General features: G+C 47.2%; 1 protein-coding gene across 2 annotated transcripts; it reads right to left on the reverse strand.

The window, feature by feature from the left end:
* Positions 1-6,948: 6,948 nt before the first annotated feature.
* On the reverse strand, positions 6,949-36,996 carry LOC146856131 (hyaluronidase-like). 2 transcript variants are annotated; one of them, XM_085654165.1, is made up of 5 exons: positions 36,873-36,996; positions 16,218-17,202; positions 13,939-14,028; positions 12,445-12,808; positions 6,949-8,990 (listed from the first exon to the last, which is right to left on the reverse strand). In XM_085654165.1, exons 2-5 carry the CDS (start codon positions 17,145-17,147, stop codon positions 8,965-8,967), a joined length of 1,410 nt encoding a protein of 469 aa, XP_085510291.1. In that variant the 5' UTR covers positions 17,148-17,202; positions 36,873-36,996; the 3' UTR covers positions 6,949-8,964. The 2 variants fall into 2 exon arrangements, with proteins under 2 accessions (XP_085510291.1, XP_085510292.1); XM_085654166.1 differs by lacking the exon at positions 13,939-14,028.
* Between the last annotated feature and the right edge of the window lie 35,093 nt (positions 36,997-72,089).

Genomic DNA, 72,089 nt, shown 5'->3' on the forward strand with positions numbered 1-72,089 from the left:
TGATCCAGTGTGTGAGGTTGCAGGGTGTGGCGGAGTGTTGGTTCGAGTGTCCCACACAGCTTGTCTGTGGTGACTTACATCAAGCATCTTTGGGGGATCGGTAGCGGGGTGTGGGGCAGTGTGTTGCTTGTCGGAGACGTGGATGCAAATGTTGATGGACCAATGATGGATGGTGGTGTGGTTCTCCTACAGCAAGAAGTTACTGGCCCCCAGCCACATGTAGCCTGTGGAGGTGAGGGCGTGCGTGCAGATGTACGTGTTGATGGCTTAGCAGAATTGTGGATGTAGGCCTGGAGATCTGTAGATGAGTGTTACTCTGAGGGTTGCCAGGGGGTTGGTGCAAATCCGGATTTGTGACTCTGAGGGTGTACTTGGGAATAAATTGCAATTCAACCTCCGGGATTGTTGGTGTCGTCCCTGCGGGTGATCTTGTATCCGTCTGAGATCGCAATGAAGAAGTTGTGTGCTGAGGATGCTTTTGTCCAGGTTACTGTCATGAAGGTGATGTGTGGGGCTGTTGTGTTGAGGAGGTAACAGAGTCCAATGGCGTGCTGGTGGACGGAGCGGGTGTGGAGTAGGAGGCAAATGACCTGGTTGTTCTGACACGGTCTGGTAGGCGGGGCAGCGCTGTGTAGGCAGTTGGAGTTGCACACTCAGCATGCGAAGGTGTCGTGTGTGCGCTTAGGGGTTGCCTGCTAGCAGGCGATTGATTGTCTGGAGGACATTGCTTGGAGGGTGGCTGCAGCATGAGGCTGTTGTGTGATGTGGGTCATGCAAAGACCAGAGGGTCGTGCACTGTGCACGTTGCAGGCGCAGGCGGTCCTGCCTTTGCCACGGCGTTGGAGCAACAGTGGCACAGACAAGCTGCTGGCTGCATTTAGAATGGGAGTGAGGGGGAAGGGAGGAGCATTTTTGAGGCGTATGGGTTGCAGAATCAGGGCACTCGGTGGGGCGGTGCCGCAGGTGAGACTGCAGCAGGCAGAAGGGGTGAGAAACTAGGCAAAAAGTAGCACACAAAGACAAGGAGGTCAGAAAGGCACAGTGCAACAGGTGTATGCAAAGGAAGGAGTGTCAGGTTACTCATGGGTCACTCCGAGAAAATGTATGAACAATCAGCAACAATGACGGCTACAGGATCAGGCAACAAAATGCGGAGCTGTGCACAGGAGACACACCATCAGCAGGCGTTCACGTCCCGTTGTGGGGAGCAACCTGCACAAATACATACACAACCAGGTACTTCATGCACAATACATATAAGTAGCCATTAAGAACTGCATGCATGTTGCCGAAGTACACATACACCCATATGCTCAATCTTTGACAATTATGCCATAGATGACGCATGCAAACTGTCAAAAGATCTGCAGTGACAGAGATGAGGCACTTTGGATTGTGCTGATAGGTCAGTTGGCATAACATGTTGGACATACGCTGGACCCCCCCTTCACAACACGGATGATGTAAATCCCAATGAACTGGCACACAAGTTAAGGGGAAGAGCCCAACACATCCTGCTGCACCCGGAGAGGCTGCAATTCCCCATAGAGCCTGTTGTTGTGATGTCCCACACTATGTCCACCCGTAGCATCCGCTATGTTTCAGAGGCAAGGTTTACCCACATTGATGCCTTCATCAGACTCCACACTCCACTACAGATGACTGACAAGAAGGGTGACTATCATGTCATGGGAGTGATGCTACATGTGATATGCTCCATGGTGAGAAGACATGTATGCATGGTACCACAACATGCACAGAAGCAGACCCCACACATTCCCAACCCATACCACCACCAAAAAGCCTTGCTGCAATCCTTACCCAAACTGACATTTCCATATGTCCGTGCATGGAACGCTGATTCAGCACACGTTGCAATCCTCATGAGGAATAGCAGGAGGACAACGATGACACGAGCAGACAACAGGCGCAAAAACCTGGGAATGACACACACACACGAAGTAACCTAAAACAATTCTCGCCGCACACATGGTCATTTACGAAACATGAACAATGTTGGACACATGCAAATTTCAAAGAAAGTCTCTCCGCAAAACAGTGTGGCATGACATCATCACTCGAGTGACACATCAGAACACACATCAAAGTCACTTTGCATTCAGTCAGCAGGAGACACACATTGCAACACATGCCACTCAATGCTACAAGCTTGCGCGCTCATACCCAGTGACTCACCATTATGAGAAGAAGTTGCGTATGAGCTGACTCCGGATATCATCCTCCTCCTCCTCATCACTAGCCTCGTGACCAAGCCCTTGATCCTCCACGGGTGGATGTTCCTGCTCATCCGGATCCAGGATGAGTGGCACTGCGTTCTGAACTGCCATGTTGTGCAGCATGCAACACACGAGGAAGATTTGGCAGACCTTCTCCGGTGCATATGGGAGGGACCCGCCTGTCTTGTCAAGGCACCGGAATCGGCTCTTCAGGAGTCCAAACGTCCTCTTAATCACTCGCCTGGTCTGCCCTTGTGCATTGTTGTACCGGTGATCTGCAGCTGTTCTTGGGTTGCGGAGAGGTGTCAGCAGCCATAGCATGTTGGGATATCCAGAGTCCCCTACATGGAAACATCATGTAAATAAGTGGGTCACACAGGACAAACAGAGTATACCTACCAACAAGACATGCTCATTCGTTGTGCAGCCGCAGCATCATTTGTGGCACCCTGCTATGCCTCATGATGTAGGCATCGTGTGCTGATCCTGGAAAACGTGCACAGACATGGGAAATCAGCATGTTAGCAAGACACACCACAAGGGCATTTATTGAGTGGTAATGTTTTCTATTGTGATAGGCTTGCTCCTGTGCCTGTGGTGGTACCAAAGCCACATGTGTCTCATCAATGGACCCAATTACATGGGGCATCCCTCCCAGGGCATAGAAATCACCCATGACATCTGTCAACTCCTCAGGAGTTGGAAATTTGATGAATTCATCAAGGTGCTCCAACATGGCTGCCAAAACATCACGCAGGACACGGCTGAACATTGTCTGTGACATCCCACCAACATCAGCTATGGTCAATTGAAACGTACCTGTGGCATAAAAATGTAGGGCTGCCATCACCTTCATCTTGGGGGTCAGCGCAGTAGGATACCTGTGTCGTGGTTGGAAGTGTGGTTCCAGCTTGTTTGTCAAGTCCTCAATCAACTGTCGAGAGAATCTGTAACGGCGGATGCAGGCACGTTCCCTCATGGCAGCCAATTCTGGCATTGGTCATGGGACAGGCGGTGCCCTGCAAGACATTGTTTGGAAGAATGAAGATTGAGAGTCGGCCAACATCAATGTCAATGAACATAGCACATGCTAAAATGCTACTACACATCAGGTAACTATGGAGTCTGGTGTGTGCAATACATCCAGAACACATATGCCAGCTTGCTGGCACTCCTACGAAAAGCCAGATACACCTGTTGATTGTCAAGTCTACATGACATGCCCTGAAATGAGCTGGGGGCCAGTCTGAGTGAACAGCCAGAGATATCACCGGAGTGACACACATCCACATAGCTGCATTGGAAGGATGTCATCTCATCTAGACAGCTGACTGCAAGGCACACGCACTGGTCACATGGAATGTCAAATCAACATATCAAACACATTGCGATGAAGGGGTACACGTGACAACAGAAAAACACAGCCATTGAGACAACGCAGACATGTATGCCTGGGAAAATATGATGTCCGATGCACACAGACCCTACAGCCGTGGGAATCCACATGTGGCATGGTGTGCGTAGATGTGTGCCATGCCCATCTCCACACAGACCCATGTTGGATGTACCAACAGCAGATGCAGTTGACGGGACACTGACAGCAAGCTTATGGGAACACATGACACACACCTGACATAGTCACAAAGGGGCACGCTGATCGTGACATGTCAGTTGATAGAGTGTCCCTGTCCCTGGCATCAGGAGACAGGTGCGGGTGTTGATGACTGTGCCATCCCACTGCTGCTGTGCATGATACAGTTGGACTACCGACACACATGTGGCAAGTGTCAAGGTGATGTGTGCCACATAGTGCCCCATCACACATGACATGTGTCCACAGGTCCTCACACATCAATTGTGCAACTAGATGAGATGACCTGTGCAATATCACTGGCTGCCAGACCTAGGGCCTGCACATGAAAGTATGCAATGACAACTACTTGATGGACATCCTTGTGCGACTCGTAGCCTTCCATTCCTGGCATATGTACGCCTGTATTACCATTGTAAGCGTGTGAAACGCACCGTACACCCGCATTCATTGCGTGTGTACGCTTCGTATCACTATTGCACTGGTGCCGTACCTGTAAGTGTGAAACGCACCATACAACTAGTGCCGTAGGGGTATGTGTGAAACGCACCTTACAACTAGTGCCGTAAGGGTACGTGTGAAACACACCGTACAACTAGTGCCGTAGGGGTACGTGTGAAACGCACCGTACAACTGGTGCCTGTAGGGGTACGTGTGAAACGCACCGAACAACTAGTGCCACAGGGGTACGTGTGAAACACACCGTACAACTGGTGCCTGTAGTGGTACGTGTGAAACGCACCGTACAACTAGTGCCGTAGGGGTACGTGTGAAACACACCGTACAACTGGTGCCGTAGGGTTATGTGTGAATCGCACCGTACAACTGGTGCATGTAGGGGTACGTGTGAAACGCACCGTACAACTAGTGCCGTAGGGGTACGTGTGAAACGCACCGTACAACTGGTGCCTGTAGGGGTACGTGTGAAACGCACCATACAACTAGTGCCGTAGGGGTACGTGTGAAATGCACCGTCCAACTGGTGCCTGTAGGGGTACGTGTGAAACGCACCGTACAACTAGTGCCATAGGGGTACGTGTGAAACGCACCATACCCACGCATTCATTGTGTGTGTACGGTCCGTATCACTGTTCTACTGGTGCCGTGGGAGTACATGTGCAACGCACCGTACCCACGCATTCATTGCGTGTGTACGGTCTGTATCACTGTTCTACTGGTGCCGTAGGGGTACGTGTGAAACGCACCGTACCCACGCATTCATTGCGTGTGTACGGTCCGTATGACTGTTCCACTGGTGCCATAGGGGTACGTGTGAAACGCACCGTACCCATGCATTCATTGCGTGTGTACGGTCCGTATCACTGTTCTACTGGTGCCGTAGGAGAACGTGTGCAACGCACCGTACCCACGCATTCATTGCGTGTGTACGGTCCGTATCACTGTTCTACTTGTGCCTTAGGGGTACGTGTGCTCACTATTCTACTGGTGCCGTAGGGGTACGTGTGCAACGCACCGTACACGTCCACTTCTGTTGTTGCGGTAGGCAGGGGTTGCTGGACACGCCCCCCCAAGTGACCAGACCCTGGTGGTAATGTATGGGCTCCATATTATAGGTTTGGATTTGGGTATGGGGTATGTTTCCTGCCCCTCACCCCCACCCTGGCCCCTGGGTGTTGTTCTCACCTTCTGCGGCGTGTGCGTCGGGTCCGGTGCACCAGGTCGTAGGCTAGGAGGACCGGGATGACACGTACAATGGGGTTCATGGCGTGTACGTCTCGTACCGGGGCTCCGTTGCGTAGTGGTTTGCGTAGGACTCTGCTTTTCCGGCTGTGTTTGGCTCCCGGAAAAAAAGAGCCGTACGGAGTGTTGTAGGGACGAATCGTACTTGCTGGGCTGGAAACCGCTGCTTGAATACGTCCGGACGTCGCGTACAAGTTGTTCCGGATCAGAATCGTTGTTTTTTTTTACCCGTACGGTCTTTTGTGCGAAACGTATGGAAATAGGCTTTCTGTACGAATCGTACTTCCTAGGTTGTACGGAAAGTTTACCGCGTACGAGTCGTACGGAGAAAACGCTCCGTACATCGATTCGTACAGCCTTTTTCCAGGATTGGAATCGGCCCCTAAATGTCATTTATGTTGTTAAAATTAATATTAATATTTAATATTTAATATATATTATTTTATCAGATATATATATTTAAATCGATATTTTTTACATCGATATTTTTGAGTCGATATTTTTGTACTTACCTGTTTAGGTATGGGAGTCTATTTTTTTGTAGTCTATATTTTTTTAATCAATATGTTTCACATTGATATTTGTGTCATCGATGTTCTATCAGTGAACCCTGCCCTAGAATAGACTACTGCTCCTTAGCCCTCCATTACCAAAGTAACCCCTGAGGAAGGAGTGCATGCTGCATTATAGGTATCACGTTGTCCAACTTTGGTTCTACAATGAGGATGTTAGAGAGGGGCGATTACTAAGGTCCAGTTCAAAGGTCACTTGATGGAATGGCAAAAACCTACCTGGTTTGTGGTCTGACACCATCTAGAAATTTATTTTCGAGCCTTACACTCTGCAGAAAAAAAAGAAACTTCAGCTAGACAAACTTACTATGCAGGCAACACATTAGGAGGCGATTTGAAGTTAACTGTGTTGAAACAATTGTTGATTATTTGTGCAGGAAGTGCTAAAGCCTCCACTTTAGGGTTCACCTTTTCTGTAGATCCCTCAGGCAGAATTATCTTTGCACTGAGAATATGCTGCAATTCTTCTGGCAATTCTTCACTGTAGGTGGATCCTGCAAGTCAGGTTTTAACACATAGTCCACAAACCCCACAATTTATTTGTGACCACCTAACTTTAAATCAGGTTGAAAGAGTTTTGTATATACATACATTACATTTCTGGTTACCTGATGGAGAAGATCTGCTGGTCTTTTAATAATGTGTGTGTAGAGTAAGTCAGTGTCAGTCAAGACCAGAAGAGAGCTCAGTGGGTTAATACACTTGTTAAAGTGAACTGTTCTGCTCCTTGAAAGCCTTGTGTTAAAGCTCCATGATTAGAACTTGTCTTTTAGTGAATTAAAGACGCCTCATTCGTCAGTCAGTCGAACAAGCTTTATTTGATTTAAAACAAATCATAAAAGCCCATGATACAAGTATTTATCATAAGAACATATTCAAAATACATATGAAAAGAGAAATAGGTAAATTCATCACAGTAGATAAGAAAAAATAGCTGCACCCCCATTGGTTCAATGCAACTTTAAGCACCTGTAATAAATAAAAAATGAAACAGACCAATACAGACACACCGACCCTCCCTTATCCATATTCCTTTATTATTGCAATCGCTCCTCTGATAAAATTTAAAACTGCACAACAAATGTTCATAGAGTCCAAAGAGAGGAGAAACCTATAACCTCTGAAGAAGAAAAGGGCTGTAAAGACTTCAGACTTATTCAAAGGGCAAACGAGAGTAAAGTGCAAAGTGCTCTGTTTTGTCAAGTTATCACATGGGCATTAGTTCTAAGATTATTAGACCAACTACATTGCTTTGGAAAAGCCACCTAAAAGTGCATCAGGGACAGATGAAATCTAGTAAGATAAAATCTATGTTGAGGATTCATCAGATAGACAAGGTAAAAATGAGGTTGATTAGTCACAACAGTTACATCTAAATCACCCACTGATTTCTACTGGTTCAATACATGCAAGTGAATTGAATTGACCCTAGTTACAAAAGCGGATCTAATGACAGCTTTAGCTTGATGGGGCATATTTGTGGGATTATTAAAAAAATCAATCAAACCCAAATCCTGGAACATACATTTAAGGTAATTAAACCATGGAATAGTTTCAGCATTGGTCAAAGAAAGACAATTCATCATAATAGATCTTGTAAATTTCAATTCAGGTGTATTCCAAATATTAGCCCATAACAATAGGGAAGCAAGACCAATTCTGTCCTCAAGTAACTCCAGAACCAGTTTGAAGTGACAGAAAAGAGTTGACACACTTTTGGATACCGTCTTCTGATAAAGTTATTCTCTATTAACTTGAGCTTGGAACAATTACAGTAGCCCCAGACTCCTGCTCCATAAGTGGCGATCGATAGACACTTCACTCTTTAAAGAGTCAGCAACTCTTTCACTGGCTTCTGACCAAATTGGGCTGCAACTCTAAAAAGTGCCTACTCTACTCTCTAGGTTTGCAGAGCTCCTAAAGTAAGTAAAGAGTCCCAAGAAAGCTGAGACTTAAAAGCAATTCCCAAGTAGGAGAAGCTATTAACTTTCTCAATCTCATTCCCATGGACCACTAATACTTTGGACTTTGCTCTATTGGTTCCACAAACCCTAACATTTGTTTTTTGTAGTTCACTTTAAGATCCAGAGAAGTCATAAAACCAACAAAAGCATCAAAAAATTTCTGAAAACTATTTGCTGTCTTTGCAATGAGGACAACATTGTCCACGTTCATTAATATAAGAGGAATATTTAATTTGTATGGCGCTATTGAGCAGCAAGAGTGATAGCTTCCGATATGGCAAAAAAAATTCTAATTATCAATTTCAATTAGGCTTTTCAACACAAACTCCACTGTTAAAAAGGTGTGACTTAAGTGCCACTCCTGTAAATGTTCATAACATAATACTTTTCACCTTCAGTGCTAGCCATGTTAAATAGTCATCAAACCTTTATTTATGATGCTCTCTGCACGTCTGCTTGAGTTTTTGGAGTCAGTTTGAAGCATCTCTGTGCCCAGTTATTGGGGCAGAAATCAGTCTGACTTCCTGTTTAGCTGGGCTTTGTAGTTGAGACATGTTCTTGACTGGTTTCCCTGTTTAGTTGCATTAGGGGATGAGTGGTGGGGTGGTTTGGAGATTGGTTCTTTGCTCATGCCATCAGACAAAAATCCCAGCACATTGGTAGTTTGTTCTGTGTCGCTGTGTTCTGTCGCAGCTTCCTGAACGACTGCACCAAATGTTTGTTTGAGTTTGATAAAAAACATTGTTGGCTGTTTGAGTATTGTCACCGCAAGGTCCCTTCTTCGGCCATCTGATCGCTTAAGAGCTGTGGAGTAGGTGGAAAGTGACCATAGACCCTGTGGTCTAAGACATCATTGCTGAAAATCAGTCATTTGTTGTAGGCCTTGGTGACTGTTGCAGTCAATATCTGTGCATCCTCTGATTTTCTGTAAATTTACAGACACAAAGTTATTGAATACATTACACTCATTATACTCATTACCAAGTTTGTTTCAACCACCAATGAGAGAAGACAGTCCTCCCAGACATGAGTTTTCATAGTAAGCAATATGGCGTTCTTGGGAGAATGCCTACAACTTGCCTGATGTAAACTAGTTATCAGTTATAAGAGTGGTTTGGTTTAAGCGGACTCATTTAAAAACCTGTACCAAGTACTTACACTATCCACAACCTCATGAATAGCCATGGGAGTTTTTCCCTCATCTCCATGTTGTACTTGATACCAATTTTGCACATTCTCTTTCAGACACCTTCATACGTGAAGACGGTCATGGGCGATGGGAAACTAACTGGGGCACAATGAAGGTGCAAGGAGGCTGGGAGCTGACAGACAAAAAGAGGATGGCATAGATAAGGCACAGACTCAAGACTGAGAGGACAAGCAGGTGGAGTGACACAGATGAGGCTGGAGGTAGATGCAATTGGCAAATTCTGCCAGGGACACAGACAGTGGGCAGGAGGCATAAGGAAGTGAGGCAAAGGAGAAGGGACACAAACACAAGGCACGTGAATGATGTAGATTGGGGGCAGGAGTAGAAATACAGGCTTGGGAATGCTGCAGAGTGAGAAGGACATTAGTGGAAGGGAAGACAGACTGGGGCATGCTACAGAGTGAGGCAGGAAACAGAGGGATGAAAGACAGACTGCAGATGAATAGGGAAAGGGAAGGAGGACTGAAGAGGTTGTGGTAATAGGGCAGGTGTAGCAAGGAAAAGATAATGGCAGAAGTATGGCATCCCTTTCACAGTCTGCGATGTCCCAGTGGGGGAAGGCAGCTGCAGATACTGTGACATCACGTTAGGGAACATTAAGTGTGAATATTCACTTGTGCGAGATCACTGCAACCAATAACATACAAAACAGAGGTTTACGGCAAACATTTGCATGTTCTTCATGGCATCGGTATGCAATTGCTCTGACACCTTCTTTCATTTTTTTGTTTATGATGTGCAGCAATTGATTCGGTCTTATATATAGTTCATAAGAAGGGATACTCTTCCAAAAAATGATAGATAGCCCATCCGCCATATTACTAGTGACATAGGCTATAATGCACTTGCAATACGGTAAACGAGACACAATGTCCCACACTCTGAACTCTAAATCAGGCCCAAAGTTCCTATTCCACAGCTACATATTTGATTATTTGGCTTCCCATTTCTACCAACATGTTCAAAGAAGCTATCATATTTAACTGCATCCTTCCTGAAAGTTACATTGGGCCACATCACTTAAATTATCACTAGGGATAGGTGAAATATTCTGTTCCGCCGGCGGAATTGGCAGGGTTTTAGTGATTCCGCGATACTCTTGTAAAATGGAATTCTGGACAAATTCCAGAACAGTAAGTTGGCAAGCGGGATTTGGGGTCCCCTATCTTAATTTGTGGTCACTAGGAGGACATCCATTGATAGTTTTCGAACACAAGTGGGCGTGACCATTCGCGGTCAGAAGGCTGCCACTCAAACAGAAAATCTACTTGAGCGGCAGCAAACTCAACTCGAGTAGCGGCGCCTCTGGCCTACCCTTAGTGCTGTTTGGAATGTTTTTTTTTATTGTGGAATGCATTCCAGGGGCTTAATCACAGCGCAAGCAGTGCGATGTGCCTATTTCCACCCATTGGCGGAACTCCGTGGAATCTCATGGAGTTTTTATGTAACTCCGCGGAATTCACCAGTGTCTAATACTGCGAGACCCACCCACCCCTAATTCAGAGCTCACTATAAGGCGGGGGAGAATTAGGTCACAAAACCTTTGATTAGGTATATTTCATTGTCAGTGGTAAGTTAAGGCAGTGCGTGCTCCAAACACCTTTTACCACTGTATTTTGATAACAGGAGTCTGGGGGTGATATTATCACAAGAAGGTCTGTGCACATTTGCTGTTGCAGTGGTTATGTGTTCTGTTAATTTTGCTGCTACGCTTTAAGCTGCGTTACTTCAGTGTGATTTTTGTTAAAAGGTACAGTGGTTGTGTTACATTTTGTTTTGACTGTTTCATTGTGATGTGCACTAACTGTGTTATCCTTTGTGTATGTTATTGTTATTACATTATGCACAGTTGTTTACTTCAGATGAGTCAACAAATTCTGCAATATTTCCAGCTAAAAGCAGAGTTCGGTTTGAACATCTGTGTGAAAAGCAGCATTTCATTACTGTCTAAAGTGGTCAAATAACAATGCTCGAGGTATTCAGGTACTGAAGACACCAGTCACACTAAACCTGTGGAAATGATTTAACTCCCCCTAGACCTCACTTTATGGTATATGGCCCTATGGTCTCAGTCGTTGTTTTGGGCTAACTAGTGTCTTGAGAGTTGAAGAGGTGAAGCATCACTATTTTTCAACATTAGACGGTTGTGTGCTATTATCTGTCACTGGATCTTTAAAGAAATTGCTGGTTTTTAGCTGGAAATGTAGCAGCATTTGTTAACATCTCTGAAGTACTTAAGGAGCACTACAGAACACAACTCTACAAAATAAAGCAACATAATGCAGCAAAAAACAAACAGGGCACAACGGAAAATGACTGTTAAAACAAAACACAACACTACAGCACAACATAGCAACACAATGCAATAACGTAACACACAAAACCACCACAACAAAATGTAATATAGCAAACAAGCACAAATATTTTTTTCACACATTACTAACTCTGCAAATCTGCATTCATAGAACAGCAATAAAATGCTGTTTGCACCAAGGATTGCCTTACTTGCACTAACGAATGCCAAGCTAAAATGTCCTGTGAGGTGTACCTTTGTTATTTGGTTACTGTTTTTAGGTCGAGCCTTGGCAGCGCATGTGCTGTTCTGCAAGGCATGCTGTATTCGATTATGGACTTGAAGTTCCGCCCACTCTCCATCCATATTTTTCATTGGTTTGTGTCATTGTCCTTCATAAATGCTGGCTTCTGATTCGTTAATAGGCTTGTTAGTTCCTCCCTAGTACCGCCTTTTCTTAATTTGTAACTTTCCATGAGGACTGGCCTTTTTAATTCTGTTGTTACATGGTATGTCTTATTTAGTCTGTAAACACTATTTTCTTTAATGAGTTTCTCCTACTGCAGGCATGAGATGCTTTCCTGCAACATTCAGCACGCCATGCGTGCTTCCACTTTCCAAGCAGCCCGGGACAATGGCAGCCGCTTCTTTGAAATTAAATAGGTCTTGCATTTACAAGAGTTCGAGCTATTGGCATTGTAAATGACAATGCCTTTTATTTTTGTGTTAATTATCAAAATAGATAAATAAAAGGCATTGTCATTTACAATGTCAATAGCTTAAACCCTCGCAAATGTGAGACCTATGGAATTGTAAATGCTTGTTCTAAATGCGCGCTGACAGCACTTTACATTCAAAGAAGATTCATCCCATTACCTGGGCTTGCTGTAATACAGATGTCATCCGATATACAGATGTTTATGTTTGGGAGTCTGTGAATACGGCCTTTGTGGTGACAATTATATCCTGCATAGCAGCTGCAGTAGAATTTCTTAACCATTTGCTGAAAATCCCCCACAGTTGGATGTCCAATGACGGAATACTTCCCATGCATTCCTGTTCTGATGAAGATGTTGTTTGGGTTCAGGTGCAGATAGTCATTGGCATTCCAGTGCTTCCGCGTGCAGGCCCCCTTGCCTTGGCACAGGACCTGACTGCACAGCTTTGCTGCCAAGGTCACATTGATGATGTACGGATTTAATACATGTTGTAGGTATCTGTCAAGCGTTCTGCATGTTCTCTGTGAAAGCAAAAAAATAGTTATAAGTCATTTGGATGATACATCAGAAATGGGCATTTTGAATGAAATTATACCTTTGTGTATTAGGTACACCTTGTGTGGCAACGTCATTCATAAAGTGCCTTACTCTATACTATACTGTGATTTCTAAATGTACTTTTGGAATCTTGCCTCTTCTGTTCTCTTACCTGGGTGCCCTGCCTTTAGACTTCCTCTCCCCCTCCTTGCTGAACATTAATTTGCTATTCAGATAAATCCTGTAGGGGCTAGCCTAGGAGAAGAATCTACTTTACATTCAATATGGAGTTTCCCATGGTAGCTGAGCACGACTGAGAGGGAAACGTCCATTGGAATGAAGCTGGAATCCCGCTGTGCCTTCACAGCGCAGGCAATAGAACAAAGTCGTTATAATGCCCTATACATTGAGCCGTTTATACGTGCATTACACTCTAATATAGCTATAACACCACTGAGTTCAGGATCGTGTCAGCTGAAAGTTACTGCCTATGCTTCAATAACAATAGTCACTGTACAAATCGCATATGCCGCTCGCAAGGTACCCTCAGGATCTCTCAAGCACGATCAGATTCTAACAGCATCGAATGCCATCCTCATGAGATAACAGCATGCCCAAAGATATTAACCACTTGTTTGTGGATAATGGATACAGCTAAGGGGGTAAAGCCCTCAATCTGGCCTTTCAGTGTAAACAGTAGTCTAATGTTTTCAGAGAATACAAATATATATGCCTATACATTGCTCTTCCTGACCTTTGAATACACCAGGCAGTTAATTATTCTTGCTGTTGATTTGTTTTGCTACCCCAGTGGGATTAAGGGGTTTCTAGGAAACATTGGGTACTATATTTAATTCTTAGCTGTAGCAAGAATTACATGGTTGTGAGATATCTAAGCTGTGCAGTGGGAGCAATCTGGGAATGACCTAATGGTGGTGTTGCTTGTGATAGTGTCCCGTCATTACGAATACCCAGCCTCCACTCCTGAGCACATATTACTTAATACATATTCCCTATCCAATTATAAAATGGCAATTTCATCTAAATAGTTTTAGCTGTAAGGTATTACAAAAAAATAAAAACAAAAAAAACTGAAGCAAGTGATTTGACGTACCACACTCTTTGCAAAACCAAGATCGCCCCACATCACAACACCCGAGACGCCCAAAGCCACACTTTCTCCAATAGTGTGTACGAGGTCACCCTGGAAATACAGTGGTTCAATAAACATGTGGAATACCAGTGGTCAAATAAACATGCTACACATTAGTAACATGACAGCATGAAAATGCACTATATGACATACATCAGAAGGCATTAGTAGCATTACAGCATGAACATGTATTATATGGTATAGACCAGAAGGCATATTTACCAAGCATTTAGATCTGCTAGGGTAACCTATCCCCAGACTGCATAGTAATTACATCGGCTGCAAATAGGCATTTATTCTCTGTCTGGGCTAGGATAAGCACAATGCAGAGCTAATTTGTTGTAGTATGATATCTATATTATAGGTCTAGTCTGCTCGTACTGAACTGTATGGAGCATATGGTAAAGTCCAGATTCACCTCTAGTCTGTTCTAGTGTGTGACATACAGCCTGTATATTATAAGAGAGCTGCAACCTCCAACCTCCTATAGCATGATATGCCCAACTAGTTTAGAGAGTTCTGCCTAACCTCTAGCCTGTTGCATTAATTTCTGTATGGCTTCTCTGTCAGATTTTCTTCTGCTGGTCTAATATAAAATAAAATGCAGTTCTCCAGATGAAGGCAATTAACATGAATGGGGTTGAAACATTGGCATGTTGACCGTAACCGACCAATGTGATATGACGTACATAATCTTTGAATATGTTCTGTCCTTCAGCCACTATTTGTATTTTTGTGGAGCTCTTTATTCTTATAGATGTGCACAGTATGTAGATTATCTTGTGCACCTTTATACTGAAACCAATTTCATTACAACGTATCCTTATAAATAATAAATGCTTCATATATTCAGTTGTACAATACCTACTTTTTTTAATAACATTCTATAAATGTTGTCATTAGGGAGACTGTTTTTCCCAGATGGTACTTAGTGGATAGCACACTGTTTATCTAAAACTGACCTATATTGAATTTTGCAATGAAACATCAAAGAGAATCTTTGATTTTTTCATTGTGGATGGGTGAAGGAGCTGCATGGAGGTGGTGGGAAAAGGAGACACATGGTCAGTGTTTGAAACTTCGGGGATTGGGGAACACAGCATTCAAAGACTGACTTATATCTTCATGGGTAAACAAATCCCCCAGAGGAACCCTCTGCAGTGAAGACCAAAAACGCAAAAAACCCTACTATACTGTCAATGGTTAAGTAGAAATTGAATGACCGATTCTCCCCAGCTACCTTGCACCACCACACAGAAAGCTCTCAACCAGGAGATGACATTGACCATTCTTACTCGGGTTTCATCAAGGATTGCAACACCCATGCTCCCTCACTCCACTAAGCAGTATCACCTATTTAGAAAACCCCAACCTGCAAATGAGACTACTTGTCTTGGTGTGCCTAGAAATGTCAGTGTTCTGGTCAACAGAGCAGTGTGACAGCTGTAGGTACACCAAGAAAAGTATTAACTGGCTTATTATGAGATTTTTCCAGTTACATATGGGACAAGAGGCGTGTTTTTTTCTCCATAAGGGGTTTCCTTCTATTGAAATATTCTAGCTTTCTAACATAAGAGGGTTCTGTAGTTAAAACTAAAGGCTTTTGGAGTGAAAGGATTGTCTTGTGAGTGGTTGATTATATTAAAAGACTGTTCTTTAGCACTGTATATGTATGGATCCAACAGAGGCACCGATTTGAGATTAGACTTTTGTAAATCAGGAACTCTAACTATTGGCAGCGAGACCAAGTAGGGCGGCATGAGGATGTTTTGTCTGAAATTCAAAATCATACTGACTCCTAATTTTCATCTAGATGGCAGTTTACTTCTTGAGGTACCTTGCAATGGTGGAGGGGTTGGTAAGCCATGGCTTGTAGAGTGTGACTGCTTGTTATTTGAGAACTGTATGATAAATGTTGCACAACCCATTTGTGACCCATCGTATTCACAAAAGATCTGTGCACTGATGCTCATGTACAAATACCTGAGTGAGGGTAGCAGCACAAATCTGAATCAATAATGAACACACATTCCGTTTCTAGAAGAAAAGTCCAATGTGTTCTTTGGCCAAAGGAGGTCAATCATAAAGAAAATACTATTGACTACTGAACCTATTTCAGGCAGTACTGGCAATCAAGGCACAATAATCTGTATCCTATAGAAAGACAGTAATTTATCCTATATACAATATCTGTATGTTGATCATATCTATATAATGACTATCATGGCAGTATGACTTACCAGAGTGAGATAGGTCAGTGGGTCGTCTGTAAACACAAGGCGCGAGTAGACATATATTGGCAGCGGAGCACCGTCACTGTGGACAGTGGAAACCCGTTTTGCTTCCTGAATTCGGTGCCTTGTATAAAGCGCTGCATTCGGTGAAGATTTCAACACTGTTTCCAGGTAAATACTGGGATAAAGCGCTGTGCTCTCCCGCCAGAGCCACCCGAGTCCATCATTTCTTTTCTTTTCTATATCTAGGCAATGTCCGGTATAATCCTTCGGTTTCTGTTTATAATCATAATTATAACATTCGGGGAAGAGGAAAAATCCCCATTGCTTGTCTGGCCTCAGATGTTTTGCCAATGAGAGTGTTTCTCTCATTATAAACTCAGATGCTGCCTCAAATTCAGTTCTGGCGATGGAGTGTGCTTCCTGTGGGGAGAGGGTGCGATTCTTTGACTGAACAAACTGCACAGACTGCTTTTTGTATACAGTTTTCGATGCCCAGTTTCGGACCCAAGATGGCCTCCATTCTTCCCAGTCAATCACTGCCAGCCCAGCTTGTTTTTTGACTGGTATGTAAAAGCTAATGTCTTCTGCAGCCTTCCTCAAATGATGAGTGAACGGAATGAACTGAGGTATCCCGCCATTAACAGCCTCACCTGTGACCTCATCAATGTAGGGGTAGTAGCCAAGTCTGTCGCTGTAGAACAAAGAGATCGCCTGATTGGTGGCAGTCTTTTTTGGACTTCCTACCAGCTGGAAAAGCCTGAGATTCAGATGAGTCTTGCGACGCGTTTCACATTGTTCAGTTGGAGCGTTCCAAACCATAATGTATGGGGACTTCTCGATGAGAGGGGGTGCCCTCAAAGTCGACGAAGGACAAAATGACAATAGAACAGTAACAACTCGATATAACCAGCACCATCCTCTCATGGGAAGCATTGTGTAACACTGAGAAGATATCCAAAATGTCTACTGTGTAAGACCAAGATTTTACCTAGGAAAAACACATATAGATGTATTATTTGTAGTGTGTAAACACTGTTTTGTTTTTGTATATTAAGCAGTATGATTTAGTTAATATAATTTTTTATGCAATAAGTTGTAATGCCTCCATGTTAATTTTAGTTTTCTACATTGACACATCAAACTATGTTTTTGCAAATTAACACACAAATCACTGCTCCATTTTCCCCCAGGCGCCATTTTGTACATTGCCACAACATTGGTGGATTCCTATACTGTAGGTATTCATGTGGCTTGTAGCACGTTTTAAGTCACTGATTCAACACCTGTTGTCAAAGGGAGGCATCATCCAATGCTGTTTTGTTTTTGATTTCAGTCTATAGTGGCAGAATCCCTACTCTCGCTTGCTTGAAGAACTCCTCAAGACCACAGGCCCATTAGACTTAAGACTAATTTACAAAGGCCCAACTTGAAAGTTGGACATTCATTATTTAGCAATTAAAGATATTGCCAGTGTAGATTCTCAGATTATCTCTCTGTGCAGTTTAGATACGATATTATAGCCCCTTTGCTCAATCTTCGAGTATTTAAAGATCCCTACAAATCGTAATGAAATCCAAAGCGGAACTCGCCTCTTCTGTAGGTACTGCACCATTTCTCTCACCCAAGGATCCAACATAACTGGGACCATCATAAGAGTTTGAATGTTTGATGTCCATCAACAGCTTGAGATATTGAATAGGACAGTGTTCTAGCTCATGCAGTGCTGCGAAGTGGCTTTCTGTGATAGTGCATTAAAATTAAATAAAATCAAGAAAAAAGTTGTTCTCAGTAATATCATTCCTTTGAAGTGTTTATTTATTAGCCTACAAACTCCAAGTGACATGCATAAAAGTGTAATGTAGGTTTTTCTTTGGACAGAATGCCATCACCATGCAGGTGAGCTGATTTATACACCATTGTGTGCATTTGCCTTTCATGTAGTACTGTGGATACATAAACACCAGATGTTTTTTGTTGCCCTGATGTGCAAGGTACTTCTTTCTGTGAGAAAAACACTTCATTTTGGGACAGCCCACAGTAGGAGACACCATAACTAAGAAAGGAAAAGCAGAACTCAGAGTACTCAAGCATACCTGTGTAATGATGAGCACCCATTTGCGATGCCGCCATTTACTCAGCTAGATTCCTGGAAGCTTGAAACATGCCAACATCATGCCCCTGCTAACGAAACAATCTGCTGACCCAGCCACAGTTTCCAACTACACACCAATCCCCTTCCTACCGTACCCAGCAAAGGTTTATAGAAACAAATTAACTGATACCTCACTGAACACCTCAGCAACCACCAGCTCCTTAACCCCATGTAGTGCAGATTCAGAACCAACCACAGTACAGAAACAGAACTCACCGCCGCCACAGACAACATCCGCATGATCCTCGACAGAGGAGACAAAGCAGCCCAAATTATTCTGGACCTCTCTGCAGCATTTTACTGTTTCATACCCCATCCTCATTAGGCGCCTGCACATGACTGGCATCCAAGGAGCCGCTCTCCCCTGGATCTGCTCCTTCTTAATGGATAGAACACAAACTATCACCCTGGCCCCTTACTCATTGGAAACCCGCAGACTCATCTGTGGAGTGCCTCAAGGTTAATTCGTAAGCCCCACCCTCTTCAACGCATACATGATCCTTCTGGCCAGTGTTGTCCGTGCACACATCAACATACTCTTCTACATCGATGACACATAGCTCATACTCTCCTTCTCAGACAAGACCCCTGAGACACACAAGTTCACTGCCCTCATGACTGAAGTTGCTTACTGGATGAAAGCCAACTGGTTCAAGACCAACACTGACCAGACAGAAGTAGTGAACTTAGGAAAGAACCCCTTGCCATGGGACTTCAAGTGGTGGCTGGCCAAAATTGGACCCTCACCCCCACCCAGACCCCATGCCAGGAACCTCAGAATAATGAATCATTGACATCAGACTGGATATGACTGCACAAGTCATCACCGTCACTGTATCTAGCTTCCACATCCTGAAGATCTTCAAATAGCTCCCAAGCAACACTAGAAAAACAGCCACACATGTCAAAGTCACCAGCAAGTTGGCCTACAGGAACGCACTATATGCCTGGATCACCAAGCAACTCACTAGAAGACTATAAACAATCCAGAACTCAGCAGCCAGGCTCATCCCAAGCATACACAGAACCACATAAGGAGGACGGGCTGGTCTAACAAGGAGCCAGAATTTCAAAGAACTCACTAGTTGTCTGGCAAGTGTTGTTGAGTGGGTCTCATGTAGCAAGGTTCATTGAGGATCGATTTGGCTCAAACTGGGCATTGGGAGCCTAGTGGAGTGGAAATTAGCACATCAACAAGAGTATCAAAAGGCTCATAGCTCTGACAGTCTCTCCTCCTCTATGGATTCTGGCAAGAACAATGGCATTGACTGAGACTGGCTGAGAAGAGCAGGCACAGGACAGCAGCCTGCAATTTCCTAAATTCTTAGTAATCGAAGTGTCAGTAGACCCATGAGGATGACTTATCAAGGACTAACATGTCAGACAGCACTACTGAATAGCTGCCAGCTATGGATGGGGTGGTTGAGAAAATGAGACTTGCAAGAGGTCCTCATTTTGTGTGAGTGGTGCGGGGGTGCGCTCTGAGCTCCAGGGGACCCCTTCAGCACTGGCAGGTCCCTGGCTTGAAAGCTCCGGACTGGGTTTGGAAAGTGGGAGACCCCCTGCATAAACTGTGCAGGGGGCCCCCTCAAGTTCCGTTACGCCACTGATATGGACTTGAGGCCTAGATTTATGTTTCTCCTTCATGTGTCTTCAACTAAAGTCTCCTTGTAATTGTACCATGCTCATATTAGTGCTTTATTCATAATAATTCCCATCGAGGCACCCAGTGGGATTCATTGGAGAGCCTTTGATTTATCTCACACGCTCCGACTCCACTTCTGAATGTTTAGGGAAAGAAAAAGGTTGATGAGAAGGTAATCCTTTTTTAGATAAATGTGATTCAATTCTGCATTATAATGCAATATTATTAAATATATTGATAAACTGTCAATTTTATTCTAAAAAGGAATTTCCTAGAAGAAACCATTAATAAATCAAATTGGTTTTAGCCACATGTGCATACAAGGGTACAATAAACATGTATTGGGTTGTTTTCTCACCCTACCTGGAAACTTACCTGTCATTGAGTTTCACAATTAAAAAGGACCATACAGGCATCATTTGTATTCATATTTGAACAATTTAAAACAGAGATGTTTTTGTTTGTTTTTACATTGGTGCATTTCTCTTGGCTCGTTATTTCATCCCCCATAGTACCGAACCCCAAGAGTGACAAACGTTTGCTAGGTAGCTAATGCCATCTCTTTAACATCACAATATCTAAACAAACATGCATGAACATGTGCAGTGTCACAAGTTACTGTCTGGGCTAATTACCATTTAATTCAACTGAACTTGAACAAACAGCTAACTCTGCCATGATAGAAAAGGGATTGAATGTCCTCATTGTGTTCCCATTCTGAACTGCCTCTAAGTCTGGGGGGGCAACAGCACTGGCCGCACCCCTAGTTCCAACACCCCTGACTTGAGGCAATGGCAGAGCCCTACATTAATGTCTCTGAGGGGCTGCTTGAAACTTTTTGTGGTAATGTCCAATTGGCCTAGTGCCAAGACGTGTCTAGACGTCATGGGACTAAAACACACTATAAGCAGGGAAAGACCCTCACAGGCAAATCTCAATCGGCCAATAACTGGGACTTGGCCTGGATGAGTGAGACGTGATATGCTTCTCAGAAACCCTAAATGAATGAATGAATGAAGGGATTTCTAAAGCGTACAGCTGCTGCGAGGAGTTTCAAAAAAGAAAATTATAGGAAGCTATCTAGCGCGTGAAAAGCCAGGTCTTAAGTTGTTTTCTAAATGATTGTTCATTATTTACTTGGCGGAGTTCCACAGCCAGTTTGTTTCAAGCTTGAGGGCCCAGTAAGAAAAAGGATCCGCCTCCAGATCTAGCTCATTTTGCCCTCGGATCTTTGGCCAGATGGCCAAGCGAAGAGCGGAAAGATCTCGAGGGAGAGTAGAGTTAAATTCTGGAAGACCGATAGTTTGGGCCAGAATGGTGCTGCGCCCTGTGCATAAGGGTCAAGGTCTTAAACAAGATCCTATTTCTGATAGGAAGCGGGTGCAAGTTCTTCAGATGAGAGGTGATAGAGGCTCGCTGGGGAAGATGTCAATCCAGGAGGGCAGCAGCATTCTGAGCAGTTTGAAGCCTCTGCAAAATTAGTGTGGGAGTTCTACATTAAGGCACTAGCATAACCACGTCCAAGAAAAGGAGCCTTGCGTGGATCATGGCAGATAAGCTAAACTGCATATGTGATGCAGAAGGAGACACACACTGGAAAATAAGGATTCATATCTGGGTGTCACAAGTATCCCTACTGGGACCATGTCTCTTCAGCATCATCGAGTGCTTCATTGAGGGCAAAAATCATGTGTCATAGATTACAATTCTAAACCTCATTTCATGATGTGAATTAAAATTATGGGTAGATTTACTCAAATCTCATGCGACAATCAAAGTTACTGCATTGCATTGTGCTGCATGGGAGAGAGCAGTACAGTGCTGCATTTATTAAGATATGGTGTTGTCCTGCTCTCTTCCTAGTGTTGGTGCTCAATCAGGCTGCCTATCGCTATGCACAGCACTTTGCACCAAAGGTAGCAAAGATAGCTGCGTGATGTCTAGCATAGGTTTTGTACTGGAAGTGTACCCTTCCAGTACAAAAAACTATACCTAGCCTATCTTTAAAATCTTTCCCAATTTGGATGTGTGCTGTGCAGCGCATATGCAAAATCTGAAAAGTGTGGAGACATAAACAGCAGAGGGAGGCAGCCTACAGTAACCTGCCCTTGCAGCACTTTGTGCCAGTGCAGCAGAGGAAGGCAGGCTACAGTAGCCTGTCCTAACTGTTCACTGATATATTATCAACAACACTATTATCGTGCTACAAAAATATCGCATCAAAAATATCGAACCCAAAAGTATTGTTTTCCTACACTTCTTTTTTTTTTTTTTTTAATATTTTTATTGAATTTCAAAAGTTTTCCCTTACATCCATCAATAATCCATCATAATCACAGCATAATACAGTATATTACTTTTCCTACACTTCTAATGTAAATGACAAAAATATTTTTTAAAATATTGTTTTTATGTATGTATGTATATATATATATATATATTTTTTTTTAAGTAACAGTAATATAATGTGAATTTAATTTATTTAATTAATTTGAATATATATATATCTATTATATTTATTTTTAAAAAGTAAATGCCACATCTGTACTTTTACATTTAATTTAAAAAGTACTACAAATATACAAATTATAGTAAAAACATTAACAATATTTATACAAACAATTTATAACATATACAATTAAAATATATAGTAAAATACATAAAAATAATTAAAAAGCAGTATTATTAACAACCGATATTTTTATCATCAATATTAACAACATAGATTTTTTTGTAAATTATATGAACACTTTCAATATTTTTTTAATTGATATTCCTGTGAACGATATTCTTGCATATGATGTTTCTGTATTACGCTATTTTCAACTTGCTATTTATGTAGCTCGATATTATATTTTCCGTATTTTGTCTGAATACTGCCCCTCCAGCACTGTGTCCCATTGCAGCAGAGGGAGGGAGGCAGCTTACAGTAACCTGTCCCTGCAGCACTCTGCGCCACTGCAGCAGAGGGAGGCAGCCTACAGTAACCTGTCCCTGCAGCAATCTGAGCCAGTGCAGCAGAGGGAGGCAGCCTACAGTAACATGTCCCTGCAGCACTCTGCGCCATTCTAGCAGAGGAAGGCAGCCTACAGTAACCTGTCCCTGCAGCACTCTGCGCCACTGCAACAGAGGGAGGCAGACTTCAGTAACCTGTCCCTGCAGCACTCTATGCCAGTGCAGTGGAGAAGGCGGCCTATAGTAACCTACCGGTGCAGCAGAGGAAGGCAGCCTACAGTAACCTGTCCCTGCAGAACTCTGCTCCAGGGCAGCAGAGGAAGGCAGCTTACAGTAACCTGTCCCTGCAGCACTTCGCGCCACTGCAGCAGAGGGAGGCAGACTTCAGTAACCTGTCCCTGCAGCAATATGCACCAGTGCAGTGGAGAAGGCGGCCTACAGTAACCTGTCCCTGCAGCAGAGGGAGGCAGCCTACAGTAACCAGTCCCTGCAGCACTCTGTGCCACAGCAGCAGAGAGAGGCAGCCTACAGTAACCTGTCCCTGCAGCACTCTGCACCACAGCAGCAGAGGGAGGCAGCCTACAGTAACTTGTCCCTGCAGCAATCTGAGCCAGTGCAGCAGAGGGAGGCAGCCTACAGTAACCTGTCCCTGCAGCACTCTGTGCCACTGCAGCAGAGGGAGGAAGCCTACAGTAACCTGTCCCTGCATCACTCTGCGCCACAGCAGGAGAGAGAGGCAGCCTACAGTAACCTGTCCCTGCAGCACTCTGCGCCATAGCAGGAGAGAGAGGCAGCCTACAGTAAGCTGGTTCCTGCAGCACTCTGTGCCACTGCAGCAGAGGGAGGCAGCCTACAGTAACCTGTCCCTGCAGCACTCTGAGCCGCAGCAGCAGAGGGAGGCAGCCTACAGTAACCTATCCCTGCAGCAGTCTGAGCCAGTGCAGCAGAGGGAGGCAGCCTACACTAACCAGTCCCTGCAGCACTCTGCACCAGTGCAGCAGAGGGAGGCAGCCTACAGTAACCAGTCCCTGCAGCACTCTGCGCCAGTGCAGCAGAGGGAGGCAGCCTACAGTAACCTGTCCTTGCAGCCCTCTGCACCAGTGCAGCAGAGGGAGGCAGCCTACAGTAACCTGTCCCTGCAGCACTCTGCGCCACTGCAGCAGAGGGAGGCAGCCTACAGTAACCTGTCCCTGCAGCAATCTGAGCCAGTGCAGCAGAGGGAGGCAGCCTACAGTAACATGTCCCTGCAGCACTCTGCGCCATTGCAGCAGAGGAAGGCAGCCTACAGTAACCTGTCCCTGCAGCACTCTGCGCCACTGTAGCAGAGGGAGGCAGACTTCAGTAACCTGTCCCTGCAGCACTCTATGCCAGTGCAGTGGAGAAGGCGGCCTACAGTAAGCTACCAGTGCAGCAGAGGAAGGCAGCCTACAGTAACATGTCCCTGCAGCACTCTGCGCCATAGCAGGAGAGAGAGGCAGCCTACAGTAAGCTGGTTCCTGCAGCACTCTGTGCCACTGCAGCAGAGGGAGGCAGCCTACAGTAACCTGTCCCTGCAGCACTCTGCGCCACAGCAGCAGAGGGAGGCAGCCTACAGTAACCAGTCCCTGCAGCACTCTGAGCCGCAGCAGGAGAGAAAGGCAGCCTTCAGTAACCTGTCCCTGCAGCACTCTGCGCCATAGCAGGAGAGAGAGGCAGCCTACAGTAAGCTGGTTCCTGCAGCACTCTGTGCCACTGCAGCAGAGGGAGGCAGCCTACAGTAACCTGTCCCTGCAGCACTCTGCGCCACAGCAGCAGAGGGAGGCAGCCTACAGTAACCAGTCCCTGCAGCACTCTGAGCCGCAGCAGCAGAGGGAGGCAGCCTACAGTAACCTATCCCTGCAGCAGTCTGAGCCAGTGCAGCAGAGGGAGGCAGCCTACACTAACCAGTCCCTGCAGCACTCTGCACCAGTGCAGCAGAGGGAGGCAGCCTACAGTAACCAGTCCCTGCAGCACTCTGCGCCAGTGCAGCAGAGGGAGGCAGCCTACAGTAACCTGTCCCTGCAGCACTCTGCGCCACTGCAGCAGAGGGAGGCAGCCTACAGTAACCTGTCCCTGCAGCAATCTGAGCCAGTGCAGCAGAGGGAGGCAGCCTACAGTAACATGTCCCTGCAGCACTCTGCGCAATTGCAGCAGAGGAAGGCAGCCTACAGTAACCTGTCCCTGCAGCACTCTGCGCCACTGTAGCAGAGGGAGGCAGACTTCAGTAACCTGTCCCTGCAGCACTCTATGCCAGTGCAGTGGAGAAGGCGGCCTACAGTAAGCTACCAGTGCAGCAGAGGAAGGCAGCCTACAGTAACCTGTCCCTGCAGAACTCTGCTCCAGTGCAGCAGAGGAAGGCAGCTTACAGTAACCTGTCCCTGCAGCACTCTGTGCCACTGCAGCAGAGAGAGGCAGACTTCAGTAACCTGTCCCTGCAGCAATATGCACCAGTGCAGGGGAGAAGGCGGCCTACAGTAACCTGTCCCTGCAGCAGAGGGAGGCAGCCTACAGTAACCAGTCCCTGCAGCACTCTGTGCCACAGCAGCAGAGAGAGGCAGCCTACAGTAACCTGTCCCTGCAGCACTCTGCACCACAGCAGCAGAGGGAGGCAGCCTACAGTAACTTGTCCCTGCAGCAATCTGAGCCAGTGCAGCAGAGGGAGACAGCCTACAGTAACCTGTCCCTGCAGCACTCTGTGCCACTGCAGCAGAGGGAGGAAGCCTACAGTAACCTGTCCCTGCAGCACTCTGCGCCACAGCAGGAGAGAGAGGCAGCCTACACTAACCTGTCCCTGCAGCAATCTGAGCCAGTGCAGCAGAGGGAGGCAGCCTACAGTAACATGTCCCTGCAGCACTCTGCGCCATTGCAGCAGAGGAAGGCAGCCTACAGTAACCTGTCCCTGCAGCACTCTGCGCCACTGTAGCAGAGGGAGGCAGACTTCAGTAACCCGTCCCTGCAGCACTCTATGCCAGTGCAGTGGAGAAGGCGGCCTATAGTAAGCTACCAGTGCAGCAGAAGAAGGCAGCCTACAGTAACCTGTCCCTGCAGAACTCTGCTCCAGTGCAGCAGAGGAAGGCATCTTACAGTAACCTGTCCCTGCAGCATTCTGCGCCACTGCAGCAGAGGGAGGCAGACTTCAGTAACCTGTCCCTGCAGCAATATGCACCAGTGCAGTGGAGAAGGCGGCCTACAGTAACCTGTCCCTGCAGCAGAGGGAGGCAGCCTACGGTAACCAGTCCCTGCAGCACTCTGTGCCACAGCAGCAGAGAGAGGCAGCCTACAGTAACCTGTCCCTGCAGCACTCTGCACCACAGCAGCAGAGGGAGGCAGCCTACAGTAACTTGTCCCTTCAGCAATCTGAGCCAGTGCAGCAGAGGGAGGCAGCCTACAGTAACCTGTCCCTGCAGCACTCTGTGCCACTGCAGCAGAGGGAGGAAGCCTACAGTAACCTGTCCCTGCAGCACTCTGCGCCACAGCAGGAGAGAGAGGCAGCCTACAGCAACCTGTCCCTGCAGCACTCTGCGCCATAGCAGGAGAGAGAGGCAGCCTACAGTAACCAGTCCCTGCAGCACTCTGAGCCGCAGCAGCAGAGGGAGGCAGCCTACAGTAACCTGTCCCTGCAGCAGTCTGAGCCAGTGCAGCAGAGTGAGGCAGCCTACAGTAAGCTGTTCCTGCAGCACTCTGTGCCACTGCAGCAGAGGGAGGAAGCCTACAGTAACCTGTCCCTGCAGCACTCTGCGCCATAGCAGGAGAGAGAGGCAGCCTACAGTAAGCTGGTTCCTGCAGCACTCTGTGCCACTGCAGCAGAGGGAGGCAGCCTACAGTAACCTGTCCCTGCAGCACTCTGCGCCACAGCAGCAGAGGGAGGCAGCCTACAGTAACCAGTCCCTGCAGCACTCTGAGCCGCAGCAGCAGAGGGAGACAGCCTACAGTAACCTATCCCTGCAGCAGTCTGAGCCAGTGCAGCAGAGGGAGGCAGCCTACACTAACCAGTCCCTGCAGCACTCTGCACCAGTGCAGCAGAGGGAGGCAGCCTACAGTAACAAGTCCCTGCAGCAATCTGAGCCAGTGCAGCAGAGGGAGGCAGACTACAGTAACCTGTCCCTGCAGCACTCTGTGCCACTGCAGCAGAGGGAGGAAGCCTACAGTAACCTGTCCCTGCAGCTCTCTGCGCCATAGCAGGAGAGAGAGGCAGCCTACAGTAAGCTGGTTCCTGCAGCACTCTGTGCCACTGCAGCAGAGGGAGGCAGCCTACAGTGACCTGTCCTTGCAGCACTCTGCGCCACAGCAGCAGAGGGAGGCAGCCTACAGTAACCTGTCCCTGCAGCACTCTGAGCCGCAGCAGCAGAGGGAGGCAGCCTACAGTAACCTGTCCCTGCAGCAGTCTGAGCCAGTGCAGCAGAGGGAGGCAGCCTACAGTAACCAGTCCCTGCAGCACTCTGCGCCAGTGCAGCAGAGGGAGGCAGCCTACAGTAACCTGTCCTTGCAGCCCTCTGCACCAGTGCAGCAGAGGGAGGCAGCCTACAGTAACCTGTCCCTGCAGCACTCTGCGCCACTGCAGCAGAGGGAGGCAGCCTACAGTAACCTGTCCCTGCAGCAATCTGAGCAGCAGAGGGAGGCAGCCTACAGTAACATGTCCCTGCAGCACTCTGCGCCATTGCAGCAGAGGAAGGCAGCCTACAGTAACCTGTCCCTGCAGCACTCTGCGCCACTGTAGCAGAGGGAGGCAGACTTCAGTAACCTGTCCCTGCAGCACTCTATGCCAGTGCAGTGGAGAAGGCGGCCTACAGTAACCTGTCCCTGCAGAACTCTGCTCCAGTGCAGCAGAGGAAGGCAGCCTACAGTAACCTGTCCCTGCAGAACTCTGCTCCAGTGCAGCAGAGGAAGGCAGCTTACAGTAACCTGTCCCTGCAGCACTCTGCGCCACTGTAGCAGAGGGAGGCAGACTTCAGTAACCTGTCCCTGCAGCAATATGCACCAGTGCAGTGGAGAAGGCGGCCTACAGTAACCTGTCCCTGCAGCAGAGGGAGGCAGCCTACAGTAACCAGTCCCTGCAGCACTCTGTGCCACAGCAGCAGAGAGAGGCAGCCTACAGTAACCTGTCCCTGCAGCACTCTGCACCACAGCAGCAGAGGGAGGCAGCCTACAGTAACTTGTCCCTGCAGCAATCTGAGCCAGTGCAGCAGAGGGAGGCAGCCTACAGTAACCTGTCCCTGCAGCAATCTGAGCCAGTGCAGCAGAGGGAGGCAGCCTACAGTAACATGTCCCTGCAGCACTCTGCACCATTGCAGCAGAGGAAGGCAGCCTACAGTAACCTGTCCCTGCAGCACTCTGCGCCACTGTAGCAGAGGGAGGCAGACTTCAGTAACCTGTCCCTGCAGCACTCTATGCCAGTGCAGTGGAGAAGGCGGCCTATAGTAAGCTACCAGTGCAGCAGAGGAAGGCAGCCTACAGTAACCTGTCCCTGCAGAACTCTGCTCCAGTGCAGCAGAGGAAGGCATCTTACAGTAACCTGTCCCTGCAGCGCTCTGCGCCACTGCAGCAGAGGGAGGCAGACTTCAGTAACCTGTCCCTGCAGCAATATGCACCAGTGCAGTGGAGAAGGCGGCCTACAGTAACCTGTCCCTGCAGCAGAGGGAGGCAGCCTACGGTAACCAGTCCCTGCAGCAATCTGTGCCACAGCAGCAGAGAGAGGCAGCCTACAGTAACCTGTCCCTGCAGCACTCTGCACCACAGCAGCAGAGGGAGGCAGCCTACAGTAACTTGTCCCTGCAGCAATCTGAGCCAGTGCAGCAGAGGGAGGCAGCCTACAGTAACCTGTCCCTGCAGCACTCTGTGCCACTGCAGCAGAGGGAGGAAGCCTACAGTAACCTGTCCCTGCAGCACTCTGCGCCACAGCAGGAGAGAGAGGCAGCCTACAGTAACCTGTCCCTGCAGCACTCTGCGCCATAGCAGGAGAGAGAGGCAGCCTACAGTAACCAGTCCCTGCAGCACTCTGAGCCGCAGCAGCAGAGGGAGGCAGCCTACAGTAACCTGTCCCTGCAGCAGTCTGAGCCAGTGCAGCAGAGGGAGGCAGCCTACAGTAAGCTGTTCCTGCAGCACTCTGTGCCACTGCAGCAGAGGGAGGAAGCCTACAGTAACCTGTCCCTGCAGCACTCTGCGCCATAGCAGGAGAGAGAGGCAGCCTACAGTGAGCTGGTTCCTGCAGCACTCTGTGCCACTGCAGCAGAGGGAGACAGCCTACAGTAACCTGTCCCTGCAGCACTCTGCGCCACAGCAGCAGAGGGAGGCAGCCTACAGTAACCAGTCCCTGCAGCACTCTGAGCCGCAGCAGCAGAGGGAGGCAGCCTACAGTAACCTATCCCTGCAGCAGTCTGAGCCAGTGCAGCAGAGGGAGGCAGCCTACACTAACCAGTCCCTGCAGCACTCTGCACCAGTGCAGCAGAGGGAGGCAGCCTACAGTAACCAGTCCCTGCAGCAATCTGAGCCAGTGCAGCAGAGGGAGGCAGACTACAGTAACCTGTCCCTGCAGCACTCTGTGCCACTGCAGCAGAGGGAGGAAGCCTACAGTAACCTGTCCCTGCAGCACTCTGCGCCATAGCAGGAGAATGAGGCAGCCTACAGTAAGCTGGTTCCTGCAGCACTCAGTGCCACTGCAGCAGAGGGAGGCAGCCTACAGTAACCTGTCCTTGCAGCACTCTGCGCCACAGCAGCAGAGGGAGGCAGCCTACAGTAACCAGTCCCTGCAGCACTCTGAGCCGCAGCAGCAGAGGGAGGCAGCCTACAGTAACCTGTCCCTGCAGCAGTCTGAGCCAGTGCAGCAGAGGGAGGCAGCCTACAGTAAGCTGTTCCTGCAGCACTCTGTGCCACTGCAGCAGAGGGAGGAAGCCTACAGTAACCTGTCCCTGCTGCACTCTGTGCCATAGCAGGAGAGAGAGGCAGCCTACAGTAAGCTGGTTCCTGCAGCACTCTGTGCCACTGCAGCAGAGGGAGGCAGCCTACAGTAACCTGTCCCTGCAGCACTCTGTGCCACTGCAGCAGAGGGAGGCAGCCTACAGTAACCAGTCCCTGCAGCACTCTGAGCCGCAGCAGCAGAGGGAGGCAGCCTACAGTAACCTATCCCTGCAGCACTCTGCACCAGTGCAGCAGAGGGAGGCAGCCTACAGTAACCAGTCCCTGCAGCACTCTGCGCCAGTGCAGCAGAGGGAGGCAGCCTACAGTAACCTGTCCTTGCAGCCCTCTGCACCAGTGCAGCAGAGGGAGGCAGCCTACAATAACCTGTCCCTGCAGCACTCTGCGCCACTGAAGCAGAGGGAGGCAGCCTACAGTAACCTGTCCCTGCAGCAATCTGAGCCAGTGCAGCAGAGGGAGGCAGCCTACAGTAACAAGTCCCTGCAGCACTCTGCGCCATTGCAGCAGAGGAAGGAAGCCTACAGTAACCTGTCCCTGCAGCACTCTGCGCCACTGCAGCAGAGGGAGGCAGACTTCAGTAACCTGTCCCTGCAGCAATATGCACCAGTGCAGTGGAGAAGGCGGCCTACAGCAACCTGTCCCTGCAGCAGAGGGAGGCAGCCTACAGTAACCTGTCCCTGCAGCACTCTGCGCCACAGCAGCAGAGGGAGGCAGCCTACAGTAACCAGTCCCTGCAGCACTCTGAGCCGCAGCAGCAGAGGGAGGCAGCCTACAGTAACCTGTCCCTGCAGCAGTCTGAGCCAGTGCAGCAGAGGGAGGCAGCCTACACTAACCAGTCCCTGCAGCACTCTGCACCAGTGCAGCAGAGGGAGGCAGCCTACAGTAACCAGTCCCTGAAGCACACTGCGCCAGTGCAGCAGAGGGAGGCAGCCTACAGTAACCTGTCCTTGCAGCCCTCTGCACCAGTGCAGCAGAGGGAGGCAGCCTACAGTAACCTGTCCCTGCAGCACTGCGCCACAGCAGCAGAGGGAGGCAGCCTACAGTAACCAGTCCCTGCAGCACTCTGAGCCGCAGCAGCAGAAGGAGGCAGCCTACAGTAACCTGTCCCTGCAGCAGTCTGAGCCAGTGCAGCAGAGTGAGGCAGCCTACAGTAAGCTGTTCCTGCAGCACTCTGTGCCACTGCAGCAGAGGGAGGAAGCCTACAGTAACCTGTCCCTGCAGCACTCTGCGCCATAGCAGGAGAGAGAGGCAGCCTACAGTAAGCTGGTTCCTGCAGCACTCTGTGCCACTGCAGCAGAGGGAGGCAGCCTACAGTAACCTGTCCCTGCAGCACTCTGCGCCACAGCAGCAGAGGGAGGCAGCCTACAGTAACCAGTCCCTGCAGCACTCTGAGCCGCAGCAGCAGAGGGAGACAGCCTACAGTAACCTATCCCTGCAGCAGTCTGAGCCAGTGCAGCAGAGGGAGGCAGCCTACACTAACCAGTCCCTGCAGCACTCTGCACCAGTGCAGCAGAGGGAGGCAGCCTACAGTAACAAGTCACTGCAGCAATCTGAGCCAGTGCAGCAGAGGGAGGCAGACTACAGTAACCTGTCCCTGCAGCACTCTGTGCCACTGCAGCAGAGGGAGGAAGCCTACAGTAACCTGTCCCTGCAGCACTCTGCGCCATAGCAGGAGAGAGAGGCAGCCTACAGTAAGCTGGTTCCTGCAGCACTCTGTGCCACTGCAGCAGAGGGAGGCAGCCTACAGTGACCTGTCCTTGCAGCAATCTGCGCCACAGCAGCAGAGGGAGGCAGCCTACAGTAACCTGTCCCTGCAGCACTCTGAGCCGCAGCAGCAGAGGGAGGCAGCCTACAGTAACCTGTCCCTGCAGCACTCTGAGCCGCAGCAGCAGAGGGAGGCAGCCTACAGTAACCTGTCCCTGCAGCAATCTGAGCTAGTGCAGCAGAGGGAGGCAGCCTACAGTAACCTGTCCCTGCAGCAATCTGAGCCAGTGCAGCAGAGGGAGGCAGCCTACAGTAACCAGTCCCTGCAGCACTCTGCGCCAGTGCAGCAGAGGGAGGCAGCCTACAGTAACCTGTCCTTGCAGCCCTCTGCACCAGTGCAGCAGAGGGAGGCAGCCTACAGTAACCTGTCCCTGCAGCACTCTGCGCCACTGCAGCAGAGGGAGGCAGCCTACAGTAACCTGTCCCTGCAGCAATCTGAGCCAGTGCAGCAGAGGGAGGCAGCCTACAGTAACATGTCCCTGCAGCACTCTGCGCCATTGCAGCAGAGGAAGGCAGCCTACAGTAACCTGTCCCTGCAGCACTCTGCGCCACTGTAGCAGAGGGAGGCAGACTTCAGTAACCTGTCCCTGCAGCACTCTATGCCAGTGCAGTGGAGAAGGCGGCCTACAGTAACCTGTCCCTGCAGAACTCTGCTCCAGTGCAGCAGAGGAAGGCAGCCTACAGTAACCTGTCCCTGCAGAACTCTGCTCCAGTGCAGCAGAGGAAGGCAGCTTACAGTAACCTGTCCCTGCAGCACTCTGTGCCACTGCAGCAGAGGGAGGCAGACTTCAGTAACCTGTCCCTGCAGCAATATGCACCAGTGCAGTGGAGAAGGCGGCCTACAGTAACCTGTCCCTGCAGCAGAGGGAGGCAGCCTACAGTAACCAGTCCCTGCAGCACTCTGTGCCACAGCAGCAGAGAGAGGCAGCCTACAGTAACCTGTCCCTGCAGCACTCTGCACCACAGCAGCAGAGGGAGGCAGCCTACAGTAACTTGTCCCTGCAGCAATCTGAGCCAGTGCAGCAGAGGGAGGCAGCCTACAGTAACCTGTCCCTGCAGCAATCTGAGCCAGTGCAGCAGAGGGAGGCAGCCTACAGTAACATGTCCCTGCAGCACTCTGCGCCATTGCAGCAGAGGAAGGCAGCCTACAGTAACCTGTCCCTGCAGCACTCTGCGCCACTGTAGCAGAGGGAGGCAGACTTCAGTAACCTGTCCCTGCAGCACTCTATGCCAGTGCAGTGGAGAAGGCGGCCTATAGTAAGCTACCAGTGCAGCAGAGGAAGGCAGCCTACAGTAACCTGTCCCTGCAGAACTCTGCTCCAGTGCAGCAGAGGAAGGCATCTTACAGTAACCTGTCCCTGCAGCGCTCTGCGCCACTGCAGCAGAGGGAGGCAGACTTCAGTAACCTGTCCCTGCAGCAATATGCACCAGTGCAGTGGAGAAGGCGGCCTACAGTAACCTGTCCCTGCAGCAGAGGGAGGCAGCCTACGGTAACCAGTCCCTGCAGCACTCTGTGCCACAGCAGCAGAGAGAGGCAGCCTACAGTAACCTGTCCCTGCAGCACTCTGCACCACAGCAGCAGAGGGAGGCAGCCTACAGTAACTTGTCCCTGCAGCAATCTGAGCCAGTGCAGCAGAGGGAGGCAGCCTACAGTAACCTGTCCCTGCAGCACTCTGTGCCACTGCAGCAGAGGGAGGAAGCCTACAGTAACCTGTCCCTGCAGCACTCTGCGCCACAGCAGGAGAGAGAGGCAGCCTACAGTAACCTGTCCCTGCAGCACTCTGCGCCATAGCAGGAGAGAGAGGCAGCCTACAGTAACCAGTCCCTGCAGCACTCTGAGCCGCAGCAGCAGAGGGAGGCAGCCTACAGTATCCTGTCCCTGCAGCAGTCTGAGCCAGTGCAGCAGAGGGAGGCAGCCTACAGTAAGCTGTTCCTGCAGCACTCTGTGCCACTGCAGCAGAGGGAGGAAGCCTACAGTAACCTGTCCCTGCAGCACTCTGCGCCATAGCAGGAGAGAGAGGCAGCCTACAGTAAGCTGGTTCCTGCAGCACTCTGTGCCACTGCAGCAGAGGGAGGCAGCCTACAGTAACCTGTCCCTGCAGCACTCTGCGCCACAGCAGCAGAGGGAGGCAGCCTACAGTAACCAGTCCCTGCAGCACTCTGAGCCGCAGCAGCAGAGGGAGGCAGCCTACAGTAACCTATCCCTGCAGCAGTCTGAGCCAGTGCAGCAGAGGGAGGCAGCCTACACTAACCAGTCCCTGCAGCACTCTGCACCAGTGCAGCAGAGGGAGGCAGCCTACAGTAACCAGTCCCTGCAGCAATCTGAGCCAGTGCAGCAGAGGGAGGCAGACTACAGTAACCTGTCCCTGCAGCACTCTGTGCCACTGCAGCAGAGGGAGGAAGCCTACAGTAACCTGTCCCTGCAGCACTCTGCGCCATAGCAGGAGAATGAGGCAGCCTACAGTAAGCTGGTTCCTGCAGCACTCAGTGCCACTGCAGCAGAGGGAGGCAGCCTACAGTAACCTGTCCTTGCAGCACTCTGCGCCACAGCAGCAGAGGGAGGCAGCCTACAGTAACCAGTCCCTGCAGCACTCTGAGCCGCAGCAGCAGAGGGAGGCAGCCTACAGTAACCTGTCCCTGCAGCAGTCTGAGCCAGTGCAGCAGAGGGAGGCAGCCTACAGTAAGCTGTTCCTGCAGCACTCTGTGCCACTGCAGCAGAGGGAGGAAGCCTACAGTAACCTGTCCCTGCTGCACTCTGTGCCATAGCAGGAGAGAGAGGCAGCCTACAGTAAGCTGGTTCCTGCAGCACTCTGTGCCACTGCAGCAGAGTGAGGCAGCCTACAGTAACCTGTCCCTGCAGCACTCTGTGCCACTGCAGCAGAGGGAGGCAGCCTACAGTAACCAGTCCCTGCAGCACTCTGAGCCGCAGCAGCAGAGGGAGGCAGCCTACAGTAACCTATCCCTGCAGCACTCTGCACCAGTACAGCAGAGGGAGGCAGCCTACAGTAACCAGTCCCTGCAGCACTCTGCGCCAGTGCAGCAGAGGGAGGCAGCCTACAGTAACCTGTCCTTGCAGCCCTCTGCACCAGTGCAGCAGAGGGAGGCAGCCTACAATAACCTGTCCCTGCAGCACTCTGCGCCACTGAAGCAGAGGGAGGCAGCCTACAGTAACCTGTCCCTGCAGCAATCTGAGCCAGTGCAGCAGAGGGAGGCAGCCTACAGTAACAAGTCCCTGCAGCACTCTGCGCCATTGCAGCAGAGGAAGGAAGCCTACAGTAACCTGTCCCTGCAGCACTCTGCGCCACTGCAGCAGAGGGAGGAAGACTTCAGTAACCTGTCCCTGCAGCAATATGCACCAGTGCAGTGGAGAAGGCGGCCTACAGCAACCTGTCCCTGCAGCAGAGGGAGGCAGCCTACAGTAACCTGTCCCTGCAGCACTCTGCGCCACAGCAGCAGAGGGAGGCAGCCTACAGTAACCAGTCCCTGCAGCACTCTGAGCCGCAGCAGCAGAGGGAGGCAGCCTACAGTAACCTGTCCCTGCAGCAGTCTGAGCCAGTGCAGCAGAGGGAGGCAGCCTACACTAACCAGTCCCTGCAGCACTCTGCACCAGTGCAGCAGAGGGAGGCAGCCTACAGTAACCAGTCCCTGCAGCACACTGCGCCAGTGCAGCAGAGGGAGGCAGCCTACAGTAACCTGTCCTTGCAGCCCTCTGCACCAGTGCAGCAGAGGGAGGCAGCCTACAGTAACCTGTCCCTGCAGCACTGCGCCACAGCAGCAGAGGGAGGCAGCCTACAGTAACCAGTCCCTGCAGCACTCTGAGCCGCAGCAGCAGAAGGAGGCAGCCTACAGTAACCTGTCCCTGCAGCAGTCTGAGCCAGTGCAGCAGAGGGAGGCAGCCTACAGTAACCAGTCCCTGCAGCACTCTGCGCCAGTGCAGCAGAGGGAGGCAGCCTACAGTAACCTGTCCTTGCAGCACTCTGCACCAGTGCAGCAGAGGGAGGCAGCCTACAGTAACCAGTCCCTGCAGCACTCTGCGCCAGTGCAGCAGAGGGAGGCAGCCTACAGTAACCTGTCCTTGCAGCACTCTGCACCAGTGCAGCAGAGGGAGGCAGCCTACAGTAACCAGTCCCTGCAGCACTCTGCACCAGTGCAGCAGAGGGAGGCAGCCTACAGTAACCAGTCCCTGCAGCACTCTGCGCCAGTGCAGCAGAGGGAGGCAGCCTACAGTAACCTGTCCTTGCAGCACTCTGCACCAGTGCAGCAGAGGGAGGCAGCCTACAGTAACCAGTCCCTGCAGCACTCTGCGCCAGTGCAGCAGAGGGAGGCAGCCTACAGTAACCTGTCCTTGCAGCACTCTGCACCAGTGCAGCAGAGGGAGGCAGCCTACAGTAACCTGTCCATGCAGCACTCGGTGCCACTACAGCATAGCAATCGCTGCCTGGAGCAGCCCATGCCGATAGTTCTCTATTCCAATGAAACCGATGATCTGCTGTCCTCGCACCATTGTCTGCACTGTCACAAAAGCCACTCAGCCCAGGCCCTGCAGCCAGGGTCATCTTAAGGATTTTGGGGGCCCTGGGCAAGACATATTTTGGGGGCGCCCATACAAGAAACACATTTAAATTGTATTACTCATTTACTGACAATTCAAGCCTGCACGATGCCCAAAAATTAAAAATGATATGTTAAACTTTAACAGGGTCACATGAAAGAGTTTAAATATGTATTGCCAGGACCCCAAAAATCCTAAAGACGACACTGTGTAGAGAGACAGTCAGAGATAAATGTGGGCAGAGAGGAAGATCGGTTTAGGTAGAGAATTAGACTAGACAGATGCCTAATAGAAAGACGGTTCACTTTCCAAGGGGGCCCCTTGGAAGGTGGTGGCCCTGGGCGATTGCCCACTTAGCCCATGCCTCTCAAAACCTATCTGCCTGCAGCACACAAACGCCACAACCAGAGGCAAGCACGTGTAGGGAATGGAAATATTTTTAGTCATACTTTGAAAGATTGGTAAGCACCGAGGCAGCTAGGCTGCAGACCCACACTGAGTCAGTCACATAGGAGACAATCCATACAGGCGTTTAGAGGTCTCTTCCTCAAAACTGTGGACTGGTGTGTGGACAACATACAGTGTAATTCAGTATTCACGTCAACTTTCAGAAATTACAAGCGGTAATTAAAGGTGCCTTTAGAAGACACTAATTCTTACCTGCGTCGCTGCTGAATCGGAAAGTTCTGGGACCCGGTGAAAGAAAGGGTACGTCACAAAGTGCGGCACCGGGACCCAGCTATCCACAGGAATTGACAACAAAAAGTGGTCTTAGAAATGTTTTGGGCGCTTTGAGTGAGGACTGCTTTTAAGGTATGTATCGATAAAGCCTTTGTGTCGTTCATCCAATCACGTTGCAGCATTCAATGATTAGCTTTGCCTTGTCTTGTCTTTGAGTTAGTGATTACACTCAGTTAGCCATTCGTCTGGCAGAAGGGGCCATTACGTGGTTTATCCCATTCACAACAATACGGAGCAAGGACAGGCTTGTGTTCACAATTCAGTCAACATTTCCTAATTCGAGCGTCTTCTGAGAAACGAGCTCAGAATATGATCCTCGCTGCGGGAATGTTTCGTGCTTTATTGTGTATAGATTGTTGCATTAAACCTGCGTGTTATGGAAGAGGGCCCCTAAAGGTCACGTACACCCTTTAGCCTCATCTTATGGAGGACGAGAACCAGTCCAAACAGAGGGTTAGTTAGCTTGTGCTACCCGCTCTCCTGGGCACTGCTACCACCAGGGCGATGTCTGAACACACAAGGACCGAGGCATGTTGACAACATGGCCTCAATGTGTCGCCCAGTAGAGGAAAGACCCTTCCAACTCTTGCAAGAACTAGATTGCTGTGTCTCCATTAGCACCAGGGACGGACTGGCCTATAGGCAGGGCCTCTGAAATTATGCAGCAGGGGAGGGAACAAATTATGTGGCAGAGCTGATCAAATTATGTGGCAGGGTTGACTACATTATTTGCCAGGGTTGACTAAATTATGGAGCAAGAAAAGGCAAATTATTCAGCACATTATCTGATAGCATTAACTAATTTTGTAATTTTTAGGTCAAAGAATGCCAGACCCCGAAGTTGCCTAGTTGCCATGATATATTGGAGACAGCTGAAAGCTTACCGAAGAATACGTTCCACCCTTTGTTTATCACTGACTTTGTGTTTTGTCACTCACATTTCCTGCTTTCTATTCCCTGGCATTTTTTTAGCCCGTCCATCTTGTGTTCTTCAATGAAAGCTCTCTTGTCAGGCACTCTTTTCTTTTTTGTGAAGTACTCCATGAGAGTGCATGTGTTTTCCAGTTGCCTCCATTGTGTTCATCCCCCCCCCTCCTGCTCAGTATTGCTCTCTCTTGTCCCTTTGCTTCTCTGCCCAAAAATTCATATCCAGTGCACCTGTAAATACTTACACCATGCCTCCAGGGAACACCACTGAATACTAAAGTTTACCTACTAGTTTCGGCCAACTACAGTTCTGATCAGACTAGGCAGGTGGCAGAGACTACACCATCCTCGCTGCCCCAGAAATGTACCTTACTGCTGCTGTCTCTTCACAATGCCTTTCGTTTCTAATCTCTTGGGGGCATATGTATCAAACGATTTTGTATTCGCGACCGCTGCGATTCGCAAAAAAACAGCGTTTGCGAATACAAAATCGCAAAATGAGATGTATGAGCCATTTTAGCATCGCATTATTAAGGAATCGCTAATTTTGCAATTTCTTAATTTTGCGTAAGCATTTAAGGAATCGCAAATTGCAATTCCTTAAATGCTATGGAACACGCACCCAAGTTGTGCGATTTTTCCTTAAGAAATCGCAAATTACCACCAACTTCAAGTTGGTGGTAATTTGCGATTTCTTTGAAAAATGCACTTTTTGGCATTTTTCAAAGTGCCATGTGGCGCACATACATACCCTTAGGGCATGTATGTGCGCCATATGCGCACACATGCTAATTTCAGGGGTGCATCAGGGTGTCATCATGACACCCTTGCACCTTTGAAATTATTCTCAATTTGCGATTAGCAAATTGCGATTCGCAATTTGAGAATGACTTCCCATTCAGTGCTATGGGCCTCCTGGCCCATAGGAATGAATGGGAAGGTATTCCTTAATTGCGATTTCGCAATTTGCTAATCGCAATTAAGGAATATTAAGAATTCGCAAAATATGTGCGAATTTTTAAATACAACCCGTTTTGCAATTCTCAAATAGCGATTCTCAAAAAATCGCTATTTGAGATTCGCAAATGGAGATTTTCATACATATGCCCCTTGGTTAAAGAGGCCCTGACTGCTGACGTTGAACGCTTGGTCGCACAACCCACCTGATCCCACAGGAAGCTGCCCTACTACTACTGCCTTTCCCGCCCCCTGTGCCACGTATCTTTCTCCCTGCCTGCACAGAAGAGGAAGGCCATGCGACCTCCATCTTCCTTTACTGCTTTCACACACTGGCAGGCCGAGCTCATCACTCCTCACTGACTTCAAAGGCCACAGCCTCCACCTCCCGCTCTGCACTGAGGGATAGGATTTAGTCAATGGTCAGTCTTTCCTGGGTCTCTGCCTCGAGGGAGAAGGGTGATGTTGATTTTTTCCAGCCCTGCCACTCCTTGGCCATACATTCGGCATGGGGTCTGTAATGTGGTGCTGGGTTAGACGAGCACTAGGACCGCCTCGGATGGGAGGCGTGGAGGGGCGGGACTGAGGAGGGGCAAGGAAATGTCTGGGAAAGGAAGTTAGTTAGAGGCAGGCTAGCGACGAAGTAAGTCGCAGGAAATAAAGAGATAGTGAACCCTCACACGTGTCTGCGTCGTACCTCCGCCGACACTACAACTGGCGACGAGGGTTGGCCACGAAGCGCGTGGTGCATGCCCGGAACGAGAAGCTGCCTGGACTTGCTACGTGAGCGTGGAGCGCTCTGGGCGGCGGTTCGGCGCGAGTCGGGAGCCTACCCCGATCGCGTCCGTGTATGAGGGCCGCGACACGGGTGTCTACCCCGGTCGCTCATGGACAGCTGCCTGCTGTGACGGCGCGTGTGGAACGTGCGGCCGGCCTGCGTGTGAGCAGCCGCAGTGCCTCCCCTCCGGGTGAGACTCCGCGTGGTGGTCCCGCACGTGGAGAGAAGCGACGACGATCTGGGAGCCCACCCCAGTCGCGTGCTGCCCGCTCCGAAGTGGCTGTCGAGTGGAGGGTCGTTGAGGTGCCCCCCCTCCTTCGGTGGAGTCGCTGTGTGGAGGTCTGCTCCGGAAGAAGAGATAACGATCTGGGTGCCCACCCCAGTCGTGTGCTGCCTGCACTGGGGACTCGTGGTGAGTGCCTTCCCCGAGAGTGACACGTGTGGAGCATTTTGTGGACTGGCTGGAGAGCTGTGGCCTGCGTGTGGAGATCAAGCCTGGAGGGTGTTTGCAAGTGAGGTGGCCATCTTTAAGTCAGGCGCCTGCACCAATCCCCTGCGAGGCCACCCCGGCGGCCATCTTTAAGTCAGGCAAAAGTTGAAACTGTCAATAAGCATTGCCGCATGCAAGTGGCAGCCCAAATAAATAAATAAATAAATCGACAAGGTGAAGCGGACTAGCACTGAATAACTGTATCCACGCCACTGTGCTAATTTTCACGGCAGGTCTGGGGTCTGGGTCTTTGCCATGGCGACGTCACCAGTCCGCCCGTCTGGGTCTACGTCGTCCATCGCGGGGCAGATGGGCATGCTTGGTGTGTCATTCCTGCGCCCACCTGAACAGTTGGTCCTTGAAACTGGCGAGGGCATGGGCCTCCGGTGGAAAGAATGGCTCGAGGACTTCGAAGATTTTATGAAAGGGTCGCAGGTGGCGGATCCTGGCCAACAGCTAATAGCGTTACGCAACCTGATAGGCAAAGACGTTGGGCAAATAATAAAAGAACTACCGTCTGTGGATGCGGCATCTTACGCCTCTGTGTGTGCGGCGCTTAACAGAAAGTTCCTTCACAAGCGAAACATAGACTATGAGAGGTACACATTCAATCTTGCTGCTCAAGAAAAAGATGAGCCCATGTGCACATTCATCACCCGCCTTAGACGTTTGGCCCGTTACTGCGAATTTGATTCTTTCTCGACAGAGGATGCCTTGCGTCTGAGGGTCATTGAAGGGTGTCAATCCGAATCGCTGAGAAGGAAATTGTTGAAAAAGAGTTACTCCCTCGATGAGATCGAAGAGATGACGCGTGTTCATGACCAAGCGGAAGACCATTGTGGTAAATAATTTAATTACCGGGACTTAATTTGATACAGAACATAATAAAAATAGCTCAATAAGTAAGAGGCAGAATCCGTGGTATTTAGAGGTTAAGAACGGGCTTTATTCCAATGGACGATTTCGAAATCGTGGACTCCAAGTTCCATCACCACGGAGGCTCAGGAAGTGAAGTACATACATTATTGACAATCAATTACTTTTATACAATAAGCATTACAGTGAAGCAAATACAAGAGGCGTAACAATTGATAGTGGAGATAATATATTCATACGTGGCAAAGATAGGCGTAACTGGGTGTGTTTAAAGAACGTCATCAGATGTGATGTCATAAGTGGGTGGTTACATGAAAGAATTTCGCAATGTCAGCAGAAATACTTGGCAGAAATGCGCGCGCAGCAGCATGACGTGTGATTGACGTGCAACTAGGGGGTGAAGGGGACTTGACATTTAGCTCTACATGTGGCGACAGAAGTCTGGAGGGTCAAGTCAACCTAATCCCAAATCATATCTAACATCCTATGTTTAAAGAACTATGTTATCCAAAAGAGAGGCCTCTTAGAGTAGAATCTTATTCTATACTGACTATACTGACTGTTAGTGCGTGTACAAGCGTCTAAGTGTCTACACTAGATGCGAGGGCAGGAATCTTCCATGGTAACAGGTCTATGAATTACTTGTATAAAGACAGAGAAGCCGTTCCTTTGCTCGGTAGCTGGCAGAATGTTTACTTAAACTACTAGACAGGAATGCATTGGGCAGGAATCGGAGCAGATAATTTCGAAGGTGAAATACAGTTCTTGGCAGGCAGCAGGCTGATGTCAGGCTTCGTGAGCCGCGCAGGGAATGAAACAAAGTTCATGGTCACAGATGCAGGCTCGGACTGGAGCTTCAGAGACAGAAAGCAAGAAAAGCTTGATGACAGAATCAGGGCCTACTCGCCTGAACTGTAAAATGGCATAAGTGAACCATATAAAGGCGGTGGCCTTTCGTACTTAGGAATGGAATATCCGGCCCATTCATGGCGGATCTGAAAGAGGACATGTTAACGGTGGACGCACATGTATTTGCGTCTTCATAACTGGAACTGGAGGGAACATACATGTACTTGTAACATGCACATAGAACCGTTGGGGTCCAAGATAGGGGACATAACTGACCAGAAAAATCCATATTTCCACACCATGCCAAAAAAAAGGAAGCTGGGAGAGGAGAAGCGCGAGCAAGCCTTCAGAATTCAGTCTCACAACGGTCGTAGATGCTCACTGGCGAAACACAGGTCGTCAAGAGCCAAGAGGGATCAACAGCCAGTGCGTCGGAGACATCGCAGCTCCAGTCGCAACAACAGACGGAGAGATCGGCATCTCAAGTGCTATCGCTGTGGGTATGATTTTCCTCACACCGATGGGTGTCCCGCCATGGGTCAAGAGTGCCGTAAGTGTGGAGGGGAAAATCACTTTGAAAATGTCTGCGGAAATCACAGAAGAAGCACACCAAGAGATCATGACAGGACTTCTCGATTGGCTGGCACAAGACATCAAGCCAAAGCAGTACGGGATCGCCGGGACTCTTCAACGGGTTCCTCTCATTCCAGCTGTCAATCATACAAAAGCCACAGACAAAGGCACACGTCATCTCAAGACTCCAGGTCACTATCGCCCATCTCGCAAGATAGTGACGAGTATGTCTGCATGGTAGCGGATCCGGACCAACTCAGAAAGTGCCCCCGACTCCGCATACAAGAAGGAAGACACCAAACGAAGTTCGTCATGGACAGTGGAGCTTCCTTAAACTACATGCCAGTGGCATAATACCAGCGAATTAAGCCTCGTCCATCACTGCGCCCTGCCCATGTAAAAGTATATACATGGATGTCGAGAAAGCCACTCCCATACTTGGGGAAATTCTCAACGCAGCTTACATACAGAGATCGGACCATTCCCGCGTACATTCACGTCATCGAAGGGCCGGAAGCTGACTGCCTCCTGAGTCTTCCAACTGCGGAACGACTACGCCTGGTGGATATCCTGTATCGCGTGGATGATGAACTTGATGTGACACTGAAATTTCCGAAGTTGTTCACTGGCCTGGGGAAGATGACTCGCTGCCAGATTCGATTACATATCAATGAACAGGTAGCCCCCATAGCCCAACATCACCGATGGATTCCTTTCCACTTGCAACAGGCTGTGGAACGAGAGCTACAAGATATGCTCGATGCGGCCATCATCGAACGGACAGAGGGACCTACACCATGGGTCTCTCCGGTGGTGGTAGTGCCAAAGAAGGGCGAACCTGACAAAGTCAGGTTGTGTGTAGACATGAGGGCGCCCAACACCGCCATTGAGCGAGAGAGACACCCAGGGCCGCACATCAGTGACATGATTGCGTCACTTAATGGAGCCACGATATTCTCCAAATTGGATCTAAACAAGGGGTATCATCAACTCGAGTTACACGAAAAATCACGATACATAACAACGTTTTCTACTCACGTCGGCCTTTTCCGGTATAAGCGGCTCAGCTTTGGCGTTTCATCCGCGGCTGAAATCTTTCAGGAAGCCATCAGGAGGGTCATTCACCACATTCCCAACACTCTCAACTACAGTGATGACATCCTTGTATATGGGTCCAACACACAGGAGCATGACACTGCGTTGGAGCGAGTTTGCCACGCGTTGCTGGAAGCCAATCTCACCTTAAACAAAGCTAAGTGTGAGTTCCACAAATCCTCTCTAAAGTTCTTTGGCCATATCTTCTCGCAAGCGGGAATGAGACCGGACCCCGAGAAGGTGGCGCGCTGAATGACACTCCCAGCCCCCGAGATGTAGGGGACGTTCGGTCCTTTCTAGGAATGGCCAGTTACTGTTCGCGTTACATCCAAAACTACGCAACCATCAGCTACCCTCTGAGACAGCTCACGAAACAAGGTTATCCATTTCAGTGGTCAGCAGAGTGTGAACGAGCTTTCAAGGACATCAAAACAGCTGTGGATTCTGCCGACAACATGGCATATTTTGATCAAAAGAAGAAAACAGAGATCACGGTGAATGCCAGTCCAGTTGGGCTGGGAGCAATACTCGCTCAATACGAATCAGAGGGTGACCAACGGCATATAATCGCGTACGCGAGCAGGAGTCTGACGGAGGCAGAGAAAGCGTACTCACAACCCGAGAAAGAGAGCTTAGCCGTTGTCTGGGCCTGTGAACACTTTCACATCTTTGTGTATGGCAAACACTTTACGTTAATTACGGATCACCAAGCCCTCATCACCATATTCGGCAATCCACGGGCCAAAATGCCCCCAGAATAGAACGTTGGGGCCTTCGCCTTCAAGAGTACACATATACAATCGTGCACAAGCCGGGAAAAGCGGAGAATCCCGCCGACTACATGTCACGGCACCCCAAGGTAACAACACAGTGCAAATCATCTGTGGCAGAAGAATACATATGCTTTGTGGCAGATTAAGCCCGGCCACCCTCTGTCCCGGTTGACGCCATCATAGATGCTACTCTGGAGGATGCCACGCTGATGGAAGTGAAGCGACGAATGCGAAACGATGAGTGGAGACATCTGGAAGTTGAGGATCCTAACAGTGCGGTCGATAAAAATGATCTGGCTGCCTTCAAGCACGTGAAAGAGGAACTGTCAGTGGCCCCCAACGGGATATTGTTTAGGGACAATCGACTCATCATCCCCAGACGTCTATGTCAGGGAGTAGTCAATCTAGCCCATGAAGGCCATCGCGGAATCGTGGCCACCAAGAGAGCTTTGAGGGAAAGAGTGTGGTTCCCGGGTCTCGATCAAATGGTAGAAAGCACGTTGAGAGACTGTCTGCAATGCCAACTAGTCAGCAGGCCTGATCCTCCCGCACCCCTATAAATGTCCAGACTACCGGAGGATGTGTGGCAGCAAGTGGCAGTAGACTTTTTTGGTCCCTTTAAGTCAGGACAGTACATCCTAGCCATAATGGATGAATACTCTTGTTTCCCTATTGCTCACATCATCTCATCCACCCGAGCTTCCAACACGATACCTGTACTGGATGAAGTATTTGCTGCCTGGGGCATCCCCAAAACAGTGAAAACAGACAATGGGCCCCCGTTCAACAGTCAGGACTTTGCAGATTTTGCCAAGCACCTAAACTTCAGACATCGCAAAATCATGCCTCTATGGCCGCAAGCCAACGGGATGATCGAGAGATTCATGTCCACTTTAAAGAAAGCCATTCAACAAGCAGAGGTGGCACGGCAAGACATCCAGACAGTGCTAAATGAAGTCCTACGGGCGTACCGGAACACACCTCATTCCACGATGGGGAAATGTCCCGCCACGCTAATGCTGGGCCGGCCCGTGCGCACTCGGATACCGATGATTGATTGGTCTAACAAAGCAGCGTGGCCAGAATCGGACACTGATGACATTGTTCGCACGGATCAACTCAAAAAGGAGAAAATGAAAACGTATGCGGACCATCGCAGGCGAGCTGCTCCATCTGGGATTCAGGAAGGTGACTGGGTCTTGGTGAAACAGGAGCAGCAAAGAAAAACTGACTGTCGCTTTAGCGAGACTCCACTGGTGGTTGTCAAACAAAAGGGGACTATGATCACTGCCGAGTCAGATGATAAGAGACTAACCAGGAATGTGACTCACTTTCAGAAATGTAGCCCCAAGGTCAAAGAGTCTCTCGGTATTTCCATCCGAGGGGAAACCAGTCCCCGTGAAACTGAGACTAGTATTCTGACACCAAGAGCAGACTATAATGAAGGCGACAGTGATCATCCTGAAGCCAACAGTCGCCCCCGTCGGCACATCAAGAGGCCGAGTCACCTGATCGAGGAACTGTAACTATGTTGATGTTATTTGGGTATTCACATAAAGTATCATGATGAGCGTTTGAATTTTGTTAAGAAAGGGGGAGATGTAATGTGGTGCTGGGTTAGACGAGCACTAGGACCGCCTCGGATGGGAGGCGTGGAGGGGCGGGACTGAGGAGGGGCAAGGAAATGCCCGGGAAAGGAAGTTAGTTAGAGGCAGGCTAGCGACGAAGTAAGTCGCAGGAAATAAAGAGATAGTGAACCCTCACACGTGTCTGCGTCGTACCTCCGCCGACACTACAGGGTCCATTTGCACAAAGGATTCAGTGCCTGTAAGCATTTTTTCAAACAGGTGATATTTTATTTTGTTTCCTCTTTTTCTTGCTACTGATGTCTGGTGTGAACACATTGTGAACTGAATTTTTTGATTGCTCGTTTCTCTGACTGTGTTTTGTTGGTGTTTATTAGTCGGAAGTACAACTGCCACAACAGACACCGAATGTTATTACAGGGCGCCATTCTCACTGGAACTCTACTTTTCACAGTAAAAATGACAGCAGCATCAGAGCCGATGTCCACCCACCTGATCTGTTTTTATTCCCAAAGAAACGTTCAGCAATTTGGTAACAAAAGTAAACAGAGCAGAAGACATGCACAGTTATTTAAAGTACAACGAGGTAGAAAGAATTATGCCTAAACTGAGATTGTATGGCTAAACGCAGTATATTGATATTTTACTTACTAACGTTCAAAACCGATGAAAAATATCACTTGTATCAAAACAAATGAATATTGCCAGAGCAGACATTTGTTTCTTTTTCAAGAAGTGTGGAAATGTGGATTTTCCTGATCAGTTATGTCCCCTATCTTGGACCCCAACGGTTCTATATGCATGTTACAAGTACATGTATGTTCCCTCCAGTTCCAGTTTCTAAGACACAAACATATGTGTGTCTACCGTCGACATGTTCTCTGTCAGATCCGCCATCACAGGGCTGGATATTCGATTCCTAAGTATGAAAGGCCACCGACTTTATATGGCTAAGTTACTTCATTTTTACAGTTCAGGCAAGTAGGCCCGATTCTGTCCTCAAGCCTTTCCCTGCTCTCTGTCTCTGACAGCTTCAGCTTGAGCTCGCATCTGTATCCATGAACTTTGTCCTACTCCCTGTGCAGCTAACGGTGCCTGCCTCGGCCAGTTTTCGCCTGTCTGCCAAGAAGTTGTATTTCACCTTCGAATTATCTATTTTGCTCTTCAGCCGATGCATTCCTGTCCAGTGATTTAGGTAAACATTTCCTTTAGCTCACAAGCAAAGGACTCAGCCTTTCCGTCCTCCTGCAAGTGATTCATAGCCCTGTTGCCATGGAAAGTTTTCTATCCCTCGCATCTCATATAGACACTTAGACGCTTGTACACGCACACAGTCAGTATAGAATAGATTCTGTCCGAGAGTCTCTTCCTTGTGGATAACATAGTTCTTTAAACATAGGATGTTAGATATGATTTGGGATTAGGTTGACTTGACCCCCAGACTTCTCGTCTCCACATGTAGAGCTAAATGTCAAGTCCCCTTCACCCCCTAGTTGCACGTCAATTACACGTCATGCTGCCGCGCGCGCATCTATGCCAAGTATTATCTTATAGATCCACCTATGTCTGATAATTCTAACCAATCATGTTTCTTTTATTCCTTATTACGCCTAGTTTCGATTACGTACCTGTTTTGTCACTTTTCTTATCAAATGTTACGCCTTCTACATTCGTTTCATTGTAATGTACTTATTATAAAAATACATGTCTGTCAATAAAATATTGTACTTCACTTCCTGAACCCTCGTGGTGACGGAACCTGAAGGCCGCGACTCGAGTCGGCCATTTTGAATGGAATAAAGCCCATTAGAAAACCTCTTATACCACGGATTCTGCCTCTTGTTATTTTGAGCTATTTTACTTTATTTAAGATCCCGTATGAAATTCAGTCCGGTATTTTTATTTACCACATAATGGCGCCCGAACAGGGACACTTTCTCATCTCACGCGCCGGCGGTGCGTTGCAGGCCCGGTCTCCTGCCACAGCTGGACGGACCATAAACGCGTACCAGCAGGATTTCCTGTAAGCTCCCTCCGGTCAAGCGGGGGCGACTGAGGCTGCGATCAACCCAGACGAGGCGGTGAGAAGTGCGAAGTATCCCGACCAGAGCCTAGCTGAGAGAGCAAGATCCGAGGTATACTGAGGCCCACCAGGTTTTCCGAAATCCCGACGTCCAGAGGGTCCGCTGTCCGCAGTTATCGAGTCCTGTCCATTCTCTGAGGCCTTCCGTTTCAAGGAGCTACTCGGTGAGTACCATCGCCGGGGAGGCGTGTTGACGCGCACATAGGTTGTGCCGGTCAAGACGGATTTGGGTACACAAATCCGGTCTGCACTGTTTAGCAGTGTATATGTACTGTTTAGCAGTATATCAAGTATTCCGAAGTATGCAGTTATTGTCAAGAATTCAGCGTGGTGATTAGTTAGGCAGACTGTCATCATTGTCGATCATTGTTATAATGTTTAATGTTTAATGTTTAAAGTATTCAGAAATGTCTTGCATATTGTGGTATGAATGACTGTTCATTGTACACTGTTCATTTATTGTGTTTTTCGTATTAAGAAAATTCAGGAGTAAGTATCAGATCAGTTGTAAATATGCCGCTCTTCTCGAAGTTAAGACAGATTACTACCAGAAAAGGGGTGCTTGAAGAAGCAGTTCCTATTCCTCCTAGGGACACTCCAGGACATTTTATGTACCATAAACATGGCTTAGATGCCATATTGTTTCTTGATCTATGGGTAGATTATACCAAGGGATTGCCGGAAAGTCAAAGGTGGCCCGTAGCGGGAACCTGGGATGCAGAGTGCATCATGAAAGTGGAGGAAGAGTTATGGAAAAGAAAGGTCAGACAGTCACAGAAAGACGCTGTTGAGTTATGGCGTAAAGAATCTCATAGACGAACAGAAAAAGCACGTAGACAAGAAGAGAGGAGTAAAGAAAGTTCAAATAAAGTTCAAGAAAATCTATTAATTGAGGAAGGTATCCGAGTGAAATCAGAACAAGTAAATAGACAAAGAAATGCTCTTATGAATGGTATGTATCCCCTTCTAGCCGAAGGACTACCTAAGGCTGTTACAGAGATGCCAAAAGACTTGCCACCCCCATTATTTCCAATTAAGGTACATCCAAAAGGGCATCCCAGAACCGCAGAAGATGTTTTTCTTTCCTCATATCTAGACGATGCAGCTCCCGAGTATGCTAACGCCACACCACATAGACCGTCTGGCGGAGGGGTTCAACGTCAGGATCAGGTATCTGTCCCCGTGCAACAGCAAGTCCCGATACAAGCTTCGGCAAGCACATCTGTTTCCGCATCTGTCTCCGCAGTCGATCCTATAGGGGTATCGACACCCATAGTTGCTGTGTCACGTTCCACGAATCCATTCACACCCGACGCCCCAGATGGGGCCACGGGAGGTGCTAGCAGTACCTTTACACCACCCAGAATAAATAAACTTGTTTTTCAAGAGTCAGCGCATTCACGTACACCTAAATTCGTAAGTGAACGTACGCTTAAGGAACTCCTTGTAAATTGTAGATATGACCCAGTGGTTGGTAAAGAGGACGAAATGGTCCTGGCATCATTACGTATCAGGCGAGCCGCAGAGTATTTAGCAAGGTTACCAGGAATGACTACGCATCTAGATAACATATATCATTTTGTTCAAACAGGACGAGATCCAGGATGTATTAACAGAGCTATGGAATTCCAGAAAGTAGAGATACAGGGGGAACTGTTACGTTTCCTCATAAACTGTGTAATCAGAAATCAAGATCGTCCGGGGGTAGACCCGAATGCAATGCTTATTCTTACAAGATGGAGTCAGAATATATCAGAAGGGAGACACGATAAGCAAAATTGTATAATAGCCATGTGCCGAAAAATACGAAAAGAAATAGAGCGTATTCATGAAGAAAGATTGGGAACAGACGAGTTTGAGCAAGATGAAGTGTCCGAATCAGGGAATTCCGCAAGACAGTCAGAGACCATAGCCTATGTAGGCAGAGGAAGATCCTGTGAAAATACTAGATGTTTTTCTGATCCCATACACTCTGTATGTCCAAATAATAGCAGAACGTATCCGACGCCTGTAATAAATCTGAAATCTCCTGAACATTCGTTTCAAGCCGCAGATAAAATACTACGAGAACGAAGGGGTTACCACCTCCTCGATTCCATGGATGAGCAAGAATTAGCCAGATCAGCCGTTCACTGGATTGACAGTCCTGAAAAATACGGTGATGAGACCGTAGCACACACGTTTTTTAATCTCAGTACAGATGAACAACGTTTAGCTGGAATATATATGATTCAGCAACTCCTCATATTATATAAGAGCCAACATGCTGACCCTGGTCCTTTACCTGATATATTAACGGAACTACTCACGAACAGATGGAGAGGTTCTAGTAACAAGCTAATTAAAGAGATATTAGTGTCACGTAAGCAGTATGTCCTTTTTGTAAGTCCGGATCCTCTCTCGCTGCCCCGCAGAGAAAGAGCGCCGTACTATATGGATAGACAAAATCCCCTACGAGAAGTGCACCCAATAAAAGGCGAAGACAATGAGTTTCACCGTGTATTTGTTTACACACCCATATCAAAAATGGAATTATTAGAAATGAAAAAAGTAGTACCTAGTCATGACAAAGACCCAGCGGGTTTCCACCGAGAAATTAAAGACATGTTACTGATGGGAGAGTACACCTTTCCTGATATTATGACGATATTAAAGGTGCTTTTGCCTGCTGGCATTTATGAAAAACTGAAAGAAAAAGAGTGGGAAGTAGGAGACCAAAAGATAGACTGGACAGCATTAGCAGAGGAAGAAAAGGGCCGAACTGCAGGTTCAGGGCTCGGGGATAAAGTTAAACTGTTACCAGGTTTACTAGTACAGGTACTGCCACGTTTATTAACTACAAAAAAGGAAGATTGGGGTGCAATCACAGCCTGCAAACAAAAGCAAGATGAAGACACAAGCGATTATTATGCTCGATTTGAAAAATGTTTTGGTATAAATAGTGGTATAAAAGCAAGTAGTGACTCATATCCACATTTATTTGTGACAAAATTAGTGGAAAATGCATTGCCTCCAGTAAAGAATAGAATATTGAAATTCGAGAGTACCTGGCAAAGTAACACTCCGTCGCAAATGCTACAAATGTTACAGTATCATCACAATAGAATTAGGGATGAACAAGAACACGAGCATAGACGCATGAAGGATACAAAAATGAAAATGCTAGTTTCTCAGACAGTACCAGTAGATGGTCACAAAAAGGGTGTGACACATTCTGGTGATTCTGCAGTTCCTGTAAAAGGAACCTGCAATTACTGTAAACAACTAGGCCATTATGTACATGATTGTCCAGTCCTGAAACGTAATATAGCTACAGGTATTGCAAAAGAGAGACCACGATTAGTTAGACAAGATCAGAATGAACAAGGAGCTATGCAGCATGGACAGTCCATGCCAGTTCAGCAACAGTCCATGCCAGCCTCACAGCAACCCATACAGTTTGTGCCAGCTGCACCACCGTTGCCTGCTCCTGCCACACAAACAACAACACGACAAATGTATCAGACTGCACAGTATGAATACCCTGAGTATCAGCGTTACGCATGAACCAGCCTAGAGAGGGAAGTTGACTTACCGCTTATCGAGATTCCTGTAGATCAAGAAGGACCTTATGTACATAGTGAATTATTAGGTCAAGATAGAAAATTCTTACTCGATACAGGGGCAAGTCGAACAACTATAAAACGAAGTGAAGTTCCGGGGGCACCCCTCTCAGGCTCTCAAAATGTTTCCCTTGGTTTTTCGGGAAAACCTATTGTTAATGAAGTATCACAGCCTCTACCACTTACGATAGGACCTTTGACACGAACTACAGATTTATTGCTTACTAAATCATGCCCAGAAAATCTGTTAGGAATTAAAACTCTGAAAGCACTAGGAGCCATAATATGTTGTTCTCCGGAAGGAGTAAGGTTGTTTTTGCGTGATTTTAAAGGTCACTATGTGTCTAGAGACATGGATCCCCGACTACAGACTTTACCAGTACATCTATGGGCACAAGGCCCTACGGATGTTGGCTGCATGAACATTACACCCTATCGAGTTACATTGAAAGCAGGAGTGGTACTACCACGAATGCGACAATACAAGTTACCGCATGATGCTGTAGTGGCTTTGCTGAAAATCATTGATGAGCTGATTGCCCAGGGAGTAGTTGTAGAAACAGACTCCAATGTATGTAATTCACCGATAATTCCGATTCTTAAACGAACTGATCCTACTGCCCCACCAGTGTACCGATTGGTTATTGATTTGCGTGAACTAAACAAGTGTATTGTACCACAATTCCCTGTGGTCCCTGATATATCATCATTGTTGACAGCAATTGATTCCGAAGCAACATTCTTTACTGTAATCGATCTCAAGAATGCCTTTTTCAGCGTCCCAATAGATCCGGAAAGCCAATACTTGTTCGGATTCAGTTTAAATGGGCGCAGCTTTAAATTCTCACGCGCTCCCCAAGGATTCACAGAAAGCCCCAGCATCTACAGCCAAGCATTGAAACGAGAACTTGACAGTATCCACATGCCAGTCGATACTGCACTGCTTCAATATGTCGATGATCTGCTGATCACCGCGAGAAGCGAGTCAGAATGTGAAAAAGCTTCTCTGACAGTTTTACATTTCCTAGCCGACAAGGGGCACAAGGTGTCCCCTTCTAAGCTGCAATTCTGTGTTCAGCGAGTTATTTATCTTGGTCACTCGCTGTCCAAGGAGGGAAGGCAGCTTACACCAGATCGCATCCAGTTAATTGCTAACATGTCAATACCCCAGACACAAAAGGAGGTGCGAGCTTTCATAGGCCTCACTTCATATTGTAGGCAGTGGATCCCTCAGTACGCATTTCTAGCAAAACCACTCATTCAGTTAACCACACAGGAGGCAGCCACATCGACTGTTCTCCCTTGGACTCAGGAACATACACAAGCTTTTGAAAGCCTAAAGGAAGCTTTATGTCAAGCACCTGTTTTAGCAACACCATGTTATAGCAAACATTTTACACTCTTTGTTACAGAACGCGAAGGTACTGCCTTGTCAGTACTCACTCAGGATCAAGCAGGATCACGCAAGCCATGTGCTTATTTTTCCAGTACATTAGATCCCGTAGCTCAGGCTTTGCCTGCATGCCTGAAATCAGTGGCAGCGACAGCTTTAGCAATCAGACAAAGCGATGCCATAGTATTAGGACACCCATTGACAGTTCAAGTACCACATGCAGTAGAGGTTCTTGTGAACCGAACACAAACACAACACTTGACCATAGCAAGACTTACCGGTTATGAACTGACATTGTTTCAACCACACATAGAGATCCGACGGTGTAATACATTGAATCCTGCTACACTATTACCTGTAATTGGAACAGACCCACTAGCTCATGATTGTGTTGAAATCATTGAAATAAAGACGAAACCTAGACAAGACTTGACAGACGTTCCATTGTTAGATCCAGACCTGACGTTGTATGTAGACGGATCATGCATGAGAGCAAGTACAGGAGATTTAGTGGCCGCGTATGCAGTCACAACAGACACTGAAGTTATTGAGACACATTGTATAGATACTTTGTCAGCCCAAGCAGCAGAACTTATTGCTCTAACGCAAGCCTGTATTCAAGCCACAAATAAGAAAGTTAATGTATACACTGACTCACGTTATGCATTCGGAGTTGTACACGACTTCGGCGTGCTGTGGCGAGAGAGAGGTTATTTAACGTCCCATGGTGCCCACATTCAGCACGGACCCCTCATTCATGCTTTGTTAGACGCAATACATCTACCCACTGCTATATCGATTATGAAATGTAAAGCACACACGAAGGTTACTGATACCATTCCTCAAGGCAATGATTTAGCTGACAGAACAGCTAAACAGACTGCTCAGAATCGCACATTAGACATGACAAAGCCAATAGTTCAGACACCAACACAGTGTATGACAATTAAGGATCCCACACTTGACGTAATTGACATACAGACACATGCCACAGCAGAAGAAATAAAGAAGTGGACTGAACTAGGAGGGATCCAGACAGATCAAGGATGGATGACGAAGGAGAAATCTGTATGGTTTCTCCCTGATTCCATGGTTCAAGCCATTATAGCTACAGTTCACAGTCCAGCACATTTAGGAGAGAAGGCTATGCTAGACAGCATTCAGCACATTTGGTTCAACAAACATTTACGAGCAGCAGCTAAACAAAAAGTTCGTACCTGTATGATATGTTGTCAGTTTAATCCAGGAAAGAGTGTTCCCGTAGAGCAGGGTGGATTTCAGCCTCCTGACCATCCTTTTGAAGTCCTCCAGATGGATTATATTCAGATGGAACGTTGTCGAGGATTCAAATATGTCCTCGTAGTTGTCTGCGCTCTCTCCCGTTGGACAGAGGCGTATCCCGTATCAGATTACACTGCCCCGACTACTGCCAAGCAGCTAGTTCGAGAATTCTTCCCACGGTACGGTTTACCACGTGTTGTATATTCAGATAACGGTCAGCCTTTCTCATCCGAATTAATGAAACATGTCTCACTCTTGTTGGGATATCAGTGGAAATTCCACTGTGTCCGACACCCCGAGGCAGCAGGTCTCGTAGAAAGACATAACCAGACACTGAAAATCAGACTGTCCAAAATATGTAGAGAGAAAGGTGTCGACTGGATAGTAGCATTACCAGTTGCACTCTTTTACATGAGAATGGTAGCACACTCTAGAACAGGGCTATCCCCGTATGAGGTGATCTTCGGTAGACCGCCGAATATGTGGGGGACGCCTATACCACGTAAAATAACTGATATTGACTGTAACATGCTGACAGATTACTTGGCTTCCTTGATGTCTGCACTACAATCTTCTCGTTCACAGGTAGCTGCAGCCTTTCCCGACAACACTGAGGCGAAACCCCATGACGTTGTTCCGGGTAATCTTGTCTTTGTGAGAAATTTCGACAGGAAAAATCAACTGGAGCCCAGGTGGAAAGCACCCAAGTTGGTCCTGTTGACCACAAGAACAGCCGTGAAGATCGAGGGACGCAAAGGGTGGATTCATTCCAATCACATAAAAAAATTTCATGGACTACCTTCAGATATAGACACTGTGCCCTGCACTCCCTCACAGACTGATTCAAAACTTCCTTTTGTTGAACAGAATGACTCTCAGTGCTATAAATTAAAGCTTAGGCCCAAACAGTCGAGCAATTTGATTGTTTAAGTCCTCTCCAAGGTGAAGCGGTTGAATTGTCTCCGACATGTATCCCTTGGACCTGAGTAGAGAAAATACCCGAGAAATGTTGAAACGACAGGCGTATTGTAAATCACTGCGTAGCTACTGTATGAGGACATTATTAATTTTGTTTTTATTGAGTGTTTTAGTAATTATTACGAGTGTAATTTTGCACATATATCATCCTATCTCTAGACATGTTTATAATGTTGTTGCAGAACATTCTTTTAGTGACCTACCGCCACATGAATTATCCTATAGACTTGCGCTGCGCAATAACACATTCATTAGTATGTTACATCATTCCCATCAGACTAGTAATGCCACCAATTGTTGGGTGTGTGGCCGACTCCCTCCCTATCAGAATAACAAAGGAGTTCTGCCTTTCTTTCCACATCCATTCACACACAATGGCTCCTGTGGAGCATGGTTTAGTTTATTAAATTCCATAGACCCAGACACAGCAGTTTATCAACAACATTGGATATGGGGAAATCTGAATCTAGTTTTATTCAAAGTCTGTCACCCTAATAAGGAGGGTCACCCCAGTAGAACAGGAACTGATTTAGAAAATGAAGTGTATAAATTAGGTAATTTTACGCCTAATCTTATGATTTTGAATGTCAAATCCGAAGTTGAACTAATTCTGCCCACTATGTCAGTATTTCCAGTAAAGGGTGAATTATGTGTGAGAAAAGTTGGTTCCATACATATGGGCCATAGTAAATGTGTTACTACAGTAGAATATAGTGATCAAGGCAAATCTTCATTTAGAGCTTCTCGCCATTCTTACTTCATATGTGGTCAGACGGCATATATGCGTCTGCCTCTAGATTGGGATGGTACCTGTTACATAGCATTCCTTTTGCCACCTGTTTTCCTAGCTCCCCCTGATTATTATCGAAATGTTCATTTAGTACACAATAGAGAGCGAAGAGATCTCCCAGTTGTCGATTATACTGAGACAGCATGGGACAAGTATGTAGATTTCAATAAAGGTATCTTTCCCTATATAGGTACAATATCAAATAGTAAGCTGATACGCAGACTCACCAAGACTCTTGAAGCTGTAGTAAACGAGACTATAGCCGCCCTAGGCAATCTGACAGAGGAACAATCAGTGATGAGAATTGTTGTTCTCCAGAATCGTCTTGTCCTTGACGTCATCCTGGCCGATAGGGGCGGAGCTTGCAGGGTCATCGGATCCAGCTGCTGCATATTCATACCAGAAAATTCGCCATCTGTATATAAAGCTATAACACGCCTTCATAAGATTGTAAGCCAGATACACGAAAATCCAGGCACTTGGACGTGGTCCGGGTGGTTTTGGAGTGTGATATCAGCCTGGGGATGGAGAGTTCTATCCTTCCTAGGTATTGGCCTTCTTATGCTCTTCAGTTGTTGTTTATGCCTGCAAAGTGGACCAGCGATTTGTGGTCTGTGTGCCACATCATGCATTCCATATCACAGGTCTCGTTCAGAATGCCGGAAGGAAGAAGAAATGATGCTCCATGAGCAAATCAATGGAATGATGAAGATTGATGTCTCTTGAAGGGCAAGAAGGGGACAAGGAGGGAATGTGGAAATGTGGATTTTCCTGATCAGTTATGTCCCCTATCTTGGACCCCAACGGTTCTATATGCATGTTACAAGTACATGTATGTTCCCTCCAGTTCCAGTTTCTAAGACACAAACATATGTGTGTCTACCGTCGACATGTTCTCTGTCAGATCCGCCATCACAGGGCTGGATATTCGATTCCTAAGTATGAAAGGCCACCGACTTTATATGGCTAAGTTACTTCATTTTTACAGTTCAGGCAAGTAGGCCCGATTCTGTCCTCAAGCCTTTCCCTGCTCTCTGTCTCTGACAGCTTCAGCTTGAGCTCGCATCTGTATCCATGAACTTTGTCCTACTCCCTGTGCAGCTAACGGTGCCTGCCTCGGCCAGTTTTCGCCTGTCTGCCAAGAAGTTGTATTTCACCTTCGAATTATCTATTTTGCTCTTCAGCCGATGCATTCCTGTCCAGTGATTTAGGTAAACATTTCCTTTAGCTCACAAGCAAAGGACTCAGCCTTTCCGTCCTCCTGCAAGTGATTCATAGCCCTGTTGCCATGGAAAGTTTTCTATCCCTCGCATCTCATATAGACACTTAGACGCTTGTACACGCACACAGTCAGTATAGAATAGATTCTGTCCGAGAGTCTCTTCCTTGTGGATAACATAGTTCTTTAAACATAGGATGTTAGATATGATTTGGGATTAGGTTGACTTGACCCCCAGACTTCTCGTCTCCACATGTAGAGCTAAATGTCAAGTCCCCTTCACCCCCTAGTTGCACGTCAATTACACGTCATGCTGCCGCGCGCGCATCTATGCCAAGTATTATCTTATAGATCCACCTATGTCTGATAATTCTAACCAATCATGTTTCTTTTATTCCTTATTACGCCTAGTTTCGATTACGTACCTGTTTTGTCACTTTTCTTATCAAATGTTACGCCTTCTACATTCGTTTCATTGTAATGTACTTATTATAAAAATACATGTCTGTCAATAAAATATTGTACTTCACTTCCTGAACCCTCGTGGTGACGGAACCTGAAGGCCGCGACTCGAGTCGGCCATTTTGAATGGAATAAAGCCCATTAGAAAACCTCTTATACCACGGATTCTGCCTCTTGTTATTTTGAGCTATTTTACTTTATTTAAGATCCCGTATGAAATTCAGTCCGGTATTTTTATTTACCACAGAAGTAGGCTGTAAAAGGTATTTAAGTATGGACTCAGAGTATGTTTTTACACTCGGTGAAGTAGGTGTCTTTCATATGAATTTTAATTGATTGTATTAGGTGACTTATCAGCATCCCCACCCACTAAGGCAGGGATACTCAAAATGCGGCTCTCCAGACCTTTAATTGCGTCACCCTACTGCACTGGGCTGCTGTTCACTTGACGGTGCAGGAACATTCAGAAAGCTGTGAAACAAACAGGCATACATTATTTACACGTTAAATACAGTAAATGTAAATAAGAAAAGAAGGTGTCCTAGACAATGTAGCTTTAGGAACACCTCTATTTTTAAAGACATCTTGTACTAAACATGTACAAACATAATAAACTGTCTGAACATTTCTAAAAGTTTTTTTATTAACCTGCATGAGCGTTTTACCTTAGTAGGTCAGATTATAAAACTGCATTGAGAGGCATTCATTAGCAGTGATAGTTTATAAACATGATCTTGGAACCATTCACGCCACCCCCATTCTGGAAACAATGCCATTAGTGAACCAAGAGGCAAGTCATTTGTCAGGTGGACTTTGTGTGCACCCTTGGTTGTTAAATTATTTCAACAACATTATAGTTTATTAATTAAAACACAAAATAAGGTTAAGTACAGCACACATCCTGGACTGGTATTATTTAATGGGGCTCTCATGTGTGGTAATGAAGAAATAAGAGGCAAAGTGAAATTAACCAATTGCCTAGGATCACAAAATGTCTCAAGTGGGAAAGCCAGGACTGATACCAGGTTTTCTAGTTTCACATCTTGCAATTCAGCCACCGGATGAGTATCTCTTTTCCTCTCACATTTTACATTAGAAGTTAATGCTTTGACTTTAACTCTTGTTGCATGAGAATAGAGCGTTGGTGGCAGACAGAAGTCACGTGAAGGCCAAGTTTGTTGGCCACACCATGTATCGGCTTCGCGCCCCCCTATCTCTATCTTCCATCACCCCGAACCTCGCATTGTTGGCATCGGCGCGGCCCTCGGGCATGCCACAGACAGTCCTTTGTGGTCCCCGGGGTAATGTTAGCGAGTACCCATGTACTAAGGTATTTCCGTCAAGAGAGGCAGGCTTGACACAGTATCTACGTGCATAACATCAGTGCATGAATAGCAGTAGTTGAATATTACAGACATTAATTGCTCAAAAATCATATTTTATACTTCACTTTCGGTGGAGTTTATGTCATTTTACTTTGAGAATGAAAGAGAGCTTCTGAAATTACTGTAGTAAGTTAAGAATCAAATCATAGACAATTTAAATACTGTAGTAAAAGGTGATTAAGCAGTAAGAGGTGATTAAGCATTCATTGTTTCACTTTTGTAGAGTAAACAATGGCAGGGGTGCATAGTATTGTTATTGGTTAACAATGCCTATTTGTTTGTGTAGTAAGAGTAAATAGTGACATCCACACCTAATATAATATTAATGTGTAATTAATTCAATTTTCATACTATTATTTCCTTTAAAGTTTGAGAGGTTTATTATATACATGTTAACTTTCTCTCCAGCAGAACTGCAACACATAGCAACTGCTTTCTGTCTCTCTTTCATGCTAAACTGTTCCAACAGTAGTGCTTGGTCTATCCTGAACAAAATACTGGCCTGCTGGCGTATGCACATTTGCATTCCATCCCATACTACACGCTCACAAACCAACATAAAGACTGCTTTTTCTGAGGACCTGGCAATTTCAACCTGCTAAGGTGCAGCTCAAATATGCATGTTTACATGGTATCCCACTCATAATTTAATTTTAATTTAGCTTTTGAATTGGCCATTAACTTTGAATACTAAATAAATAATGTAGGATTACAAAACATACTTCTAAGAAGGCTGCCTGTGCATGCACATGCTTGGGCAGCTTTCTTCAAATGGTTAATTTCAAACTTTAACAGAAATCCTTGAACGACGGTCTTTGATGCCTGTGTATAGGTCCTGAAGTATTTTTGTTATACTTTCCCAAATAAAACTTTCGATACAGCTGTACACATTATCACACACCGGCTGCCTTGTTGGATTACTTCAGCCTATGGTGCATGCCAAAGCAACCAAACCTAAAGGTCTATGCCCTCATATTAAAGGTGAGGCCTATTGGCTTTGCCAAAGCTTGTTACACGTGTTAACACTATACGGGCAAAGGTTTAATCTCATTAGTACCAGTGTGACATTCAAATACAACAATAAGTGACAGAAAGGTGTCTTACTCTGCACTGCAACACCTGTCACCACGTTTTTCGTAACATTTGATCTGTTTTGTTAAAATCTGCACATTATACAGCAGATGATGGATTATATGGCAAATGTGGCAAAATCATAATTATGCTGAAAACATCACAGCTGCAAAATTGCAGAATTCCAGTGGCTGTGCATATAGGAAAATCTATAAGTGTCAGATGGTCTAGCTTGATAGGTCAGTATACGGGCCATTTTTTCACTTGTTTGTGGGTCTGTTTTTTGCCTGGTTGATTGGCTTTTACTGTTGATTTTTCCAATATTACCATAGAAATTGCCTGTAGCAAGTACAAAATTAGTGCAGTTTTCCATACCTTGCAAAACACCTATACAGCTTTGTGAGCAAAACGGTATATTATATGGTGTGGTTGTGCAACCTCACCGTTTCATAAACTTGCAAACCAGTCTTGGGTAGAGTCAGGCTCATTTGCAAAATTGTAACTCAACCATGGGTAGCTGTGGCTTAAGGCTGTCAGGCTTTGTCAAAGGAAGAAGTGCAAAGCATTTAGAAGCACCAAAACAGTTGAATAAGAGAAACATGACACAAAGAAAATCTAACATCATTTTATAGAAATAGCTCTTACATCTATGAATTTTTAGACACCAAAATTTAAAAAATACACCAGAGGGTTCTGGAGATGTAAATTAATGAGCAAATAATAAAGCATTGCTTTTCATTTGCGAGGGAGGCAGGGCCCGTGCACTGCTGTACAATCAGCAACTGCAGAGAGACTCAGGAGATCACCCCAGCTGCTGCTCTGCAAACTCAATTTGCATCTTAACTGGGCATGATGGGCAGCTGGCACTGACCCTGTGCTGTGTGTGGTGCCCTCTGGAGTATGGCTGCCTTGGTTTGGGGTACCCTAACCAGGCGAACACTGTCCCTCACTCCCAATATCGAGGAATGATGCTCAGAACTGCTGAACCACCAGATCTACACGTGTTGGGGCTGGTAAGGTGTGATGGGCTGGACTGCCGCATACAAATGATGGTGAGCCCAAAGCAGGGCAAAATGCCCCATACTATGCATAGGGCCATTAAAGATCTCCTAGTGGCGTTGATTCTTTCAGCAAGGGCCCGTTGAGGACTTTGGAAATGACCCTACAAACCACTATGGATAATTTGAGAAGATCCTGCAAGCAGTCCTAGACACAAGGGCTTCTCTCAAATCCATAATAAACATGGTCAACATTGAGTTGAACCTTCTCCAGATGGCTCATAAAAAGCTAGTGGAGCAGGTGGATAAGGTGGAATTGTCACTCACTCTACACTGCATCAATCACAGCACAGTTCATAGCACGATCTGCAGAGCAATACTTCCAGACACTGCTCTCTTGAAGCCACTGGATGACAGGCTGCGAACTCTGGCCTGGTGGAGGGGACTGTGACTCCACCTGGCTGGATGCTGGGGGGACTCCAGATCCCTACATCAGGGTATTATCTTCAGATTCATAACAGCGCGTCCATGTCTGACAACACAACCACACTGATATCCAGTATTAGACTTGTCAGCCTTCAGGTGGTATACCCACAACTTTTTGCCTGTCTCCCTTCATGTTTTAGTATTCACTTTTGCTGGTTTCATCATTTGTTCCTGTTGCTTTTGTCGCCCTAAGTGGGATGGGTATGCCCAGACGTGGGTACTGTGCTCACTGAACCACTGGATTCAAGCTAGCATGGCTGATATGGGGTGATGCACTGAAACCGGTCCCAGGATGCTTGTTCCCGGTTCAGGGAGGACGTAGCTTGGCAGTTCAGACTGGACTATTCCCATGAGGAACAGGGTCAAGACTGACTTGCAAATGGCTGGGTCCAAACTGGGGTAGTGTGGTGAGGAAAAGAACGATGGATTAAACCCAGATCTTTGTGACTGGGGGTGACTGTTTGCATTGTTCAGCATTCTGTCCACCATTTGTTCCTTTTGCTTTTGTCACCCTAAGTGGTAAGGGTATGCCCAGACGTGGGTCCCGTGCTCACTGCGTCACTGGATTCAAGCTAGCCTGGCTGATGAGGGTGATGCTCCGAAACCGTTTCCAGGATGCTTGTTTGCATCCAGGGAGGACCGAGCTTGGCAGTTCGGGCTGGACTGTTTCCAGGAGGAACAGGGTCAAGGCTGATTTGCATATGGCTAGGTCCAAACTGGGGTAGGGTGGTGAGGAAAAGAGTGATGGATTAAACCCAGTTCTTTGTGACTGGGTGTGAATGTTTGCATTGTTCAGCATTCCGGTCATCATTCATTCCTTTTGCTTTAGTCGCCCTAATTGGGAAAGTATACCCAGGCGTGGGTCCCGTGCTCGCTCCGCCACTGGAATCGAGCTAGCATGGCTGATGAGGGGGGATGCCCCGAAATCGGTCCCAGGATGCTTGTTTCCGGTCCAGGGAGGACCTAGCTTGGCAGTTCAGGCTGGACTGTTCCCATGAGGAGCAGGGTCAAAACTGATTTGAATATGTCTGGGTCCAAACTTGGGTTGCGTGGGGAGCAAAAGAACGATAGATTAAACCCAGATCTTTGTGACTGAGGGTGAATGTTTGCATTGTTCAGCATTCCGTCTACATTTGTTTCTTTTGGTTCTAGGGATCTGAGCACTTTACCACTGCTAAACATTGCTAAAGTGCATGTACTCTCTCCCTTAAACAGTTTATGATTTACTGACACCTGTTTGGTATAGTTAATTTACCTGAAAGTTCATTGTAAAGTGGTAATCCATATACCCAGGGCCTGAATATTAAATGCTACGAGTGGGCATGCAGCACTGATTGTGCCACCAACACAAGTAGTCTTCTAAAACTGTCTTAGGCCTGCCATTGCAGGGCCTGTGTGTGCAGTTTACTGCCACTTCGACATGGCATTTAAAACAACTTGCCAAGCCTTAAACTCCCCTTTTATTACATATGTCACCCCTAAGGAATGCCTTTGGTAACCCAGAGGACAGGGTGCTATGTAAGTAAAAGGTATGACATCTACCTCTATATATTTTACATGTCGTGGTAGTGACAAGTAGGATATTACATTTTTCACAACTGCGATGCCTTCTCCTCTCATAGGCTAGCATTGGGAATTCCCTATACACTTTTAAGCTGTAATTCCTGATCAGAGAGGAGTAGCTTTTTCATGTTTCATATGTTTAGAATGTTCTTGAGGAATCCTATCTATTGGTGAAGTTGGATTTAACGTTACTGTTTTAGAAATGCCTCTTTTAGAAAGTGGACATTTCTTTGCTTTTAGTTCTTTTGCGCCGTACAGCCTGTCTCCAATACATGTCTGGGTTGGGTGATAGCTACACTTTGTGGCTCTCTAGAGGCAATGCACAGATATAGAAAGGTGAGGCTCATCTGCATTCTCAGCACTCATCTGTATTCTGATGAGTCTTCCTGGGCAAGGAGGAATGGGAGGGGCTGATACACTTCAATAGTTAGTGTCCTGTCCGCACACAAAGCATTAATATACCCCCCAGGGTTAGCCTGGTAGACAGAACTGAGATGAAAAGGATTGAGAGCAATTCAGAGGCCAGCCTTTGATGTTACCTCCACTTCAAAGGCACTTTTGGGTATAAGTACTAGGTCTCTGACCCATTCAAACCAGACACTTCTGAACCTACAACTGGACTCTGTCAGAAGAACTGCTGTGCTTCTCAAGAAAATCAACTGGACTGCTGATCTTGAAGGCCTGGTTTTCTCTTGTGCTGCTCTACTGCTCTCTGACTCTGCTGAAGGAGTGTTGAACTCTGCCTTCTTCCAAGTGATCGCGAAGGGCTTGTTAGCTTGCTTCCTATTGCTTGAGACTCAGGGAAATCAAAGTCTTTACCCTTGCTCCTGTGCCTGTCTCACTGGATGTGGCTCAGGTACTTGCAACATGGATTTTGACGCATTTCCTTTCTGCATGTAGCAGAACTTGTGTATCGACCTGGTTGTGGGAATAAAATTGGCGCATCACTTCAAAACCAGTGATGTGCCTCCAGAGATCGACGCATTGGACAGAGTATCACTGCTGCTTGATGAGATCAAAGCATCCCCTCGACTGCGTGGCAGAAACTGGTGAATCACTTGAGGCATCTCGAGTCCAGCACCCATCTTTGGAACTGACGCATCGCCTCCAGTGCCTGGAGAAGATATCTGCATCTCGAAGCTTGCGACCAGGAAAGGTAATTTGTTCACCAGGGCCTGCACCGGGTCCTTTAGCTGGCAAGTGCTCCATCGTGGTCAGTCTGACCTTTGCTTATGTCCTGGTCCAGCGCAACCTAAAGTAACCTTTTTAGCTCTACTTGTTTTTAAGCACTTTACTACATTTATTTCTTCAAAATACAACATCTCAAATTCTACACAGTGGATTTTGTTGTTTTGGTCTTATTTAAAAAAAAAAACACACAATTTTTCTTAACTGTTGTGGAGTCTTTGTGGTGTTTTCACTGTGTTACTGCATGAATTATTGCACAAATACTTTATACAATGCCTTCTAAGATAAGCCTGCCTGCTCTGTGCCAAGCTACCAGAGGGTGAGCACAGGATAATTTTGGTTGTGTTATGACTTACCCTGACTAAGACTATGGTATCTACTTGGACAGGGTGCATACCTCTGCCAACTAGAGACCCAATTTCTAACATCCAGGTATGAATTTTGAGTTGGAACATACATGGCATGGGCACGCCTCACAAAGGGCATGCGAATTGTACTTACCTTAAGTGCCACCATATTCTTGCATGCCTCTTACAGATTCTCCGGACTGCGACGGAACTCACAAAACTGAGAAGGAGGTGGTGGGTCAGATATACAGCATTAGTTACTCTGCATACACAAGGGGCAGGCTTATATGTATAGAGCCGGGGGTCCCCATACAAGTGACCTCCAGCAAAGTAGAACCAGAGTCTCGCTATGTCATCCTTAAGGGACTGCTTGATGGTGGCTCTTTGAGCATAACGTCCTTCTATCGAGCTCACACAGATTTGATGGGCTTCCTGGAGCGCATGATCCTCTTAAACATGGGTACTCACAAACATTTTCCATGGGGCATAAAGTAGGTCTGTGATGTGACTGAGGGCTGCATTGATCCCAGCAGGGTAGCGGTTGCGGTGTGGCTGGCGGGTTGGCAGTAAGAGGGGTATAGGGTAAGCGAAGCTTATACATCTAATGTCTGAATTGCACAATGTGAAACCAGAATCTTGGGAATAATCACCAGCTTTCCCATTTAACCAAATTGTGTGATGCTAGTGAATTGTTTTATTTCACTTTCCCTTATTTTTCTTCATTATTACATATGAGGGTCGTGAAATACATGACTCGAGGGTGTGTGCTTGACAAAACCATCTCCTGTGTTTGATTTGATAAACTATAAAGTTGTTCATGTATAATAGAAACCCATCTGACCCAAAGAGAGGACATTAAAACTGCCTTGCTTTTTAGTTCACTATTGGCATTGTTATCAGGGTGGGGTGAAAAATTAATGTTTCTAATTTCATGTTTGAAACTATCACTTCAATAAAAATACTTCTCAGTGCACTTATATAATCTGATTTACTAAGGTGAAACCGTTCTTCGAGTGAATGAAATACACTTTTTGAACTTTGATCAGACTTCAGCATACTTTTAGCTTTTGCTGCAAGATGTTGTTGAAAATGAAGGTATTTTTCAAGTTAAGCAATGCAGGGCACTCTAGTTACTTCCTTCCTTTAACTTTAATGAGCCTTTGAATAAACGCTTGCCTACTTGTTCAACATCTTGTTAACGTTAGTGCAGAATCGATGAAACAGCAGCTCAGTGCTGCTGTTGATGAGGGGGCCGCATGTAACGGTCAGGAGGCTGCATGCGGCCCCTGGGCCGTACTTTGAGTATCAGTGCTCTAACACCATGCATATGGGGGAGAACTTTAATAGCATGCTAGGTATGAGCATAGATCATTGTACACTAGGGCTACATGTGGTGGTTTCACACTTCTTCCAGCGCTGGGTGCATGACATGCAGGTGTGGGACTTGTGACGAGCGAGAAACCCGTCGCATAGGGAACATTCCTTCTATTCACCAGTTCTGCAGCTGCGCACAAGACTGGACCTCTTTCTCTGTACTTGTGCGCTTTCAGAGAAGATAGTTGACATTGAATCTTTGACTTGCACTGTCTCGGACCATAACCTCCCCTCCTAAAGATGACATTGCAATGGGGCAGAAGTAGGGCCAAGATACCCACGTGGTGGCTTCACCTGGAGGCGTTACATGATGCGCCCTTCCAGGAAATAATTGGCACTCAAATCATTGATTACTTTGCAGGTATAAAGGGTCGACCCAGTCTAGGATGCTGGAGTGGGAGGCCTTCAAGGAAGTAATTAGGAGGAAATGTATAGCCACTATGTGGGGGGTGAGACAAACCCTACACACAGATATTTTATGCATTGAGGCTGACAGGAGACAGCTGTTGACTGACTTGTTCATTCATCCTGACTGGGCACCAGCGTTGGGGGCTTTACACCTAGACCCAGAACTTGTGTATCACCTTGGACCTCATAACAAGGTAATATGGTAAGGGTGATAGAGCGCAGATGGTGTTGGCATTGCACTGATAACTCGTCCTAATGCAGTTGAGGTCACATCACAGGCTTATATAAATGCGGCCTTCAGTGATTATTACACCACATTATACACACAGGCTCTCACTCAGCCTGCTGATCGACTGCTGACATTCCTCCGTGACATACAGACAGCCTGCATAATTCCACTGCAATGCAGAGAGCTAGAGAAAATGTGGGTGGCTATATCACAGTTGGCATGAAACATACCACCGGGTACAGATTGCCTACCATTTGAATCTTATTCTGCTTATAGCACCCATCTGTGTCCCAGACTGCACGAGAGTCGGAAATTCTGCTGGAGTTTCTCCAAGAGGCTCTGTTTGTAGTGCTCACCAAACCTGGTTGTGACCCTCTTCCATGGATGTGAAGTTGTGCAGGCCTCTTTCCCTACTGAACCTGCACTATAAGATACTGGGAAACATCCTTGTGAATAAGTTGCTGCCACTGGTGGGGCTTCTGGTTCACTCAGAACAGAACAGGTTCATTGGAGCACGTTTTTAAACATACAGTGCCTGTTTAGGGCCTAATTACGACCTTACAGCATAGCGGTGGCGCAGCATTGCAAACCGCCACGCCACCGCTCCGCCGAATGCCGCTGTTGCCCGCCTACCAGATTACTACTATTCAGTGGTCTGGCTGGCAGGCAGCGTGGCGGTTCACCCAGCGGTGCCTTTTAAAAGGGCACTGCAATGGGAACACCTCACAAAGTTCCTGCACGGCATGGACTCGAAAGTCCATGCCATGCACATGTCCATGCCCCCCTGTGTGCATCCACATATGTCTGAGGCACAGTGGGGCCCTGTATGACCCCCTTTATTGCCTCTCTGCCAGGCTTTTCATGTGCTTGGTGGGACGTGGTGTTCCTGCCAAGCATATTGCAGCCTCTGGCCACCGCTCCAGCGGTCCTAGTGCGGTCTGACTGCCAGAGTCATAATCAGGCGGTCAGACATCTGGTTCGGCAGTGGCTGGATCTGCCATCGCCGCGCCACCTCGAGTCTGGCGATCCGATGATTGCCAGACTTGTAATCTGGCCCTAAGTCTTAGGAGTGATAATGCCACCATTAATTCAAACTTTTTTGGCTGTGGCTCTGGATATAGAAAAGGTGTTTGATACACTAGGGTGGCCTTTCCTCTTGACAGTATTTGAGAAAACCCAGGTAGGTCCCAGGTTCCTGGGGTGGATCGGAGCCCTTTATAATTGGCCGTCGGCTGGAGTCAAGACGGGTAGAACCATATTGGATTGCTTCCCAATCAACAGGGGCACCCAGCTGGGTTGCCTGCCGTCCCCATTGCTATTTGCACTAGCCATACAGCCAATGGCGCACTTACTCTGCACCAGGGCAGCTGAGTGGAGGATTCGGATGATGGGTCGCTGGCATCTAGTCTCGCTATACGTAGGCAACCTAGTTTATTTATGTGACGGAACTGTGAAGGTACCCTTACTTGGGGCAATGTTGGATACCTTTGGGAAATTTCAGGTCGTAATGTTAACTGGGCTAAGTTCTGTCTTTTCCCCTTGAAGTTGGTGCAACCTATCTGATGTCCAGAGGCCCCCCAGCTAAGCTTATTTAGCGATTTGATACGTTTAAGTACTTAGGTATACAGATATACCATGCAGAGCCTGACCTACTTGAAGGCAACTTGGGCAAGGGTTTGACCGCCCTTTCTGGACCTCCCATCTGCTCTCACCAGTAAGCGGTGGTGTTAACCAAGATGGTAATCTTGCTAGGCTTCTATACTTTTTTACTTCATTACTAGTGGTCCCTCCACAATCCTTTTTTTGGTCACTTTCGGATCTTATATGGGGTAATGGTAGGAAAAGGGTGGCGAAGAGTGAGTTACAATGCCTCTAGTTGGAAGGAGGCCTCGGAGCTCCCAACTATGAGTGGTACTGGGCGGCAGCACAGCTGCATTGGGCTATGAAATGGCTGGGGGTAAACCCTAACACTGAAGACAAGGTGGAGGGACTACTGGGTGACACACCTCTTATGACATGGCTTCTCCAGCCTTAGGCAAGAAGGTGACAGAAACTGCACTAATGAAAGTGGCTAGGTCTTGTTGGCGCAGATATGTGCATGTTGATGGGGTGGTGGTGGAATGAGGCTTGTCTATATGCCCCTCAGCTAGTTTTTTGGGTGCACCCCGATGTCCAAGATTATGTGGGTTGGGTCGGGCCCAGATATGAAGGGAGGCATTGGTGCCATGGGTGAGGGATCCATTTGTAGATGGAAAGGTCGGGGCATTCCAAGATCTGGTCAATGTGTATGGGATTCCGTGTGATCAGTTTCTCACATATAATAAACACACGCATATTATTCACAGGTGGCGGCCATCCCCCTCTTTTCTGTTAGTGGAGCTACTGACTCATGGCAGGGCAGGCGAGCGGTGACAAACTCACCCATCTCATTATTGGCACAATCCCACAACCCGTCTCCTAATCACAAGGCGAAATGGAAATCGATCTTGCCACAGAATTTTTTATCCTCACAATAGAGCAGGGTTGTTGCCTATGTCAAACAGGTTCCACGAAATGCTCAGTTTCGCTTCACACAATTTAATTTGTAGTCATTTCTTTCTGTGCCTGTTTCAGTTCTTCCTTAGTTTTGCATATTAGATGTTTTAGGCTGCCTCAGCTTTGCACAGACACGCATAACACTTATTTTCGTGATATTATTTTAGGAATACGCTCTGCATGTTGTTTGTTATTCAGTGATTCTTCTTGGGATTCAGTCTGCACATTTTGTACAAGGTTGCCTAGAATACATAACAACATAGTGTACTGTTTTTCTGCTCCATTCAGCAACAGATCCTAACGCTTAACCATAGCGAGGTAGCACAACTGCAGCTTTCCAACAGTAGTTCTTATCATATAAACTGTCTCTTCTCCTTCAGGGCAAAGAGGAGAATTCCGGCAGAGAAACTGGTCCTGAAACGAACACCTGCAGAGGCTGACATGCATCCTTGCATAAACTGAGTTTACACTCATGATGCAGACCACCTAAACATATACACCAGGTATGTTGTCTGTTGCCATTCCCAAAAGATCACTTCTATATTCATTTGTTTACATGATAAGGATAGTTGTAGACAGATAATTTGCCATGGTGGGGATGTTTATTTTATACAGCCTGACTCTAACACTAATTACTTTGTTTGCCTAGGGATTGCAGCATATTTGCTTCATAGTAGACTACGATAGTTTCAATAAGTGTATTGTAAACTTTCTTTGTGCCTTTTTTATGTTTACTATGGACATGCATGAGTGAGTGAAGAGTGGTGAGGATCTGTTTTCAAGGTTCTGGTGGGGACTAGAGGGTCATGTTCTAGGTTGCCAAAATCACCTGAAACTCTGGGAAGGTTAGGAGTTCGGTTGAGGCGCTATGAGCTAGACAGGATTTGGGCCAACAAGTAATGACATTGTAGAGACACACAATCCCTACATTCTGGTGTTCTATCATCCCTAGGCACAATTCTGCTTACCGGCAGAATCCAGCAACAAATTACATTAATCAAACATACCTCACCCTGCTTTGCATAGAACGTATGACTGGGGGAGCTCACAGGGAGTGTCCTCGCTGCAGGCGGCTGGATGTGGGGTTTTACCATATGGTGTGGGACTGCCTGGCGTAACAACCAGTATGGACGTTGGTGATGGCCCCCACCTTGAAAACAGTGGACCGTCAGATTCCATGCACACCTGGGCCCTGCCTGCTGGGGCTAATGACCGGAACAAACGTCAATAGGGCAGAGTGTAGATTTGTAGACCTGGCGCTGGTGTTGTTTAGGAGACACATAGCCATGGCCTGGAAGATGACTACACCCCTGGAAGTTGGTTTATGGATACAGGATTTATTGAAGTGGGCAAGGGCAGAGGCTGATATGTTAATATTGCGTAGGTTGTGGGGAGGACGTGCTCATGTGGGATGTGTATGTTGAAAAACTGGTAGCTAAGAATATGTTGAAAAACTGGTAGCTAAGAATGGCGTTAGACCACCTTAAATGCATGATGGACTTCTGTTACCTCTATTGTACAGAATTTCACAGTAACCCTGATTGAGGTGAAGGGGCGGAGGTATACTGATGTTTATGTTTTATATGGGGCAGAAATATCTGTTGTGTGATACTGCATGGTTGCACAGTTGTACGACTATTTCAATACGACGCCAATGTTTTAAAAATAATATTTTTATTTGCTTACTTTGGACAACACACTCTCCAGCCTTTTAACTCTACTGTGTGTTATCTGTGGTTTTTGTGGTAAAACACTGCAAAGTATGCTTGTGTAACATGCTGTGACAAATTAACCTATTATTGGTACTGTAACATATGTCAAGACAAAACTACTAGTTTCCAATATAATACTATTAATAATTACCACTTTGAACATTTCAAGAATTGTTATACCAAGTATTTGGTCTGCTGTGTTATTTGCCAGATCTGCCTGATATACATGAGTAGCAGCATGCGCTCACTGACCGAGAGAACACAGGAGCATTTCAGGGAGATCAGGAATGGGGAGAACAACTATCCCCTTGCCACACTCTATAACACCCAACATAGACTTAGTGAAAATCTTATGATTCGGTTTCATGCTATTGCCTACAGAAACTTCACGCTGGGGTGGAAATAGAACAATAGCCTTACGTTAATTTGAAATTAGCTGGATTATTAGATTAAAACCTGTGAATTTAGGCTCAAATCAGGACAGGGATTACATATTTTTTTAATAGGTTGAACATATTCTTGATAAAGTAGATTTTGTATGTATGTGTGGAAATTAGGTTTTTGATTAAGGGGTTGTGAACCCTTTTCAAGCAACAAGCACAGTGTTCATCGAAGTGAACCACAAAAAGTCAGTAAATTAACCTGTGCTCATCCCTCTGGTGCTTGGTACCAAAGTATTCATGCTTAATTTAGACGCAATGTGTAAAGAAATTATGCAGCACTCAAGCAGCAATAAAGTGACAAGACAACAAAAGGAAAAATCCAAACCAATTTAAGAAACTGAAGAAAATGTTTTATTTGACATTAAAACGACAAACACGCAAGCAGTAGAACCGGAGTTATGCAGTTTCAATGTTTTAGGTAAGTATAGTGCCTGGGAGTGCAAAGCTCCAATTGCCGTTGATCCAGCGGTTCAACAACAACAGATACTCCACTATCATATACTCACCTGGGCCCACAAACTCACAGTGCGTAAACCGCTGGATTGAAGTTTGTAATTTCCACAATGTTTAGGATTAGTTATTTAATACTCCTAACTAACTAACCCTTCACTGATCAAGAAGTTCTTTCCTCTGGTCAATGGACCATTAGTTGAACTAGTTGATGGTGAGAACAGAACAAGTTACT

The sequence above is a fragment of the Triturus cristatus genome, chromosome 4_1, assembly GCF_964204655.1.
Source record: "Triturus cristatus chromosome 4_1, aTriCri1.1, whole genome shotgun sequence".
NCBI lineage: Eukaryota > Metazoa > Chordata > Amphibia > Caudata > Salamandridae > Triturus > Triturus cristatus.

Bases quoted from the DNA above. Each gene is read 5' to 3' on its own strand.
- LOC146856131 (XM_085654165.1), bottom strand. From the start codon at position 17,147: ATGCTTCCCATGAGAGGATGGTGCTGGTTATATCGAGTTGTTACTGTT. The intron at 14,029-16,217 runs GTAAGTCATACT...CTGTATTTCCAG, and splicing joins CACTGACCTATCTCACTCTG to GGTGACCTCGTACACACTAT. The intron at 8,991-12,444 runs GTAATGGGATGA...GTAAATTTACAG, and splicing joins CTGTATTACAGCAAGCCCAG to AAAATCAGAGGATGCACAGA.